The sequence below is a fragment of the Quercus robur genome, chromosome 4 (genome assembly GCF_932294415.1).
Source record: "Quercus robur chromosome 4, dhQueRobu3.1, whole genome shotgun sequence".
NCBI classification, from domain to species: domain Eukaryota; kingdom Viridiplantae; phylum Streptophyta; class Magnoliopsida; order Fagales; family Fagaceae; genus Quercus; species Quercus robur.
The window spans coordinates 45332997-45393944 of NC_065537.1; the positions used below are offsets into that span (position 1 = coordinate 45332997).

The 60948-nt window shown below is 35.0% G+C and overlaps 5 protein-coding genes across 9 annotated transcripts; 3 read left to right on the forward strand and 2 right to left on the reverse strand.

Annotated features, from left to right (window-relative positions):
- Positions 1–1342: 1342 nt before the first annotated feature.
- LOC126722210 (cytosolic sulfotransferase 5-like) lies at positions 1343–2836 on the reverse strand. Its single transcript, XM_050425356.1, has one exon. The coding sequence runs from the start codon at positions 2714–2716 to the stop codon at positions 1733–1735; it is 984 nt and encodes a 327-aa protein (XP_050281313.1). The 5' UTR covers positions 2717–2836; the 3' UTR covers positions 1343–1732.
- An 11799-nt stretch (positions 2837–14635) lies between these two features.
- On the forward strand, positions 14636–15472 carry LOC126721973 (uncharacterized). The gene has a single exon (XM_050425113.1). It carries the CDS (start codon positions 14636–14638, stop codon positions 15470–15472), a length of 837 nt encoding a protein of 278 aa, XP_050281070.1.
- Positions 15473–15496: 24 nt separating this feature from the next.
- Positions 15497–16141, forward strand: LOC126721974 (uncharacterized). Its single transcript, XM_050425114.1, has one exon. It carries the CDS (start codon positions 15497–15499, stop codon positions 16139–16141), a length of 645 nt encoding a protein of 214 aa, XP_050281071.1.
- A 26797-nt stretch (positions 16142–42938) lies between these two features.
- LOC126722216 (basic leucine zipper 34) lies at positions 42939–50173 on the forward strand. Of its 5 annotated transcripts, none has more exons than XM_050425362.1 (6): positions 42939–43155; positions 44019–44735; positions 45883–45987; positions 47511–47586; positions 48184–48310; positions 49741–50173. In XM_050425362.1, exons 2-6 carry the CDS (start codon positions 44182–44184, stop codon positions 49905–49907), a joined length of 1029 nt encoding a protein of 342 aa, XP_050281319.1. In that variant the 5' UTR covers positions 42939–43155; positions 44019–44181; the 3' UTR covers positions 49908–50173. The 5 variants fall into 5 exon arrangements, with proteins under 5 accessions (XP_050281319.1, XP_050281320.1, XP_050281321.1 ...); XM_050425363.1 differs by having other exon boundaries at positions 44111–44735; XM_050425364.1 differs by having other exon boundaries at positions 44114–44735.
- Positions 50174–53321: 3148 nt separating this feature from the next.
- LOC126722217 (vacuolar protein sorting-associated protein 60.1) lies at positions 53322–60392 on the reverse strand. The gene is made up of 7 exons (XM_050425368.1): positions 60083–60392; positions 58386–58537; positions 56881–56974; positions 55150–55221; positions 54942–55053; positions 54443–54597; positions 53322–53545 (listed from the first exon to the last, which is right to left on the reverse strand). The coding sequence occupies exons 1-7, from the start codon at positions 60149–60151 to the stop codon at positions 53492–53494; spliced, it is 708 nt and encodes a 235-aa protein (XP_050281325.1). The 5' UTR covers positions 60152–60392; the 3' UTR covers positions 53322–53491.
- Positions 60393–60948: the final 556 nt, after the last annotated feature.

The window sequence follows — 60948 nt, forward strand, 5'->3', positions numbered from 1 at the left end:
AGACTAATTGGGTATAGGTCAAAAACTTATTTCACTAAAATGAGTCGCTATTCCTATGGACTTTACCTAGTATTTGACGGTTTGGTCAACTTAGAATGACCCATAATTTTTTCACATACCGTAATAGTAATAATAATAATAACAATAGTAATACTTTCTAACCTCATTTTCTAATATTTATTTTAGTACAAACAAGAGTACAGAAAAGAAAACACCAAAGGATAAAAGTTGAATTATAAATAAATCCTTTAATCTATAGTCTAATAATTAATTCTAATAGTCTACTAGTCTAATAATTCCACAAAAACAAAAAGAAAATGTGTATACATGAAACATGAAATTAAATTAAATTGCATATTAATTAAGTGTTCTTTTGGATTAGGTTTTTGTTCAGAACTTATTTCCTTAGTTACTGAACGTTAACAAAAATATAGTTGTACTTCAAAAAGTTGAGGATTTTAAAAAAGAGTACGTAAGAAAATAAGCTAAAAATCTTAAAGAAAAAGCTAATCCAAAGTCATACAATTTATACTGTTTTAAGAATAAAATATAACATATTAGATAAAAAAAAAAATTATAATGAACTTATAAAAAACCACTCAATTTTAGTAGTAGATGCGACATTAAAAACATTTATTTATGAGAATTACTTGTCAAAGTAATGCGTAACTCTACTAATATTTTCATCTATAACATAAAAAATTTAACATAATTTTAATACACACACATACATTAAAAATGAGTCAGCACAAAAAATTTAAGCTTAAAATTTTGGTCAAGTTGGGTTAGGTATGGGTTCCACCTGGTTTGATTGGGTGAAAATCGGGTATAGGTAAGATACTCATCATTAAAAAAAAAAAAAAAGGAAACGCATTTGGTGTTCCTTTTACCTCTCAACGTGGTTTAAAGCCATGTGAACAATAAAATGCTAAATTATAATTTTTTTAGGGTTAATAATTTGGGCAATGATACTCTTACACTTATTTTTTTACATCTAATTCTATAAGATAAAATGTGGACAATTCTATATTGATTGTAGATATTGATATAAAATAGTGGATGTAAAGGAGTGTAGGAAGATATTTTCCCCCAATAAATTTGATGACAAATCAAGTTACAGATTTATGTTTGAAATGCGCTATTGTTACAGGTTCTTCGATTTTTTCTAATTTGACCTTTTCAAGGAGAAAGAAGAAGGAAAAAAAAAAAAAAAAAAAAAGTTGATGGAGAACATAAACAAGCATGACAAGTTGATAAAATGCAAAGCATGTATGTTGGCATCTTGATAATCAGCGAAAAACAAAAATGTTGGAGGTAAAGAAATTCACAAGGGTCATCGCTCTGATAAACTAAAGCAGCACCTCTTATTCAATCATAATATTACATTATTAGCACTGCAGCAGTAAACTTAGTTGATAGGAACAGATATGGAAATTGAAAAAAGACTTCCTTTGGGTGGAAGACAGAGCACAACACAATAACAAATTCTTCAACACCTAACTTAATGCCATAAGCATTTATTTAAAAAGCAACAATCTCCTAAGATAACTAAATAATATTACTAGATAATTATTCAAATATTCAAATAGATATAAAGTACCTAAATAATTAGGGCTAATCAAATAAAGATAAAATAATAAGTAGAAAAGATAAGAATAAACAATAAGGACTCTCAAATGTTAGGCAGCAGCAAAGCTCTCATGAGACATTTATGCGGTATTCCATCATACGTTTAATTTGATAAAGCAACACAATGCTCTAATGCATCATCCACAAGATCTAAGCCAGACCCTTGCAGTTTCATGCAGGTAATTTGATCAAGTCGCTCACTCATTTCTGGGGTTAAAATGTTCTTCCAATCTCCAACTACCCCAGCTCGAAAAAAGGCACTGTTTGGCATCCCAACCCATGGATCCACACCATTCTTGTTTACTTCCAAGTTTTTCAGCCTCTCCAAGCTACACTTCCTTATCACCTCCTCAACCTCTTCCTCCTCAGCAAATGGCTTTCCAATAAATGAAGCAAGTTTTTTCACTTCTTCTTTTGGGTTCCTTTGTAGCTCTTCATACTTCAAAAAAAGTATTTTTTGAGGCATCTTTAAGCTCTCATTCCAGTACTCTAAAACATGGTCGAAAAATGGCCCAAAATGGCAAACACCATTGCAAAAGCTCTCGAATGCCTTCTCTATGGGATATTGACCTTGTTCAGGTGTCCTAAGCTTGTTGAAGAAGTGCCACATTGAAACCAAAGTGTCTTTTGGGTTGCGAGTTATGTAAACAATCTTGCACTCAGAGTTCTTAATGGACTCAGGCAGTGCACTATAAGGCAAGTGAGTGTGGAAGAGCCTTGGAGACTCCATAGCTGAGAGATCTGGAGGTGGATTTGCAGTGTAAACCTGGATTTCTAAAGTCTGCACATAAAATGCAGGGTGGTGTATGGCCAAAAGGTCCTCGTCCTTGTTACCAACAGTACCAAATTGCCTTTGCATGATGCAGAAGCAGAGAGCTTTCAGCCATGTGCTACCTGTTTTCATAGCGGACGCCAAAATAACATCATCATCGCGAGCTTCAAATAGTGAGTGAAGAACAATGGAAGCTTCAAGGTGACGAGGTCTGTACCAGAAACCATCTCTTTGATATAGATCAAGGTTCTCAAAAATACTTCCTCTAGGAAGTTGGTCTAGTAGCAGCAGCTTTGTTGAATTAGACGGATCCATGAGAAGTATTTGGTAGTGTATGTGATACTAGTTGCCAAGATAGTTAGATTATTTCCTCGACAACTCAGTTATCTTATAGTGACAGTTTGGAGAGCGTTTCTCTCAGCGGTCTGCATTTGGTGTTTAAAAGGTAGGTCCATAATAACTGTGTACTTGTCAGCCAACTTAACTTTAAAGGTAGATTATATATTTTGCTGGATTCCACACGACATTATTTATATTTAAAAATTATTTTGTTACAGTATTTTTAATAATAAATTTTCAGTTTTCAACAAACTAGTCACTAACCCATACGATATATGAGAAAATTCATAGAAATACTAAAATTTTCCAATTAAGAAGTGGTCAATTCAGTGAGAAAATGAATGTCATTATTAATGTTTTTGAAAGTTTGAGAGAAATTTAGTTAAGATAAATGACGGTATCCAAAATAATTAATGAAGTGGCTTTTGGAACCACTAGCAGGATTATATAAGCCAAAATGGTTAAATATCACTGTCATTTGGTAGGGAATGTGATATTAGTTGCCAAGATAGTACGGCAGAAATAATTGATGAAGTGGCTTTTGGAACCACTGGGAGGATTATATAAGCTAAAATGGTCAAATATCACTATTAGCTAAATTTTTTTTTAGCAAATTATCATTGTTTAAGGAGGTATCACTTCCCATCAAAAAATCATGCTCTATGTAATTTGGTTCAGAAATTGAGAGTCCGTTTGGTTGTGTTGTTTAAACAACACAATACATATTTTCACAATATTTTTTTTATTCACATATATTTCCTTAATACTTAAACAATATTATTAAAATAACATTATGTCTCAATTTTTTTCATTTTTTGCCGCGCGGGTCTCTGTCACTCCAATCAGGTAGTCACATGAAAGAAGGAAGCTCCAAGACTGTTTTTTCCCAAGCTCCAAGACTCTCTTTCAAGCTCCAGGATTTGCACAGTTTCACATTTGTTTTTTGTGAGGTTGGACTTTGAATTTTTGAAGAGCAACTTTACTTCAGGTCAGGGTGTATTTTTCCCCTTACTTCAGGATCTGCACAATTTCACATTTTACGGAGCTTGTCTCACAAGTTTTATGCGTGTGGGACAGGCTGAAGTGAAGAAGAAAATGCTGAAGGAAGAGAAGAAAAGAAATAGACTTTGGTGAGAAGTTTTACAGTACTCGACTTTTATAAACTCAACTTCCCTGATCTCGAGTTTTATAAAAGTAATACATTGTTAGAGCATCCACAGCAAACGTTGTAAAAAAAATGCCATTTTACAACATCAAACACCTACTTTATTATTTTACCACATCATTTTACAACATCTCATTTATCAGATGTTTTATACTTCAATTTTATACATTAAAATAATATTTATACCACATTAAAATAATATATTAAATTCCTCCCCTCATCCTCATCATTATCATCAACTACCACCGCAACAACGACATCAACAACAACCAGAAAAATTGTTGCCGCCACAATCACCAGGAAAAAAAAAAAAAAAAAACACAACCACCAAAATCAACCCACAACCGCCGCCAAATCCACCACCAAAACAGAAAAACAAAGACAAAAACAGATCAGAAATCATCATCATCATCAACCACCACTGCAACAACAACCACAACAACAACCAGAAAAATTGTTGCGGCCACAATCACCAGGAAAAAAAAAAAAACCACAACCACCAAAATCAACCGCCGCCGAATCCACCACCAAAGCAGAAAAACAAAGAAAAAAACAGATCAGAACAGAGATCGGCACCACCACTGATTCGCCCACCAGTCGACCCACCCACTACCACCGATTCGCCCACCGCCATAACCCATAACCCGAACCCACCCACCACCGATCTGCCCATCTCAACCCACCCACCGCCATAACCCACAACCCGAACCCACCCACCACCAATCTGCCCATCCGAACCCACCCATCAAACCACAGCCAAAAAAAGTGAACGGAAAAAAGAAAAAAGGAAAAAAAAAAAAAACCTGAAGCGAAATAGAGTAGATAGATGAACGGCGGCGTCGAGTGGTGGTCTTTGCCGAACCACCATCACCCAAACCCACGAAATCAACCCAGACTCACACTTGTCGAAGAACCGAACCATGAATCAACCTAGATCCATGAAATCACGAACAAGGACGATCCACCACTACCCACGAAATCAACTCGGCCCACAAAGAAAGATCAACAATCAAAGAAAGAGAGGGAGAGTCAGAAAGAAAGAGAAAGAGGAGACACAGACAGAGATGGAGAGGCGGAGAGAACGAGAAAGAGAGAAGAGAAAAAAATAAAGTGAAGAGAGAGGAGAGAGAAAAGAGAATAAAAAACTAATAAAACTTATACCATTTTCGTCCGTACCGTTGCAAATTTGCAACGGTACTGTTCATATGTGGTATAATTTTTACCATTTGGAACATCTGATAAAGTTCCGTTTTTGTGTTTGGTGTGCTAAATGTGCCAAAAATTTGGCATTTGGCACATTTAGCACATCTGCTGCGGGTGCTCTTATATATTTTATAAATAGTGGTAGATTGCGCAAATAGTAGTGGAATGCTATATTTCAGCCCAAAGATAATTTTTGACCATATTGACTGAACTCTCTCTCTCTCTCTCTCTCTCTCTCTCTCTATATATATATATATATATATGATCCTGATGAAACCCACCCCAAAATAATGAAGTTTCAAAATTTGCAATTGAAAGAATATTGTCCTTTTACTGTTTTGGTTTTTCCGTCAACGTGAAGTTCAATGCTAACTTAATGTTAAAAGATAGTCTGTTAGAAAAATTCTTAGTTTAATTTGTGCTACTAATTTAAACTTACATAGTAGACATACAAAATTTATACATTTGTAAAAAGAGTACATTATTATCTATATTTGTTTAGTTTATAATGTAAAATTTAAATTGGTTTTATCCGTTTATATTAATCATGATTTTATATTAGTCAAAGACTTAATAGGTTTACATTGTATTAACAATGTAAGTTTACATTGTAGACACATGAAATATATACAATATTGTATACTTTGCAAATGTATATAAAATTGCACACATTTTGTGTACTACAATGTAAGTTTAAATTGCTACAACAATGTAAATTAAGAGTTTTTCATTAGTTAATTATGTAACGGTATAAGAAGTCCAATTATGTTATAATTTCATGTACTCTTAACCCTAGTTATTAGTCTCTATATGTACTCTACTAAGGTTCATTGTTCATCATTGTACAACGACAACAACTAAGAATACATTAAAAATGTAGCTGTTGGATCTTTATCCCTTCCATGTATGTAGACCGACAGACAAATGAAATTTCCTTGATCTCTCTTCTCTTTCCTTGCTTTATTTCAATATTTTTTCTATTTACCCTTAATCTTAACATTACCAAAGCAAAAGTTCTTGAATTTCATAAGTTCATTTAAGCTGTTTGACGTATGTGATTGGCTGAGGTATGACTGACGCTAAAAAAATAAAGTATACTTAGATTAGTGTGGGGTTTCATTCATAAAAAAGATGATCCGTAGGGTTTCCACTTTGCATAAAGGGAAAAACACAAGAGCTTGTGGCTATTGGACACAATAGGCAAGCAGCAAGCTGTTTCTGTCCACGTGAAGTTCGTTTTACAAACTTACCAAAACAGAAACGCCCATGAACCAATAGAATATCTTTTTTATATATATATATATATGAACTTTTCCTTATTCATAAGTTCATTTCACCTGATCGATTGAAGTCTGTGATCGATGCTGAAAAATACATTGCTCATACAGTTATCGTAAGTACATATATATTACCAACCATATTATATAGACAAGTGTACCTAGAATAGTGGGGTTTCCACAAACCCAACAACTTGTGGGCATTGGGCATTAGGGAAACAACTACTGCAATAACGTATTTATGCCACTTGAATAATGGTTCAGGACACAGAATAATCCATTTTGATGGGACCTCTCTCTGATCTCTCTCTCTCTCTCTCCATATTCGTTTAGAAAGGGCTCCTCGACTTTCTTTTACGTAAAGGGGTCTTGTATTTCATCATGTGAGAATAAAATTGTAAAGCAACGGTACGATATAGAGATCGACTTAATTTGTATTGAGAGTTTCCAATATAGATTCACCTAAATAGCATGGTTGGTTCCTCACACACATAATAAGGAAAAATCTATTACACACATGTTTTTCAATAACTGAAATCTTTCGATTTATAAAAACAGTGTGTACCTAATAAGCAATGTCCAAAAATAAAGGCACGAGTATAACTATTAGAAATTTATTAGCCCAATAGTAAAGGTTCAAACTCAATTTTATTTGGTATGTAAGTCAAGTCTATTAACCATAATTAGTGTATATATATATATATAGTTATTCTAGGATTTAACCCACTCTATATATTTTGGATTCATAGTAACACATGATTTAATTTGTACTTCACTTTTATAATAAAGATATAGTTCTTAATGGTTTCATCTGCAAACGTAAACCGTCACACTAGATCACATAATCCTCGTGTTCTTTTGTTACTATTTAAGGTATCAGATCTAATATTTAACAATAACAAAAGTTATTTAATTTCTAAAAAACAAAAATTGTAAAAGTTTTATAGATATTTTTAAGAAAAAGGAAAATTAAGTACTTCCTAAGTCTTCTCATTTCTTATTGTATCAAAGAGGTCCTAAGTAAAAACATTCTTCTCGCAAGCAATGCAATGCAAAAGCTACAATGAAGAGATATCATTCCACTAGGCTAACTAGGAAACCTCTGTTTTGGTTTGGTATCTATGTCGATCGGGTTCTGTCAAAGCAAACCAACAATAATATAATTCACCCAATCCAAGCACAAGAAAAAAATATTGTAGTGAACTCATTTTCTGCCCCCATAAAGCAACAAGGGTCCTTGTCAAATGAATATATGTTGTCAGTTTACACTATCTTTGATTTTTTTTTATAACCACTATCTTTGTTGAATTAGACGAATCAATGAGAAGTGCGTCCAGCAGGAATAGGATCTTTACTGATAAAAACACTTTATTTCACTTTATTAAGTACTTGCCTTTCTTTCTCTTTAAAATACTTTTGTTATACTCAGATTCCTTCTTTTTTTTTTTCCCCCAACATTCAGAATAACATCTTCCCTTTTTCCTTAATATGATAAAGCAACCATGCTAAATGAGCTAAAAGCCTAATACTGATGGAGACTCTCAATACATGGTCGATAGCATAGTTGCTTTACAATTTTGTTCTCACATCATGAAGATACAATAAAATGATGTTGGGAAGCAAATATTCTACTTTAAAAAGTAAATAGTTCAACAAGATCATGTTTATGTGCTAATTAATTAACAAAGATAAGGGGCCTTTAACATGTCTGGCCCACGTATGGGGATAGTGTTGTAGGAGACACCACTTTTTCTCCTTCAACATTTTATTTTTCATAAAAAATAAAAATTTAAGGGGTCTTTCTGCTAAACGAAGAGAAAGAGAGCTCCAATCAGGCATGAATATGTTATTCAGTTATTCCACTAGTTGGGAATTGGGATAAGCTCCTAACTAAAAATATTCTGCCAGCTAGCCAGCAAGTTGAACTTGTGGTGGCTTTATAGTCTTTGACTTTCTTCCACAAGTATTGCAAATTGCAAAAGCTATTTTAGCATTAGCAAATAAGGAATTTATATATTTATATTTTTAGAAATGATTATCACATCTTCCTTATTACATACTTACCGAGTACACATTGTCACATAACATAAATTATGTTTTTAAAATATAATAATTTTAACTAAGATAGTTTTTTTTTTTTAATTAAAATAAAACGTGTGTTTAGAAGGCAATGTGTATACAAGTGTGATAAAATTTTCTCTTTTTTTTTTTTTTATTGCTAGGTAAAAAGGGGAAGAGGGAGGTGGCATTTGAATATGCACCACATATTCGATGCTTATAGTCATAGATGCTATTGGGATATCAGCTGGAACCTTGTGAGATATATATGATTCTTCAACTAGCTAGGATAATGGTAGGGGAGCTCTTATAATGTTTGGCACCAACGTATGGTCCAGTCAAAGCAAAACCAAGATTCTATATTTTATGTGATACAGCAAAATTCTACTATATATGCACAGCTGCGTAATGTTGACGTCTGCCAAGCCAATAAGCATGAGGAGGATCTTCATGATCAGCGATCTGCTGAACTCATTTTCAACCCCGCCGTAACTCCGTTAAGGCAAGAAGAGTCATTTGAAAATTGAGTTTACATCATTTCAAATCTCTGTTAGGAATCTTTCGTTCGTACCAAGCCAAGTCATGAAATTATTGCATCCATCCACCTTCAGTCCCATGTAATTATGTCATGTTTGATCCAAAAAAGCCCAAATCATTTGTAGGTTCATATGCTTATAAAATAAACAAACTAACCCTAGGTTAATCTAAGGCTAGTCGAGGACTCAAGGTGAACCTAAAGTTTTCTATTGTATGAAATCTATGTTAAGTTCATTGTAAATTTGTAATGTGAACACTTAAATGACAGTTTTTTTTTTTTTTTTGGCTCTGGACGTAAATAATCAAGTTGAAACTTGAAACATGTTAAAATATGGGAAAAATGGCTATTTACCTTTTATTTTTTATACAAATTTTACCTCTTAAATTTTCTAAAATATTTTGCATAAAACTCGACATTTATCAAATTCTACTTAAAAATATACATAAAACTTAATATTGCTAATATAAAATTCTAGAAAAAACTTATCATCAGCTGTATCAAATTCTAAGACATGGAATATTTGACTAAATACTTTGAAAATAAGACTGTTTTGCTACTTCAAAAATAAATGATATTTAGCTATCTTTCCCTTAAAATATTACATCCGCTTTTCTTTTTTTCCTTTTCTTTTTTGAATAAAATTTTTATTTATGAATAACAGAGCAAAAAAGAAGAGAGGGCTTAGAACCATCTCTCTCCACAGCCTTAGAAACAAGGAGAAAGACCTTAGAGATGGAGACTGGCCTACCCAATTAACAAAAGCCGCTCAATCACTTCCAATCACTCATATCAAGGCCAAAAATCCAAGACTTTAGTTTCTTTCTTGGACAATCATTTTCAGCAATAAAATTCTCGAAATGAGACGTCACAATTTCAGCGCAAAAACTGAATTGTGTGTAGGTCGTGTGCATTAAAAGGTGTGTAATAAACCCACCCATAAAGTTCACCAATCATGACTGTCACCAAACCTTAACATGTTTCACGATCTCAGCCTTGGAATGAGAATTCAAGAACTGTTCACCCATCATGCTCGTCCCCTAGCCTTAACATGTTCACGATCTCAGCCTTGGAATGAGAATTCAAGAACACAGTTTCGATGTCACCCTCTTCAGTTTGTCACAACATCATGTCCAGGGAAGAGTTGTGCAGCTTGACATAATCATCATTCTTCATTTTACTAATGCGATTCCTATCAACCAGCAACCCTACAGCTTTAGATTCATTAATTTCACAATAGTTACTGTTGGCGTTGTCTTCTCTGAATTCTTCATACTGAATGGTATGTAAGTATTATAAGCAGCTTTGTTTTCTTCTTTGAAAATGTCCAACCAAACTTTGATACTTTTCATAAATCTGGACGCTCCAGTAGCTAGCCTTTCGGGTATCAATAAGTCTAAGCACACAAATAATTTCAGGAAAATTCTTAAATAATAAACACCAGCTTGAACTGGCGCGTGCTGTGTGTGATAATTTTTTTAGGGTGGTTTTATTAAATTTATTTTTTATAATTTGTACGAATTTAATAAAGAATAATGTATTTCATAATAATATTTTTATTTAGAATAATACTAGAAATACAAACTATTTTATAAAAAAATTTACAAACTGCTGATATGAGAAGTGATTATTGGTAAATGAAAAAGTGATATTAATGATGGACTTAGATGAAAACCAATAAGCGGTTGACCACATTAACATTTTATAAAAATGTTGTAAAATAGTTTATGAAAATTATTATAAGAGCAATCATAAATGTAACATGAGAACAATCATAATCATAAGTATAAATTTTAACATTCATATTTTTATTTATTATAAGAACAATTATAAATCATAAATATAAATTTTGTAGTACCAAAATGAAAACAAAACATTTTTTTTTTCAAAAATTCAAAAGGCAAGTTAACAAAGATGTTCATTTTTGAATAAAAATTATTTATAACATTTTGTGAATCATTAAAAAGAATATAAAATTTGAAAATTATTCTTTTAATTTTAAACAAACTTTCTGAAACCCTATTTTTTCTGTCCTACAATTCAAAACATAGAAAAACGCAAAAAAAAAAAAAAAAAAAAAAAAAAAAAAAAAAAAAAAAAAACTTAACAATGATTAATTGAACCAATTAGGGAAACAATTTGTTATTGATAGTCTATTAATGTTATTTTCTTTACAGAAATTGCAATTTCTTCCACCCAAAACATATTATCAGATAAACAATTATTAGCAAAATCTAAGAATTAAATTTCTATATATGCATTGTTATAAAATAATAATAATAATAATTAAAATACAATTGCATAAGCTAAAATATGTCACTTATCTGATTATTTTCGTTTGACTAACTTTTGCTTATCTCTGAATAAATGACATTATAGAGTACTTCTAATACAACTATTAAAAGTACTTTGTTCACCCAAAATGGTTAGATAGTAAACAAAAATTAGTAAAGTCTCAGATAGTTTAACATCTAAATTGATCACGATAAAAAAAAAAAAAAAAAAAAAAAATCAAATTCTAACTTGCAAAACAACTGATTATTAGCCCAAATCAAAACAAACCAATGGGATAAAGAAAAAGAACTTGTGATTGGAAATTAGAATACCAAACTACCTAAATATGCATAAAAGTCGATGCAAATACCAAATAGATAAACACATGTGATGTGACAATTAAATCAACAATAACCACAAAAAAAAAAAAAAACATTAGTCGAAAAAAATGGTTGAAACAATAAATAAATAAATAAATCCACCAAAAGAGAAACAAAATTGGAGAAAGAGAGAGAGTATTGACCTTTTTGTAGTGGACAACTTGGAAGGAATAGGGGAGAGAGGTGGAAATGAAGTAAGAAGAAATTTATGTAAAAATTAAGATGGAAGAGGAATAATGGAAGTAGATGAAAGGTTGGATAAAGTGAAACTGTAGAATTTAAGAAGATATAAAGGAAAAAAAATTAAAAATCTAAAGTAAATCAAATGAAAATAAAATAAAAATAAAAAATAAAAAATAAAAAAAATTTATTGGAGGAGATGAAAGATTGAACTAAAAGTTGATTGAAGAAGATGAAAAGTTGAACAAATTAAATAAGAATTGCAAAAAACCAAAAAAAAAACAAAAACAAAAACAAAAAAACAAAAACAAAAAACAAAAACAAAAAATAAGAAAAGATGCTAAAGATGTAGTGCATAAAGAGCTTTATAAAATTTATTACAAAACTTCCATTATTATATATAGAGGCTGTTTGGATCCACGTTTGTTTCTACGTTTCACGTTTGCGTTTAATATTTGTTGGGACCCACGCTACACAGTAGCCAAAATAAACGCTGAGATGAGAAACGCAGGAATGAGCTGAAACAAAGGAATGAAAATACGAGACGCACCATTTCATCAAAACCCAATCACGATGAACACAAGACAGCAAAATTCATTGCACAAGCACAGCTGGTCTAATCAAAACGATGATTCATTACACAAGCACAGAACATGATGAACCCAAAACATGATCAAACCCAGAACATGATTCATTGCACAAGCCCAGCAAACCCATTCTTTGCGTTCTTCCTCGATCAAACCCAGAACATGATGAAGGACCGCAAACCCATCAAAATAGAAGATCAAAACAGTGAAACCAAAGCCATATGAATCAAACCCATGTGAAAAAAAATCAAACCCATGTGAAAAAAAATCAATAGTCATTAAATGGATCAAGGCATCAACTGGAGCAACTGATCAAATGGATCTACCCACTGCCGATCAACCCATGATTCATCTTCTTGAAACCCAACAAACCCATCAACTGAGAAGATCAAAACAGTGAAACCAAAACCGTAAACCCATGTGAAAAAAAAAAAAATCAAACCCATCAAATGATCAAACTCAGCAAACGGAATTGATCAACCCATCCACCAAGCAAACGCAAATCAAACCCATTAAAACAACCTGTAACCGATCAACCCATCCACCACCACCGAAGGAACTCGATCTTCGCCAACATCGGACTGGGTTGTCTTCCTCAGCTCTTCACCGACATCGGATTGATATAGGTCTTCCTTGTGGATTTCTTTGTTGGGCGTGGAACTCTCCAATGGCATAGGCATTAGCTAGTACGGTGAGGAATGAATTGAAGAAGGAAAGGAAAAAAAAAATTATAGTAAAATTGATATTTATTTGCTATAGTAATTTCAGCTGAGCTACAGTACCCGTATCACCAAAATAATCATCCACGTTTTTTCACTTATTTGCTACAGTGTTTTTAGTTTTCAGTTTTCAGTTTTAGCAAAATAAGTTCTATCCAAACAGACCCATAGTATAGATATTGTGGGGGCTATGGCCCAAAATAATAAGTTGGGCCTTGGGCCTGTCCGAGGAGGCAACGTGGCTCAGTGATCCACATTTTAAGCCTTATCATGTGAGACAAAGAAAGAATGTCCGAGGAGGAATTCTTCATCGGACATTGAAAATCCGGAACAGAGGTGTGTCCAAGCCACTGAAGCGCATCTCCTAAATACATGAGAAGAATGAAAACACAAAATATCTAAACAAAGGCTATCACTACTACATTAAATGCACTACAGCTACCTTCCTGACCACATTAATGTGGAGAAGACCCCTAAACAGTGTTATCTTAGTTACCACAACTCACAAAGGACTAAAAGAAGTGTCTGATGGGACAGGTGCTCAAGTAGAGACTTGGATAGTCAACAAGTGTAAAACCCAGATGATAGGAAAGAGCCTATATAATGTAGAAAAACCCCCATAAGGAAGAAGGGGGGGGGGGGGAAGAGGAGAATGCTGTGGCATGCAAAGAAACCCTAATGTACTAGTCTGTATACATAAATTAATTCTTAAACCTCCTCAGACCATGAGATTCTTCAACATAATGGCTTTTGTTCTTGTCCATGTGTACCTTTATCCCATGTAAAGCCTCTGTCTAACTTATATAAACCTAGTTCTTTAACCCATACTCTACAAAATTCATTGTGTTGGGCCTTTTTGGATCAAGACTTCACAAGATAGGGGTTTGGGTTCCAAAACTGTGACCTTACAATTGGTGCCGTCTGTGGGAAAGAAACTTGAGTGTTAGTAAGTACGACGGTTAAACATGGCAGGATCAGGTTTACACCAAGAAAATCCATGCCAAGCTGACCCTCAGTAGACAGAACTTATTGGGTCTCAATGGCAAAATAATCCTCCTGACCCTGGGCCAAATCCAGGCAACAGAAGAAATTGAGAGGGAAGTGTACATACTACTCAGACAAGCCCAAGTCACTCCTAAGTAAGTAGTCGCATATCTCAAAGGCGAAACAACTATCAGGCCATGCAGTGAGAGATAGATGACCTGAAAAAGAAGCTGCGCCGTGCACAACAAAGGCGATCCCTCTCCAACTCAGACATATCCTCTAACGAGGAAGAGGATGTCAGTTACAGGCGAAGGTCAAGAACTCCCCCAAGTGAGACCTTTTCCTACGAAAAGGAGTCGCGCCCTAAGCAGAAATATAAAAGCACATCTAGTAAGGGTTTGGGTAATGATGCCATGAACAAGGCACTGGATCAGATCTTCAGATCACCCTTCGCGCACAGGATAGAGGAGGCTAAATTACCTTGGCGCTTCCATCAACCTACGTTTACCATCTACAACAGCTGAGCAGACCCCATGGAGCACGTGAACCAGTTTAACCAGAGGATGGCTATCCACTCCCAGAATGAGGCTCTGATGTGCAAAGTTTTTCCGTCCAGCCTGGGACCTGTGGCGATGAGATGGTTCAACAGCTTGAAGACGAACTCCATAGATTCCTATAAGCAACTTACTCAGGTTTTTTGCTCTCGCTTTATTACAAACAACAGAGTCCCTCGACCCCTAAGTTCGTTATTATCCTTGTCTATGCACGAAGGGGAAACCTTAAAGGCGTATTTGGATAGGTACTGGGAGATGTATAACGAGATGGATGAAAACCACGATGACATCGCCATCAGCACATTCAAAAGTGGTCTCCCCATCGAGCATGGCTTAAGGAAGTCTCTAACTAGTAAACCCGTCACCAACGTTCGCCAATTGATGGACCGGATTGACAAATATAAAAGGATGGAAGAGGACCAGCTACAAGGGAAAAGAAAGGAGAAGATCATCCCCCCCAAAGGGAATGATTACAGGTTAGAACGATATAACAGCAACCAGCCGAGAAGGGATTTTTCGAGACAAGCTGGACAAACCAACATGCAAGCGATTAATGCCATATTTAGAGAGCCGGTGCAACAAGTTCTTGAGAAAGTCAAAAGTGAGCCTTTCTTCAAATTGCCGAGTAAAATGGCCGGAGACTCCTCAAAACGCAACCAGAACCTGTATTGTCATTATCATCAAGACCACGGGCATTCCACCGAGGATTGCAGGAATCTATGGAATCACCTAGATCAGTTAGTCCGAGAAAGAAAGTTACGCCACCTTTTACACCCTTCCAGCGGTCATCTGGGCCAGGCAGCTCAAGAGCCTTGAAAAGATGTATCTCTGAGACCTCCTATGGGGACAATAAACGTCATCCTTGCCGCCCTAGGGAGAACCGGCTTTTTTCCTTCCGGGGTACTGTTTGTGGCTCGGCTCCTTGCCGAGGATGGTGAAAAGGAGTCCAAGAGATCTAAAAAGGGAAACTCACTAATGCTGGGGTTCTTAGATGGCGACAAGAGGGGAACTATCCAACCTCACGACGATGCTTTGGTAGTTACGTTGAGGATTGGAGGGTTTGACGTGAAGAGGGTACTAGTAGATCTGGGCAGTGCTGTGGAGGTGATGTACCCTGACCTGTATAGGGGGCTGAACCTAAACCCTGAGAACTTGACGGCTTATGACTCTCCTTTTATTAGTTTCGAAGGGAAGACTGTCATACCAAAAGGGCAGATCAGATTGCCCATACAGACCGGATCAGAGGTGGTGGAGGTGGATTTTATTGTGGTCGACGCTTACTCACCCTACATGGCTATAGTAGCCAGACCTTGGCTCCACGCCTTAGGACTCATGTCTTCTACACTTCACCAAAAGGTAAAATACCCATCGGGGGGCCAAGTGGAAGAGATTGGTGGAGATCAAGCCATGGCTAGGCAATGCATAGTGGCCGCCATCTCACGCCGGTCCAATGCCAAGTCCTCGGCTTCTGTAAAGAACTTATAGCAATCAACCACCTCGACAGCACAAGTCAGTGAACTAGCCGAGGAGATAAAATGTGAAAGTTTAGAAAGGGTTGCCATTAACAATAATCTAGAAAGATTTTTCCAAGTCGGCTCGAAATTACCTCTTCAAGAAAAAGAGGAACTAATTGGGTTTCTGAGGAGGAATGTTGATGTATTTGCATGGGACGCCTACAATGCCCCAGGGGTTGACCCTAGTCTCATTTGTCACTACCTAAACGTTAACCCATCTTCTATTCCAAAGAAGCAGCCACCCCGGCACCCGTCGAAAGAGCATGCTGACGTCGTTAGGGATAAGGTGATAAAGCTGAAAAAGGCAGGGGCCATCAAAGAAGTCTTTTACCCCGAGTGGTTGGCAAATACGGTGGTAGTAAGAAAAAAGACGGGAAAGTGGCGAATCTGCGTAGACTTCACAGACTTAAACAAGGCGTGCCCGAAGGACCCGTTCCTATTGCCACGAATAGACCAGTTGGTAGATGCGACTATAGGCCATCCCCAAATGAGCTTCCTGGATGCCTTCTAGGGTTACCATCAGATACCATTGGCTCTAGATGGTCAGGAGAAAACAGCGTTCATGACACCCATCGGAAACTACCACTATAAGGTGATGCCTTTCGATTTAAAGAATACAAGGTCAACCTACCAAAGGATGATGATCAGAATGTTCGAACCACAACTAGGCAAGGCTATTGAAGTCTACATAGACGATATGGTAGTAAAAAGTAAAATGGTGTCCGAGCACGTGAAAGACCTTGAAGTCATTTTTGACATCTTAAGGGAGCACAAGCTGCGCCTCAATGCCTCTAAGTGTTCATTTGGGGTCGGGTCTGAGAAATTTCTAGGCTATATGGTAACTCACAGAGGAATAGAGGTAAGCTTGGGCCAAATCAAAGCGATTAATAGCCTACAAGCTCCTCGGAACCCAAAAGAAGTACAGAAACTCACTAGAATGATCGCAGCATTGAATCGGTTCATCTCTCGATCTGCAGACCGATGCCAACCTTTCTATCTCTTGATGAATAAGTGGAAAGGATTTGAATGGTTTGAGTATTGCGTCCTAGCCTTCCAACAACTTAAAAAATACCTGTCACGGCCACCCATCATGTTTAGCCTAGAGGCCGACGAGGTTCTGTTTGCATATATAACAGTGGCCTCTCACGCTGTAAGCTTGGTATTAATACGGGTTGATAATGGGATACAATGACCAATATATTACATAAGTAAATCGTTACATGAAGCTGAAGTACGCTACTTACCATTGGAGAAGGCAATTCTTGCAATAATGCATGCCACGCGAAAACTTCCCCACTACTTTCAGGTGCACACGATTATTGTCTTGACTTAACTTCCCCTTCGATTGGTGCTCCGAAGTGCCGATTACACAGGAAGAATCGCCATGTGGAATACACTTCTAGGGGCTTTCGATATTCAATACATGCCTAGGACCTCTGTCAAGGGCCAAGTCCTCGCGGACCTAGTCGTTGAATTTGCTGAACCCTCTGTAGAAGTAGTAGCCGAGAAAGAAAATATGGATGGAAAATCGGTTGGTACAATCTCTGCACAAGGAGCCTTGCGATGGAGAGTCTATGTGGATGGCGTGGCAAATCAAAAAGGATCTGGGGTAGGGCTAGTTCTAATATCACCTAAAAAGATTACCATTGAAAAGTCAATAAGACTTGGGTTCTCGACTACAAAAAATGAAGCCAAGTATGAGGCTTTGCTGCAAAGAATGATTATGGTGCAAAAAATGGGCGGAAAGGCAATGAAAGCGTTCTCGGACTCCAGACTGGTCGTTGGCCAGGTTAGGGGCAAGTTGGAGGCTAGAGATGCAAGAATGCAGGAATACCTCAAACAAGTCAAACGCTTGCAATCAGACTTTGAATTTTTTAATTTGACGCATGTCTCTAGAAGCGGGAACACACATGCGGATTCATTGGCCACTCTTGCCACGTCTTCTGCACAGGATCTACCACGAATGATCCTTGTTGAGGATTTATGCAAGACAGGTACAAACGAAAGGGATACAGTTTAGATCCATCAAATTAGAAGGAATCCGAGCTGGATGAATCCCATAGTGAACTTCCTCAAAGATGATGTATTACCCGAAGAGAAATTGGAGGCCAAGAAGATACGGAGGAATGCTCCTTAGTTTTGGTTGTCAAGGGACCACAAGCTATACAAGCGCTCTTACTCTGGGCCATACTTACTGTGCATACACCTAGAGGCATCAGAGTCACTACTTGAAGAACTGCATGAGGGAATTTGTGGGAGTCATACAGGAGGAAGATCGCTAGTGCACAAAGCACTTATTGAAGGGTACTGGTGGCCGAACATGCAGAGAGAGGCCCAAGAATATGCAAAGAAGTGTGATCAATGCCAGAGATTCGCCCCAAATATCCACCAGCCGGGGGGAGTCCTTAACCCTCTCTTCAGTCCTTGGTTGTTCACTCAGTGGGGTCTTGATATTGTCGGCCCTTTCCCGAAAGCAGCAGGGAACAAGCGATACTTAATAGTCGGCACTGATTATTTCACCAAATGGGTAGAGGCTGAGGCTTTAGCCAACATCAGAGATGTGGATGCAAAGAAGTTCATTTGGAAAAACATCATCACGCGCTTCGGAACTCCTCGCACCCTCATTTCAGACAATGACCTTCAATTTGATAGTAAAACCTTCAAGAAATATTGTTGCGACTTTGGAATCACAAACCGATATTCCACTCCATCCTATCCCCAAGGAAATGGGCAAGCCGAAGCTGTGAATAAGGTCATAGTGAACGGGCTGAAAAAGAGACTGGATGATGCAAAGGGAAGATGGGTAGAAGAGTTACCACACGTCTTATAAACCTACCGAACCACGCCGCGGTGATCAACAGGAGAAACTCCTTTTTCAATGACTTATGGGGCCGAAGCTGTGCTCCCCCTAGAAACTAGCTTCCCAACGTTAAAATCCAGCACTTTTACCCCGAGAAGTAATGACGAGTTATTAGAGAGAAGTCTAGACTTAGCCGAGGAGAAAAGAGAAAAAGCAATGATCCAAATGGCCTATTACCACCAAAAGTTAAAGCAGGGGTACGATATTAATGTAAGACTACGACTCCTAGGGCCAGGCGACCTCATGATGAGAAAAATTTTTGGCAGCGCCAAGAACCCTTCCTGGGGCAAGCTGGGACCCAACTGGGAAGGACCATATCGCATCACCTCAGTGGCAGGAATAGGTGCTTATTATCTGGAAGACCTAGACGAGAAAACTGTACCTCGTCCATGGAATGTAAATAATCTAAGAAGATATTATTATTAATGAAAACAGCTATGCCTGTGTTGTGTTCCGTGATCATCGCATATTTGTTGGCTCAACTTATGGCATCTGTCTAAGTTTTAAACATAACCTAAGTCTTGCTTGGCTCCTCGGACCACAGACTTAGAGGAAATAAACAACTAAGGACTTCTATCCAATTTTAAGGTATGATCATAGTCTTTCGTGATAGCTTTTATTGTTCTAAGTACATTGTAAGGTTCTACTTCTTCTCATTTGTTTATATTGGTAGGGTTGTTGTTAATATCAACTAAAGAAATAGTAACATTGACTCGGAACAATATAATAAAATTCCATCAACATCAATCATAAAAACAAAAAGGAACATAGAAAAAGAGCACTTGTATTGATAACCAAAGATAATACAATGAGCGGTTTTTACAAAAGAAAAAAGGGCAATACAACTGCCGTCCAAAATAAAAAAGATAATAGCAATAAAAAGAACCCTAGGAGCTAAACCTCAGCAGGAGGATCTTCTTTTTGCTCTGGTTGGGGAGGAAGGACATCCTTGGCCTTGGAAGAGGGTTTCTTTCCCTTACCCTTACCTTTACCCTTCTCTTCCTCTGCATCCTCGACCCGGACGGCGACCTGGCTAGAGCCCCCGGCAATTTCAGCCAAGGGGATAGCATCAGGAACAACCGTAGGCTACTCGGAAGCTTCAGTGGTATCGGTAGGAATCTTTCGGATCTCTGGGGGGAAGAAGACTCTCTCAGGCAATCTTAAGGCAGAGTCTGCAGGGATCCCTGCTGCATTAAGGGCCTAAGCCCATGAAATACTGCAGTAATCTCTGTATACCTCTGGCAGCTCCTCGGAGAGTCTAGCCTCCGTCTTCTCCGCCCCAAGCTGATAGGTAGCCCTTTTTTCAGCCTCAGATGCTTCCTTGGCTAGTTGAGCTGCTTCCTTTACAAGCCGGGCCTCTTCTTGGGCTTTCTGCAACGCGGCCTTGAGATCCAACACAATTTGTTTTTCAGTGGTAAGGTTGGTATGAGTCACGAACAATTTTTGGGGTTCATCCTCAGCTTGTTTTTCAGCAGTCTCCAGGCCGGCCACAGCACTCTTACAGCCTGACTCAGCCTTTTTGAGCTTCTCAGATAGCTCGTATTGCTCCTGCTTTAGGGCTCCCAGAGCCTTCTCCACCTTGGCACGAGAGAGGGCCTCAACATCAGCTAACTTGCGATTATCACGACACCACTCCTTGGCCATAAATACTTGCTGAGTGATCTGTCCAAGAAATGACAAGATAACAAGATAACATATTAAAACATGATATGATTCAGTGATCTTACAAAGGAGAAGATAAATTGCCTTACCATCGCAAAATCCCTCTTCAAGGATAGGAAAAGTTTAGGTTGTGAAAATCGCCTGTAAGCCTCCATGTCCCTAGGGAGGAGCACGGGCTGCTCTAGGGCTTCAACAATATACCCCGCTCGGCCCCTGTTGTACTCTCGAACCGAAGCGTTATAGGGAATTGCTGCTCCATCCACTTCAAGCCGAAGGCTTCAGGTGCGCGGAGTCATACGCACTTCAGCTCGCTCCATCTCTTCTCAGCTTTCCACGGATGGAGCCCTTTTGTCCTGTTACTCCCGGGTCGTTTTTTGTTGTTTACTGCCCTGGCGATGACCTACTTCACCTTCCTCGAGGGACTCAACCGGCCTTTTCTTCTTCAGGTCGGGATTAGACTTCAAGCTGAGATTGGCTAGAATCTGTGGAGGAGCTGGAGGAAGGTCAAAGTGGGTCTGGCTCTTGGTAGGCGCCTTCGAGATTTGCCCTTTACCTCAAGCAGCCATCAGCTCGCGCAAACTCTTTTCCTTGGAACCCATGTTGTCAACTTCCTCGTCGGAAGAACCGTCCGAACAAGCAATCACGATAAGAGGAGATCCGATTACGGAATTTCTATCTGGCTCGCCCTCAGTGTCCGTGAGTTCGATTAAAGAAGCCTTTGGAATATCCTCCTCAAAGTAAAATTTGTCTATCTCTTCTTCTAAAGAGAGACGAGAGGACTCAGTCTCCTCCTCAACAAACGTTGCGGCCTCAAGATTTTCTTTTGGAGGAGGTAGTGCGGCTGGTTGAAGGTTCTGAAGGATAGGCAAAACAACGGGCGGGAGGTCCCTTCAAGCCAAAAATCTTGGCTTTGACACGTCAATCCTGGCCAACCTTGGGCTACCAACTCTTATAGACTGGCCGACGTCCATGAAAACGCGGGATAAAGGTTCGTAACCTAGGATCAAATGAGCAGTACGCAATTGCCCGTCTGCATGAACGAAAATTGTTGTGAAATTTTAAAATACTCGCAAGTGTACAAACCGTACCGAAGTATAGTTGGACAAGAACGAGGTCAAACCCACAGGGACTTGTATGAATGTAGGAAAATTAATTAAACCTTAACCAAATTAATCCTAATCTAGTTTAATAATTTTTTTTTTTTTGCAATTAAATATACTAAACAAATAATAAAATTAAGCAAATAGTTAAACTAAGCAAAAGATATAAAGCAATAAAAAGATGTAAACAATCAAGAGAAAGGAATTAAGGTTTTGGAATCCGCCTTGTAAGTCATATCAGTATATATTTATGATCATTAATTTTTCCCAACTCACTACATGATAATCTAGAAATCAATCTTGCTATCATGGAAAATATCATCATTAAAACTTATGTTTAAAAATCTAAAACATGTTTTTCTTCGCTTCTTAAGTATAAAACCAAATCATCAATTGTATCCGTAACCAAACAAATCACAAGATATATCCAATTCTAAAAATCAAATCATAAATTGTATCCATTGACAGACAAATCACAAGAGATATCTAATTTTATAATCAAGAATTAATAAACCAAGCATTCAATTAATTAAGACAAATCCTAAATCATGAGAAAAACATGATTGAACTCATATCTAGAATCCCATCTTAGTCAATTGATATGAAGTAAGAACAATTTAAATCATTAAAGAATAACTATTGTGGGAAAAATCAAATCACATAAATATTACTGAAAATCCTTAACAAGGTTTCATCCTCAACCTTAATTATAAATTTAGCTACTCATAGTAATTGAAAGAAAACACAAAAATAAAGTACTAACAATTAAACTAAACAAATAAAATAGAGAAAGAAATAGTCACAGTGCTAAAGAAAAGCCATAGACAAAAAAACACGTTCTGCTCCTACGCTCCAGTCCTAGCCACAGCCCTCTATATGTTCAGCCCTCAGCCCTAGCACTAGCCTTTGCCCCCTGAATTTTGCCCTAAAGAGCCTTTAAATAGGTCAAGGAATCCTATTACAAATTGAATTCCCGTTTGGAGAAAATCCCAGATTTTTAGGCTTCACTTAACTGATAGTTTTGGCCCATTTAACGTCAGAATTTGGACTTTTGGTAAACTACAAAGTTGTAGCCCTTTATGCTACAAAGTTGAATCATCTCGATTGGACATCTGAGCTGAAAGTTATGCTAAAAATACTAACTAATATGTAGTCTGGAATCCTAATCCGAATTGGACTTGGATTTGGTGCAAATTTCCTTTGATTCCTTGCTCCAATTGGACTTAAATTTAATTTGGTTGGTCTTTTCTTGAATTCATGCCTGGCTGGATGTAAGTTGGCTTGATTCAATTGGCCTAGCCCCACTTTGCATGTAAAGCCCTTGTTACCTACAACACAAAAATATTATATAATCAGTCACAAAATAACATAAAAGTAAGGCTAAATATGTAGATATGTGAGTACTTTATTGTATATATTTTATGCACATAAAAAATCTCTGACCTTAGGAGGCAGTTCAAGGCTTGAACATTCGTAAGACTCAGCCGAGGAGCAACGTGGTGCCTATCTATAAAACAGCCGAGAAGAAAATTTGTAGTTAAAAAGAAGAAGGGGTGTTTGAATCTTCAAAAGAAGTAAGACTAAGGGGCTAAACTCCCTTCCCAAGGGATTGATCCTAAAGGTACCGCACCTGGATCCCCTGCCTGAGTTGGACAATGAAGACCGTCGCTCCACTCCCCCGAGACAATCAGGAAGTCATTCTTCATACCTTTATTGGACTTAGGAAGACAGGAAATTAGCCTAACATCCTTGGACCGAGATTTAAGGTAGTATCCCGCTTTGGTAAGATGGTGGCACTCGTACATGTGAACTACGTCGTGCCATGTAAGGCCTAAGCCCATCTGCTCGTTCAAAACGTCTATGCTACCCAAAACCCTAAATAGGTTGGGAGCGCATTGATGTGGTGTCAACGTATGGTTAAGTAGGTAATCCCGAGTAATCCTACGCATGGGAAGTGTCATTCTTCCCTCTATAAAAGCAATCATGGGAATGACAACCTGACCCACTTCCCTATCAGTCAGCACTCATTCCGGAGGACAATACTCCAAAACCTCCCCCTGCGGGATGCGGTACCTAGCTCTAAAGGCCTCCATGGCGGCCAGAGTATCTACTAGATACTTAAATCTACCCATCTAGACAATCTGATAGGCCGAGAAGGAGGGTCGAGATGAAAATTGAGATTACGAAGAGGAAGGAAAACTTACGGGTGTCCTTACAACAACCTCTGAAGCACTTAGAAATCTCTTCAGGGAAAGTGTCATTCTTCTCTCTATAAAAGCAATCATGGGAATGACAACCTGACCCACTTCCCTATCGGTTAGCACTCGTTCCGGAGGACAATACTCCAAAACCACCCCCTGCGGGATGCGGTACCTAGCTCTAAAGGCCTCCATGGCGGCTGAAGTATCTACTAGATACTTAAATCTACCCATCTAGACAATCCGATAAGCCGAGAAGGAGGGTCAAGATGAAAATCGAGATTACGAAGAGGAAGGAAAACTTACGGGTGTCCTTACAACAACCTCTAAAGCACTTAGAAATCTCTTTAAGGAAAGATGTCTCACGGAAATAACTACGGAAATTCAAAGGTCTGGAATGTTCATGAATATCTGGGCGCTGAAGTTCTCTGGAGTTCTCTGGACTTCTTATATGTTAGTAGAAGAGAAAAACAAAAAAGAGTCTCCTTAGGGTTTTATATAGCAAGGGGAGAAAGAGAAGGTCGCTCCCGCTCAAAGATCTAGGAGAAATGTCAACCGTTGGATCTGCGCTTAGCCGTTGGATATGGGAGACACAAAGCCGCCTGGATTAATAAGTAACGCCTCGTAACTTACAACGTGTCAAAATCAACTGTCCCCACACGTGCGAACCGGAAATTAATGGGTTCTGTCCCTTAAAAAGTCAAAACCCCGCTTTTCTCCTCGGATGGATATAAAAACCGAAGTTTTGAGGGGCTATTGTGGGGGCTATGACCCAAAATAATAAGTTGGGCCTTGGGCCCGTCCGAAGAGACAACGTGGCTCAGTGATCCACGTTTTAAGCCTTATCATGAGAGACAAAGAAAGAATGTCCGAGGAGGAATTCTTCCTCGGACACTCAAAATCCGGAACAGAGGTGTGTCCAAGCCACTGAAGCACATCCCCTAAATACATGAGAAGAATGAAAACACAAAATATCTAAACAAAGGCTGTCACCACCACATTAAATGCACTACAGCTACCTTCCTGGCCACATTAATGTGGAGAAAACCCCTAAACAGTGTTACCTTGACTACCACAACTCACAAAAGACTAAAAGAAGTGTCTGATGGGACAGGTGCTCAAGTAGAGGCTTGGATAGTCAACAAATGTAAAGCCCAGATGATAAGAAAGAGCCTATATAATGTAGAAAAGCCCCCAGAAGGAAGAGGGGGGGGGGGGAAAGAGAAGAATACTGTGGCATGCAAAGAAACCCTAATGTACTAGTCTGTATACATAAATTAATTCTTGAACCTCCTCAGACCGTGAGATTCTTCAACATAATGGCTTTTGTTCTTGTCCATGTGTACCTTTATCCCATGTAAAGCCTTTGTCTAACTTATCTAAACCTAGTTCTTTAACCCATACTCTACAAAATTCATTGTATTGGGCCTTTTTGGATCAAGACTTCACAAGATAGGGGTTTGGGTTCCAAAACTGTGACCCTACAGATATGTATAGATATTGTTTTAGGTTTTTGATTCTTCATTGATTTCATTATTTAGTTATAATCGTTCAAGATGAATATGTAAAATCAATAATCTATTTATACCTTTTTTGTAAATAAAAAAATAAGAAAATAATAATTATGTGGCTAATGACATAACATTAAGGTGGGGCAATAGGTGGTCAGCAGTTATAAATACTATGCTTCAACTTTTAAATATATATATAGATATAGATTTTTTTAATATATAATATAAGATTTACATTACTAATAGAATGTAAACCTATAATTATCCTTTGACAAAAACTTGCATACCTAGCTAAGCGACAAACTATTAATAGTAGATAAAAAAAAGTCTATGGTGGGTTTTTTTAAGAATCAATAAAAACTTGTCAATTCAACTATTGTACAAAAAATTGTGAAATTTGTTACATATGTTATGTTGTTCTTTCTAGGTGATAACTCCTTTGGAGGAGTGTGTCTTTTAACAAAAAAGAAAAAAAAAAAAAGATCCTCCTTTGGGGAATTGTATTCTCACCAATGTTTGCGTTATTCAAGCCAACATTCTCACTTCCGCTTCATCCACCGCTCCCATTATAAGAGCATTCCCATTGGTTCATACAAAAATTTCTGTTTATTTTAGCATAAAACCTTACATTTTTTATTTTATGTACTTAATTTCCGTTTGGATACAGCTGAAAACTAAAAAACACTGTAGCAAAATAATTTTTAAATGTGTGAATAGTACCGTGAGACCCATTTTTAATGAAAAAGTTGCTGAAAAGTGAAATTTGTGGGTCCGTGAACAGTGCACGGTGTGCACTGATTAGCTAAAAATTGTTTAACAAGTCAAACTTTGCGGCTACTGATCGGTGCAAAACTGCAAGTGCACAGTATCGTAGTTTTATAGTAAAGTGATGAGAAGAGTATCGTCCTTAGGGATTGGTAACTTACTTTTGACTTACTTTTGACAAATACTAAAATTATGCTAATCTCGATTTTATCTAGAGAAGTTACTAAGGTTTTTGTAATTGGAATTCAAAATAAAATCAATTTAAATAAAAGATATGCAGAGGAAAAGAAAGATGTTGCTTGAAAAACAACTTAATGAGAAAGAAACTTCTAGGAAATCGATTTCACCTAATCCCTCACTATGCTTTACTCATCTAGCTAATTGAATTTAATTCTCTCTGTTTGTTAGCAATCTCCAAACTCTCCTAAAAGCCTCTTTCGACAGTCAATTGGAAACATTCTTGTTCATCAATTTACACAAGAGTATGCAATTTAATAAAGCAAGAAAGCATTAAGACTAACGATTTTAATACTACATAGGTTCATACAAGTCTTTCGATCTCTATATTTACCTATGCTGAAATATTCAAGATCTGTCTTATAATTCCCTCTTTCGATAGCAAATCACAAGATTAAAATCATCTAATTAATGGCCAGTTAATTAGAAGCAATGAGCTCAGAATAAACCAGACAAACATGAAGAGAATTAATTCAAATTACCATAGAAAAGCAAGCATAGTTCGGAATTAGATTACATCATTTTCCTAGAATAAAGAAAATTTAGTTCATGCTAAAAATTAAATTCAACATAAAAGAATTTACCATAATTTTTCTAAGAAGATTTGAAGGAAAAAATGAACGCAAAAGAATCTCCTTCAGCCTCTACCAGCTTCAGCGTCCCCCTCTCTTGTTTTTCAATTTCTTTTCTGTTCAGCCCCCTTTTCTGCTTCAGCGCCTCTTTTCTTTTGTTCTCTCTGTTCAGCGCCTCCTTCTTTCTTTTCTGTTCAGCACCTCCTTTTTTAGTTCTCTTTTAGCCCTACGTTTTTAAAGTTCAGCCCAAAACTTGTTGCAGCCCAAAAAACCCACTCAATCTCTCCAATTCATGCGTGCCTCTCTGTCAAGATGAAGTCAAACCGCCTGCCTCAAAACCAAAAGGGACCCGCTTTTCATGCCAATTCTCAAGCCAAAGAAAAAATCTTCCTTCAGCCTCCATTCATCCAAAACACAATATTCTCTCTAGCTGCTTCGTCTCTTTTATTTGAATAAATCTTCATTTTCTTCAAATCTGCAATAAAATTTAAAATAACAATAATGAAGTCTAAAATCAATAAAAATAAATAAAACTAGACTAAAGTTTAAAGTTGAGAAGTGATAAATTATATCAAATTATGTAAGTCATCAGCTACTGTTCATGAACAGTAGCCGTAACAGTAAAATTTGTCCCAAAACGCGTGAAAAAAAAAAAAAAAAAAAAAAAAAAAAAAACGCAAACGCATCAGCCGGACCCAAATGCACACTTCATATCCAATAATCTATTTTACACTACATTTCATTAAAATACCAATTTTTCTTAATTTTTTTTTTCTTTACATGCAACAACCATCATCGACTTTCTTCATTCATCCTCGGAATATGTAAAGAAAAAATACAAAATTAAATGCAAAATGAATAATGTCAGTGTAAATTCACATTGTTATTATAGCAAACTTGTAAATTTATACAATTATACACTTACTATTGTGGATCATTTTTAGACAAAAATATACAAATTTTACACTTTTTTTTATTACACACCCACTGTGAGTACTCTTAACGTCATAGCCTCCTTTATGCATGTTATCCTCCTCAACCTACATGGCCTGCTCTTAGACGACTGGTCCACTCATATGGTTCACCAAGTCGCCAAGCACAGCAACAAGTGAGGCATCATCCACTTATTTTTTTTTTTTTTTTTTTTAAAAAAAAAAAAACTAGTTGCAATGATCCTTTTTTTTTTTTAATAAATAATGTCATATTGCTTTCTTTTCTTTTCTTTTTTTTAAGTAATTAAATTTTGTGTACTCTATAAGTAAAATTATATATATATTTATATTTATATACACTTTCTTTTCATTATGATAGTTAGAAAGGAATGAGAAAAATAGAGTTTTTCCACCATTCATAAAACTTCAACCTGAAACCTTCTATTTTAATGTTATCTTTAATCACAAACCAATATATCTTTTTTGAAGTATACAAAGTTTGATCATATTTCTTTTATTGAATACATTGCTTATCTTAATACATTTATAAATATTACTGGAGGGACCTGGGGTCGGTGACTAATATTGGCCCAACATTGTTGGGGTAGGTGTAGCCCAATGGCAAAAGTATAAGGGCTCAGGATCAATGCTCGGAGGTGGCCTACCATAGTTGGGCCGGGCTAGGTCTAGTACCGACAAGTAGGCTAGGGATGGCCGAAGAGGGGATAGTTAGGACTCGGGTTGGTCCCCGATCACAGTTAGTGCCTTGGGGAAATCTGCTACCAAGCACTGTTTGGCGTTAGGTGCAAGTTTCAAAAGAATTCTCAGAAGGGACCAGTTTACTTGGATTTTGGGCAGAAGTGGGATTACATGGGAATTGATGCAGATGTAATTATTTGGATCCCCACTAAGGGGAGACTATAAGAGGGGAGGGAGGATGAATGGAAAAAGGGTTGGAAAAATAGAAAGGAGTGAAGAATAAAGAGGGAAGAAGGGAGAGAGGGAGAGAGGAGAATTCAGGGAAGGGTAAAAACTAGGATTAGGAGGAGTAGGAGTGAGAGGGTTGGGCTGCCAAGACAGCGTTTGAAGCTATACCTAGTAGGAGTGCAAGGAAACCCACCAACAAATAAACTGGGAGGCCAAATTCTTCCTCCCTATAGGTAGAACCGCCGAGTTTGGGCATCACAATTACCGAATCAAAACATACGCATATGAAGATGCTTTACAAACAAATAAAATGACATAACAATCATCGTTAATAATGATTAATTAGACTGATTAGGAAAACAAATTGTATGTTGTTAATAATCTATTGAGATTATTTTCTTTGCAAAAACTACAAATTCTTCCTCCCAAAAAGATTATTAAATAAAAAATTATTAGCAAAAAATCATAATTAAGTTTCTATATGCATCCTTATATTATAATAAGTAGCACTAGAGAGTACTTCTAATACAACTGTTAAGAGTACTTTCTCTAAAAAAATTACAAATTCTTCATCCTATTATTTTCATTTGATTAACCTTTGTTTTTGTCTAAATAAGTAGCACTAGAGAGTACTTCTAATACAACTGTTAAGAGTACTTTCTCTAAAAAAATTACAAATTTATCCACCCAAAAAGCTTAAAAAATAAACAAAACTTAGTAAAGTCTCATAATTTAACATCTAAATGGATCACTAAAAAAAATCAAATTATAACTTGCAAAACAACTAATTATTAACTCAAATCAAATAAAACCAATGGGATAAAGAAAAAGAGCTTGTGATTGAGAATTGAAATACCAAAATACCTAAATATACATAAAATCGATACAAATTTGCCAAAAAGAGAAACAATTGTGATTTAACAATTAAATCAACAATAACAAAAAGAACCATTAGTGAAAATAAAATGGTTAAAACAATGAAAAAAAGTGGTTAAAACTATATTTTTTTAAAAAAAAAATGGAGAGAGAAAGTGAATATTGACCTTTTTTTTTTTTTTTTTTTTTATGTAAATGACTTGAAAGGAATAGGTGAGAGTGAGAGGTGGAAATGAAGAAATATGAAATTTATATGAAAAATAAGATGGAAGAGGAATGGTAGAGGTAGATGAAAGGTTTAACAAAATGAAACGGTAGAATTTAAAAAGATAAAAATGAGAAAATTTAAAAATCTATAAAGGGAATCAAATTAAGAATTTAAGAAGACAATGATGGGAGGATATGAAAGATTGAAGTAAGAAGATAATGGTTGAAGATGAAGAAATGTTGAACAAAATAAAAATTGCAAAAATAAAAATTAAATATAAGAAAGGATTCTAATGACATGTTGCAAAAAGAGTTTTATAACATTTATTGTAAAGCTTCCATTATTTTATATAGTGTACGTTTGTTTACACTTTTAGAGCCCAAAACGCACGTTTCCAAGCCCAAAATCCAAAATGCGTGTTTGGTAAATTATTGTCATTGCACGTTATCAAAAAGCAGCTTTTTCAAATATGAAGGACTATCACGTTTTCATATTGGACCTCAGAGCTACTTTGCCGAAAATGCAAATAAGTTTGAAATGTTACCGTTAGTCATTTTCAGCATTATCCCTAAACTACCCTTATTTTTATTTTGAAATCCCAATTTTACCAAGATCTCTATTATAAAAAATAAAAAATAACATCATGTAGGAGAATAATTTCTCTACACTCTATGCTCTCTCCTCGTCAATTGCAAGAAACCCAAAAGAAGAATCGCACCATGCAGGTAGTAGTGGTTCTTTTTTCTTTTTCTTTCCTCCAACTTCTAACCAACCAAACAGACTACAAAATTCTAAATCAAATGTGCAATTTTCAATTCCAACATAAACCCATAAACTCACTACTGCTGCGGGCTTCTTCTTCTATTGCGAAATTCTTCTTCTGTAGCTACGGCTTCTTCTTCTCTCATTTTTTGTGTGTGTGTAGTATTGTGAAAATATTGTAACATTTTATCATATCTCTAAACTTTTTAAACTAGTACTATTTTCTTTAGAAAAAAAAAATAGTGCTATTGACAGAATTTTTTTATAACAATTTCATAATAAAGTTTACATAGTAAGTTGTTATTGGTTCTCATCTAGACCTATTAGTGACATTATTTTTTTCCTACCATTAACAACTTGTCATATAGACTTATTGTGAAATTTTTGTGAAAATATTGTGTCCATAACTTGCATTAAGAGAGGTAATTAAAACAAAAAATTCTCTTCATATATATCTTGTCCTTTTTGGTAATTTACAAACTCAAACTGTCATTTTTATAAATGTTAGCTAAACACTCAGCTTTTTTAAAAAACACTTTTTGATAGTTTTTACCGAACACTTTACTTTTCAAAAAAACTTAATTTCATACCGCACTTTTTAAAACCGCCACTTTTTCAAAAAGCACAACTTGAAAAAACTGAACCAAACTCACCCACAAGGTGAGTTTTTTGGTTTTTGGTTTTTGATTCTTCATTTATTTTATTGTTTAGTTATAAATATATAAATTAAAGTAGAATATGTAAAGACAAAGTAATATGTAAAATTAAACCACTCAAGATGATTGTGTAAAATCAATCTATTTATATATTTAATATTGTAAAAATAAATAAGAAAAAAATGATTATATAGTCAATGATGTGACAAATGAAGTGGTACAACGGCACTTAACTACATTAAAACCACATTAAATATTACGCTTTAATTTTTAAATATATATAGATATAGATAAAGTGAGTCATCGTCCAAACCCCTGAATTTGGCTTGATTTTCATATTTAAAAGGCCAAAAAAAATAAATAAATAAAATTGATGTCAACGTCAATCTCATTAACATGCCGCAATCCGCAATGTGTATAGTCATGAAGAATGGGAGGTTGCCATTTTAGTTTCCTTGTAATTTAGTTTTTGTTGAATAAAAATTTTTAGTTTATAAATAAAAAAATAAAAAAAAATAAAAACAAAAAACAAAAGGTCTTGTCATGTCATCCAAACATCGATGTACTTTATCACCGAAGACATAGCATAGATGTCATATTAGTTGCCATGTCAACATATCATGTAGGCTCAATGCTACATCTCCATCGTCATGAAAGTTCAAGAGCAAGTTGCCATTTTAGTTTCCTTGTAATTTAGTTTTTGTTGAATAAAAATTTTTGGTTAAAAAAAAAAAAAACAAGGGAGGGGTCTTGTCATGTCATCCAAACATCAAAGTACTATATTCTATATCACCCAAGACATCAGCATAAATATCATATTAGCTGCCATGTCAACATATCATGTAGGCTCAATGCTACATCTCCATCATCATGAAAGTTCAAGAGCCTCCAACATCATGTTGGCGCCCCATAAATCACATGTTATGCAATTACTAACAATGTTGTACACATAAGATGTTTCCATATGTGGATGAAATTTCGCTAATTGGTGTTAGACATTATGATCAACTAGTATGTAACATGTGCTTATGTATGGAAATGATGAATTGAAGTGGTACTATTTATATTAGTTTGGGTTATTAAACATATAAAATATAGTTCAACAAAATAGTTTTTCTTTGCAATTTTCATGATATTGGTTGCTCCAAGTTTCTCATTACATTGCTATTATATATATAATTTTGAAAATTATTATTGAATACTATATATACAATATCAATTTACAATTATGAAAATCATTATTGAATACTACATATACAATATCAATTCACAATTATTATCTGTGAAATTCTACTAAATACAACACAAATAAAATAATAAATTGATTAAATAGTATCTCATAAATTGAATAAGGATAGGTGCATGAGATTGTTTCGCTCACTTATAGTTTATTACATTCAATATCTTCACATACAAAATATCTAAATATAAACAGTATAAAAAAAATGCTAATTTGTTTAGAGAAAATAACAACAAAAATATAAACAATTTAATTTGTATGAAAAGCTAACAAAAGCAAAATCCAATTTTGATTCTAATTGAATTTTCTTTAAACTTTGGTTTAAAAAAGCAAATATATATAAATAGGTAGAGCTTAGAGAAAGTTCAATTAGAATTTGAAATTACAATCTAATTTTGCGTCATATATCTAAATTTATGTGGAGACCACATCATAATTATCCACTTAAATTTGTGTCATGTGTCCATTTAAGTTTTTTAATCTTTGTGTCAAATGAGTTAATAAGTGCAAAATACTAAGAATCTAATATTAATGAACTATAAAATAAAATAAAAAAAATAATCACATATACTCAACACCACACAACAAAAAAAAAACTGCACGTTTTATCTTATTAAAAATTAAAGAATAAAAATGATCATAAATAGTATTAAATTTAGGTAAGAATTTTAATATGTGACTAATTACGTTTACTTAAGAAATTTTTGTCTAATTATCTATATTTTTATGATAAAAATTGTGTTTAATTTTAAATGTATCTATATGTATGCATTAATGCATGTGTTATATGCTATTTTTTTTAATAATAATTTGACTAATTATTTATTCTTTTATAATAAAAATTATGTTTAATGTTAAATACATTCATGCGTTTGCATGGGTTACATGCTAGTTTTATATATAGAGTTAGATATATGATTATACTTTTTATGGTTTATTTATACTGGACTATATAGCATTAGATATATGATTAGGTTTTTTTTATGGTTTATTTATATTGGACTTCTCATTTTTTACATTAAAATAACTCATTTGGCACAAAAATTTAAAAAAATTAGATTAGATAGGACACGTGGCATAAAATTAAACTCTAATTGAAATCTAATTTCTACACTAAATTAACTCGCTTAACATAGAAATTTAAAAACTTAAATTAGATGGGACACATGGCGCAAAATTTTAGACTTTAATTGAATTCCAATTTGAAATTTAATTGGATTTTCTCTCAATTTTGCCTATTAATATATACTAGTATATAACCCATGTATATGCACGGTACAATTAAAAAAGATTATAATTACATACATATATGTATTCAAATTATTCTCTCTCTCTCTCTCTTTATTTTAATTTCTTTTGGATATACACATGAATTTACTCTTTTTTTTTTATTGAGTTCTTGATGATTTATTTATATTAGACTCTTCGTCTTTTGCACCTCATTAACTCACCAAGAACAAAATTAAATAATAAAAAATCCTTAAATAGGAGTATAGGACACATGGCGCAAAATTGAACAACAATTAGAATTCAATTTAGAACCTAATTGGATTTTTTTCTCAGTTTTGTCTATTAATATATACTAGCTTGTAACATCATACATATGTATGGATATACTCAAAAGATACACATTAAGATGCATAGTATAATAATCTTACATATATAATTTAAATATTATTGATAGTCATTCTTATATATATATATATATATATATATATAACTCTTTAAAAAGTCTTGTAAGAATGTTATTAGGTAGAAAATGTAAATTATCCATTTTTTAAATATTTTTATGTTCATTAATTCTAGACCTTTTGGTTTTTGTACACAATAATTCACTTGAATGGATAATATTTATGATATGATCCCACATTTGATTCCAAAATTAAGAAATAAAACTCTCTCTAAAAATAAATAATTTAGAACACATAACGCAAAATTGGACTTCAAATGTAGAATCTAATTGGATTTTCTCTAAACTTTACCTATTAATATATATATATATATATATATTTATATGTATATGTGTGTGTGTGTGGGGACCAGTTAGTCAGTAAGTACTGTTAAGGCAGTACTAACTGGGCTATAGCCCAATCCGAGGACTTTAGACAATCCGAGGAAGTCCAGATAAGATTATAAGGAGAACGGAATGAAGAGAGGAGTAGAGATAATATGAGATAAGCCCAACAAGCGTCCAAGGATAAAAGTCATCTCGGCAACATGTGTCCGAGGTCAATTCGAGTGCCATATCATCATGGACTTACTTCAGAGTTACACCATCACTAAGTTAGACGTCAGACAAGGGATAAGAAAGGAGAAGGGCAACAAATATCTTCAAAAGGCTGCTACCTCCGCATTAAATGACTCATAACCAACTCTCTAACCGCATTAATGTGGAAGTGACGCTTGAACAGTGATCAAGCAGCCTTACAGCCATAAGTTGATGGTTTAGGGAAGTGCTGGATGGAACAGGAAGAAGTTCCCCGAATATAACCTACACGTGTGTGGTAAGGGCAACACCAAGACTGAAATATATAACATGGAAAGATGTACTAAAGAAAGGGGGTCAGAAAAAAAGAGAAAGATTATGTAAGAACAGGACTGTGACTCTTGTATAATTTTATTGTTCAACAAGACAGTATAATATAAACTCCTTGAGCTATTCCGAACATAGATTTTCTAGTCTTACTTATGCCCAACAATCCAAAACTATCAAATTCGATTGTCTTTCTTCTGGAATAGATCTAGTTCTTCCATCCACGCTCTACAAATTTATTATTTGGACCGCTTGGGTTTGAACCCAATCCTATTTTGGGATTAATCTGATTTCAGTCCCTACAATATATATATAATTTTTGTGCCAAATGAATTGTTTTTAGTTATAAAAAAAAGGTTCATAAATATAAAATCATTCAAACTCTCTCTTCCTCTAATTTTATATACAGTGTTAGACATATGTTTATGTTTTTTTTTTATGATTTCTTTATATTGGACTCGTCGTTTTCTACTCTGAATTAACTCATTTGGCACAAAAATTAAAAAAATTTCAATTATATGGAACACATGCCGTAAAATTAAATTCTAATTAAAATCCAATTTTTACACTGAACTAACTAACTTGGTTCAAAAATTTAAAATTTTTTATTAGATGGGACATGTGATGTAAAATAAGATTCTAATTGAATTTCAATTTAAAATCTAATTGGATTTTCTCTCAGCTTTATTTATTAAAAGAGAGAGAGATATATATAGGTGACTTATAAACTTAAATTGTTTTTAGTTCTACAAAGAAAAAAGCTCATAAATATAAAATCATTCAAAAATTATGTATTTTATGGTTTACTTATATTGGACTCCTCATTTTTTACACTAAATTAACTCATTTGGTACAAAAAAATAAAAAAAAATTTAAACTAAATGGGACACATGTCGCAAAATTAAACTCTAATTGAAATCTAGTTTTTACATTGAATTAACTCACTTGGTACAAAAATTTTAAAACTTAGATTAGATGGGACACATAGCGCAAAATTAGACTCTAATTGAATTCTAATTTGAAATTTAATTGGATTTGCTCTCAGTTTTACCTATTATTATATATATAGATTAGTATGTAACTCATGTTTACACACGGAAATGATGAATTGTAGTGGTGTTAGTGATATTAGCTTGGATTATTAAACATATAAGACATAGTTTGACTAGTACATTTGCAGGTACTAAAATAGTTTTTTCTTTCAATTTTCATGATATTTCAAGTTTCTCATTACATTATTTTTATGTATATAATTTTGAAAATCACCATCGGTTTTACATATACAATATCAATTCACAATTATTGTCAGTGAAATTCTACTAAATACAACACAAAATAAAATAATAAATTGGTCAAATAATATTTCTTAGATTGAATAGGAATAGGTGTATGAGATTGTTCAGCTCAATTACAGTTTGTTACATTCAATATCTTCGCATACAAATATCTGAATAAAAATTGTATAAAAAATATGCTTATTAGTTCAAAGAAAAAATAATAATAAAAATCAAAACAATTTAATTTGTATGGAAAGCTAACAAAAGCAAAACTCAATTTTGATTCTAGTTGAATTTTCTCTAAATTATGGTTTAATATATATATATATATATATATATATATAACCTAGTTAGTAATGGACCATACATAGTCATGGTATATTACATAAATTACTTATAAATTTAAATTGTTTTTAGTTATATGATTAGGGTTTTTTTATGATTTATTTATATTGGACTCCTAGTTTTCTACACTAAATTAACTCATTTGACACAAAAATTAAAAAAACTTAGATTAGGTGGGACACATAGCGCAAGATTAAATTCTAATTGAAATCTAATTTTTACACTAAATTAATTTACTTGGCACAAAAATTTAAAACTTAGATTAGACGGGACACATAGCGCAAAATTAGACTCTAATTGAATTCCAATTAGATTTTCTCTTAGCTTTTACCTATTAATATACAATTGACATTTGTCTTGAGCGATTCCAGACTAGTCACATGCTGCGATTTCAATAATAATAAATAAATAAATAACAAGAATTTAAGCTTTAAAATCATCAAAGTATTATTAAGAATATACCAAAAGAAGGTTGGGTTTCAACCCATGCCTTAACAAGGCTTCTAGCAAACTATTACACCCAAGAAATACGCTAAAAATTGAAAAGAAACTCTAAGTAAAACCCTAATTTTGTTCTAAGGTAGCTATCCTTGAATTTTGACCTAAAAAGCCTTTATAATTTAAATAGTCTAAGAAATCCTCTTATAAGTAGAATTATTGTTTGGAAAAAAAATCCTTGGTTTTCAAGTTCCACTTAACTGGCCTGTTTTGGCTCATTATGTCATAATTTGGACTTTTCATAAATTACAAAGTTTTATCTCTTTGAGTTATCTTTCTAGCTTAATTTGAATGATCACAATATGATATTGGAGTTGAAACTTATGCCAAAAATAATAAAGCTTGAGTAGATTGGAATCCTAATCCGAGTTTGACTTAGATTTAGTGTGAATTTCTTTTGATCCCTTGATATAATGGGGCTCAAAGACTAACCTTCTTAAACTTCATTATGGCACATGTAAAAATGTAGTCCATTAGTCTTATTCTTTACTCAAATTCACTCATGCCTTTTTTGACAAATTTTGCTAGAATTAATTACATTCTCCTACTAGAGACATACTAATGTATTAAAATTTATTTTAAGCACAAAACTAATTAGTCAACATTATTCCAAAGCCAACTATAAAATGCATGAATGAGCACAATATAAGTAGGCTAAAATGAAAAACCCACGCTCTATGTTTCACCAGAATTTATTAAGAGATCTAACTTTGGTTTTGTTCATTTTAGTCCTCTAAATTCTAAGTTTATTCAATTAAAGTCTCTTTATTAACTTTTGTTAAATGTTGTAGTTAAATTGTCCAAATTTTTAATTTTTTTTCTTCAAATTTTTTTAATTAAAAAAATTCAATTAATGATTGAAAAATATTTTTTAGAATAATTTTTTAAAAAAAAATTTAATGAAAGTTGACGGAGAGAGTTTGATTGAATAAATTTGAAACTTAAAGGACTGAAATGAATGAAAGTAAAGTTAGGGTACTAAAATGAATTCTAGTGAGATTTAGAGGATAAGTTTTGCATTTTAGCCATATAAGTATGATAATGCTCCATGGTAATGATATAAATATACAAAATTATACTATTAGATGGTTGTGAATATATGTGTGAAATTGGTTATGAGAAGTGATACATCCACAATATTTTCACAACAGTCATAGGTAGTAAATTATTGTGGGGCCCGATAATTTATGGGCCAGACCCACTTGCTCATGGAGAGTCCACAGGCCCAAGCCGAAGAAGGCCATGGCCCAAGTTCAAAAATAAGAAGCACAAAAGGGCCCGGAGATATGGCCGAGGACAACTTAGTCCTCGGCAGACCCAAAGTTTCATTGATGAAAGTGGTATACGAGCAAACTTTAAAGATCAAAAAATATCTCAGGGAAATTGTCCTTAATACCCTTCACTGATAAGACTCTGCACCTAACAGAACCGGATTCTTAGGCTTTATTAACCATCCCCAACAATTCCGAGATTAGACTGACGGGACAAATATCAGTCCTGGAAAAGTTGACCCTACACGTGGACGAAGGACAACAAACGCGGGATAGTATAAAAGGAAACGTAAAGTAATAAAGCGAGGGGGGGGGGATCCCATCTCACTTCCGGGGAAAAACTCCAGAGGTGAGAATGCCCTGACAATATATGCACACCACCACGAAAAACCCACCGCCGGATAACCGGGAAAAGGCATTAGTGCTCCTCTGACATGATCCGAGGAGTCCAATCTCTCAGGTTATGAAGCTGTAAGGCTTGGATATCCAGACTGAAGCCCCTTTCTTACCTAAGATCCGGCTTGGACCAACGCCCCCTGACCCAAACGCTAGCCTTTTAAGCCAACTCTCTACAAATCGTATTGTGAGGGATCTTTCATGTACAAGCCCAACATCATTATCGGGCCGTCTGGAAATCGTGACCCTACAATTGGCGCCGTCTATGGGAAAGGCTTGCGTGTGAGCTCGAGCGGCGATGGAGTTGAGCTTCTGTTGAACAAGGGTCTACGAGGATGCCTTTATGACCGGCGACACCTTGTTGTTGTTCCGACACAAGTTCCCACCAGGAGCTACGCCTCATAATGCCAGTGGCATGGCAAGTCTAGGGGCTTCAAACATCAAGCTAGCTTCCCCCACCTTATTCGAGGAGCTAACCTTTAGGAAGTTTTGGACAGAACCAAGGCCTTGCATGGTCTTCGGACTCAAGCCTCTGGGGAAACCAACTACTTACAAAGAAAATATAAGTTTTGGACAGAACCAAGGCCTTGTATGGTCCTCGGACCCAAGCCTCTGGGGAAACCAACTACTTACAAAGAAAATACAAGTTTTGGACAGAACCAAGGCCTTGCATGGTCCTCGGACCCAAGCCTCTGGGGAAACCAACTACTTACAAAGAAAACATAAGTTTTAGACAAAACCCAGGCGTTGCGAAGTCCTCGGACTCAAGCCTTTTGGGAAACCATCTACTCGGATGGGGAAGGTTCTCGGCTCAAGTACTGTAAAAGGTTAAGGCCAGTGTGTTAAGAAGATGGCGAAACGACCCTCATTAGCCTAAGGAAACTGTTCATTGGGCAGGAGGCATGTCCTCGGATAGTTACTTCCTACACCGTATCGAGCACTTAGTCCTCATCTCGGCAAATTTTAAGGTAAGTTTTGTTTCTCACTGGTCGGCATTGCTATGTCAAATAATTTTATTAAAGTTACGGTGACATCTTTTTATTAGCAAATATTTTAGCCTTAGTTGTCACTGATTCAAATGCTATATTATTGTGCCGAGCAGCGTTTGTAAGCTTGTAAAAACATAAAAACAGAACATGCGAAATAAAGTAACAGCAACTTTTATTAATATAAAAATTATTACAACGTACAAAGAGGGGCTTAAACAAGCCTATACAAAAGGTGAACTGCCGAAGCAGCAATAACAACCACAATACAGATAAGTAAACAGTCGGGTGTCTTTTGAACTCGTCTTCAAAGTATCTCCGATCTCTGCCTCAGTATTACTCATGTTGAGAGAAGAACCTTCTTTAGAAAAAGATGAAGGACAGGGAAGAAGAAGATGAAGGAGAAGGAAGAAGAGGATGTTGGAGATGAATGATGAAGATGGAGGAGATGAATGATGAAGATGGAGGAGATGAATGAGGAAGATGGAGGACATGAGTAAAAGAAGGAGGAGAAGAAGAGAGAAGAGACGAAAAGGAAGAAATAGGAGCAAAGGGAGGCGCCAGTGAGCAAAGAGAGGAAGAAGCAGAGGCATTTAGCCCCTGCCCCAGTCCTGACTCCTAGCACACTGGTGCCATGTTAGATATGCTCATGATAAAGCGGGTGGTGATGATAATGGATGCCTCTGACTCAGTCACACCGAAAGTGAGATGTGACGAGTCCATGCTTCGGATTTTGGCTAAAAGGAAGGGGAGACAAATCTTGAGTCTCCGCCATCCTTGCCCTGACCGAGCCATCTCGAGCTTTATAAGGACATGGTGTTTTTGGGAATGGAATGATTTATTCATGGCTGACTACTGTGGTGAACGTATTATCGGATAAGGTATAACCAGAGGGAAGAAGTGAACTCTGAGAGGAATCTGAGGGATTCGGGTATGAGAAAATCCACTTTTGTCTTCTCTCTTTATATAGGGGACGAGGAAAAAGGGTTCATAATACGTTCAGATCTCCAGAGAAATCTGTAAATAAAGATACACCCGTTCCGTTCCCCCACGCCATCAATAACCGTTAGATCTGGGAGGTCTCGTAAAGGGAGGATATTAAAGACGTGCTTCGGATACCCAAACGGCATAAGGGCGTCGTGCGTAAATTAAGGGGAATATCCCGTAAACCGGTACATTCCCTGGGCAGGTAAAGGGTCGCCTGCGTCAGTCAAGGGCTGAAATAAATGAGCCATAATAAAGGCTCGGTATTACCAAAACCCACCTTTCCAACCAAGATGTTGGACAGCAGGGTTTTGAGGGGCTGTTGTGAGGCCCGATAATTTATGGGCCAGGCTCACTTGCTCATGGAGAGTCCACAGGCCCAAGCCGAAGAAGGCCATGGCCCAAGTTCAAAAATAAGAAGCACAAAAGGGCCCGGAGATATGGCCGAGGACAGCTTAGTCCTCGGCAGACCCAAAGTCTCATTGATGAAAGTGGTATACGAGCAAACTTTAAAGATCAAAAAATATCTCAGGAAAATTGTCCTTAATACCCTTCACTGATAAGACTCTGCACCTAACAGAACCAGATTCTTAGGCTTTATTAACCATCCCCAACAATTCCGGGATTAGACTGACGGGACAAATATCAGTCCTGGAAAAGTTAACCCTACACGTGGACGAAGGACAACAAACGCGGGATAGTATAAAAGGAAACGTAAAGTAATAAAGCGAGGGGGGGGGGATCCCATCTCACTTCCGGGGAAAAACTCTAGAGGTGAGAATGCCCCGACAATATATGCACACCACCACGAAAAACCCACCGCCGGATAACCGGGGAAAGGCATTAGTGCTCCTCTGACATGATCCGAGGAGTCCAATCTCTCAGGTTATGAAGCTGTAGGACTTGGATATCCAGACTGAAGCCCCTTTCTTACCTAAGATCCGGCCTGGACCAACGCCCCGTGACCCAAACGCTAGCCTTTTAAGCCCACTCTCTACAAATCGTATTGTGAGGGATCTTTCATGTACGAGCCCAACATCATTATCGGGCCGTCTGGAAATCGTGTCCCTACAATTATTATTGGTTATAATTTAAATTCACAACTTAAATTACTTTTTTTGTCATTCGTAACAATCAATAACAACCAGCTACTTAAAATTTATTATGAAAATATTGTATACTTCTAAAATAACTCAACTTATGTAATTTATCTAATCTAATATTTTGATAAATTATAAAGTTTTTGATGGTTAAATAAGAGATCTGGGTTCAATTCTCGTCTACATCAAAAACCAATTGGTGTCTTAGGGTAATGATAAAGAGCTATCATCATTCATCAGGTGCAAAAACTATAGGTTAAAACTCTCTCGAATATATATATATATATATATGGTTAGGTTCAAGTTACACCTAGTATAACTCTAAGCAATATTACACAAACCAATAGTTTTTAATTGGATACAAATTTTGACAAATCTATTGTTAGATTATATTATTTTTGTATATTCTTCATACTTACAAAATTTCAAGGTAATCAGAGATCAATAGCCATGTCATTAATCAATTATTTAAATTCAAGTTTTTGTAGTTTGAAATAATGCACAAAAGATTTGTTTATGAATCGAATTGTAAATTACATCTGATTGGCATGAAATTTGGCTTGCATGTTAAGAACATATAGAACATGTAATTCAGTGATTGGATTTTCAAAATATGAATTCAATAATAAATTATTGCATGGTATAACATTACTTAGAGTTACACAAGATATAACTTGAACCCAACTCATATATATATATATATATATATATATAAACACAAAAGAGAGGGAAGAGTTTAAATAAATATTGAAAAAACCATATAATAGTAGGAAAAAAGATCATATACCTTATTTTATATTTATATTATTAATTTTGTTTTTACACAGACTAAACGCTGACAAGGCCTAAAACCCCATTATCATACCATCCGTACAATCACAATAGTGACACCATAAACAACACACTGACAGTGAGAGTGAGAGAGTGAGAAAAAGAGAGAGAAAGAGCAAGACACGCACAGAGCCAGGCTACCTAAGGATTAGCGGGTGTACGTTTCCCATCTTTCACTCGCTGCCTCTCTCTCTCTCTCTCTGTTTCTCTCTCTCTTTGTTACTGAAGAACTTTAAAGAGGAAAAAAAAAAAAAAAAGGTAAGCCAAGTTTCTCGGAAAAACAATTCCTACCCAAGACAGTGGATTTGAAAATTTGTAACTTCTTTTTTTCCTTTAAAGTTTTCATTTTGGTTCTGGGTTTTTCATTTGGAGCTACTTTGTTGGAACTTAATACTGTAAATATTAAATAACAATATAAATGTATATTTTTTTTCTTTATTTTTTTTTTCCATTAAATTTTGGATCTTTTGTGGTTATATTGGTATTCTCTTCATTTTTTCACTTCCATTTAGTCCCGGTAGAGTTTGATTGATACTGTATAGTGTAACTGTTGTATTGAATTAACTATTTATTTTCTTTCAATGTTGATATATTTTGATTCCTAATTTTCATGTTAGATGATGAATGTAGCTTCTTACCATTGTGCTATGGTATCGTAAGTTGTTAATTGGACATCTGGACTCTTAAACTTGGACAGTTTTGTGAAGTATTTCTTAATATTCCATTTGATTGCTGAGAAAGTGAATGAATGGAAGAGAATACATAGTTTTGAGTTTATATGAGGGTTTTGATTGTAGTGCAAATGAAAACCAATAGCAAATGAATTATAGAAAGAAAGAAAGAAAATCCTAAACATGTTTCTAATGGTAATGACTAGAAAAAGGGGAAGAGGGAGAGGGGGAATATTCAATTGGGTATTTATAGTTATTGAAGGTTTTAGAGAACAACTTCTTTTGTGGGGCTTATAAGTGCCCGATATGTAATTATGCAAAGAATGTTCGAAATTTTTTGCTCTTTGTAATTTTAATTTCTAAGTTTTATTATACAAGGAATTTGTTTTTTTGTTCAGTTAAATGTTGGTTGTGTCCTTTTGAAGTTTATAATTTATTTCCTCTTGTAAGGTTCATTTCCATAAGTTGGGTTAGATTGATGGCAGAAATATGGCATTAAACTTATAAAGGGAGGAAATTTTGTCTTCTTTTTTGGTAATAAGAAGGGACAGAAAGAAGCTTAATTGTGTTAAATTATGGGAAGCTGATGGACACCCTGTAAATTAAGTTCACAATGTCAAGGCAAGCTCACCTTCCTCCGCGTTGCCCAATTCAAAAGAAACCCATCGCTGTCCCAATTCATGACGCAGTCTCTCACCCCCTGCACATCAATGAATCATATCCCCGGCACCAGAAGTCGTCCTCCCAAAGTTCCATCCTAGATGAGCAGCCAGCATGGCTTGATGACTTGTTAGGTGATGCAGTCTCAAATTCCAAAGGAATGTCCCATCGTCGATCAGTTAGCGACTCTTTTGCCCCTTTGGACGCTCTTGAAGACATGTTTCCAAGTTTGACTCCACATAAAGATGATGCAAGCATAGATGTTAGTGAGACGTGTAGTGGGTTGGAGTCAGCTTGTACTTATGGTCCCAATTCTCCCCGTCAAAAAAGCAATGTAACCTTTACAGAGAATGCAATAGTTTCAGCATTGTCAGAATATGTTTCTCAGGACCCTCTGCCTTACATAGATGGGAGTCTTTGCAATTCTGCTATTACTCACTCTCATTCAAAAGGAGATGATTGTCATTCAGTTGGTGAGCTCAACATAGAGAACAAGGCTGTAAAACGGTTAGAATCTGAACTGACTTGTTAATGTGTTTAATTCATATGCTATCACAAGCTTGGTACAAGCATGTATTTCTGAAACATACGATGAATGTGCACTTTGCTATGTTTGGGTAGACTATTATGTTATGGTCAGGGATGTAATTCCGTTAGTTGAAGTGTTTAGTGTATTTGCATATCGTTATAGTGATTCTAGACTTCTGGTAGTTGTGGTTATTACCAATGTCTTACATGCATCAGCTTTTTAAAATTCAGGTGCTTATGTATTGCTCTTGAAATGCATACAACAACAGCTAAGTGATAATCTATTTGCACATTTTCTCTTTCCAATTTTGAAGTAGAAATTGCAGGTAAATAATACAAAATTTTTAAGAACTCATTAATATGATTCTCATTCATGTAATTTCGTGTTGATATCAAATGTCTCAGAATCCTTTATTAGAATCTTTTAGATTTCAGCAATTTAAATAAGTAATAGAGTTGCAAACTTGCAAGGGAAAAAAGACATCAAAATATCCGTTGGCTTTGCCCAATTCATTTTGACAAAATTATCTCAAGTTAGGGGAAGATGGCATGCATAGGTGAGAAAGAAGTGTACTGTTGTTTTGATTAAAATTTACATCAGACTTAGAGTTTGTTTGGGATGTGATGAAAAGTTCAGCTTATTTGAGTTTTTAGCTTCTTTTTTGTACTATTCATGGGTTTCATTGTACTATTCAGCTAGCTTTTAACTCTTTTTTTTCCCTACACTTTCAGCAAAAAGTTTTCAGTTTCAGCTAAATAAGCTATTACCAAACGAACTTATAGTGTACATGAGTCTTGTAGTTATTATTTTACTTTTCCTTTCCTTTTTCTTTTTTTTTTGTGGGGGGGGGGTGGGGGGGAGTGGGGGGTGTCTTGCAGTGAACAATGAACATTTATGTATCTATCCATGTATCTGTCAAGTTGATTTTCACAACTCTCTTAGCTTTTCTTTGTAATTTTTTGGACCCTTTGTGTTCATCATCATGAACTTGGGAGTGTTTTTATTTTCAATAAATCCATTCTACTTACTTATCAAAAGAAAAAAAGAAAAAAAATCTAGCCTCGCATCTGTCAGTTTGTAATTTTTTTTAACTTACACCTCTAATGGTGTTTGTCTTCAATCTAGTTTATGCACCTCTGGTGAGCAAGCTTGTCAGAGTAAAGGAGCACCATTCTCTTGGTTGTCAAAGAGAGGGGACGACTGCAGGTCAAAAGAAGCACTCAGAAAGCAGTTAGTTAATTGCTAACTGTAATTAATTCTTGGAAATATAATTTTCATTAGCACAACATTTTGTATTTATTGTGCAGTTAGGAAGCTTTGTATTTTTAAAATTTGTTGAAGGCTCTCAAAATCAGATTTGCAAAGATTTGTCATTAGACATTGAAGTATCTCTAGGATGGATAATCAAGAATTGTCATAAATGACTAAGGAAAAATGAGGGGAAATTCAACTCTGTAATTAATAAATTCTGTCAGTAATCTAATGACAATTACAAGCATGTTTGCCCTAAATTTCCCTGTCAGGATCAGTTTTGTACTTTTCCTTGAAGAAATTTCTATGGGCATATGTGTGGAGTATCCAAGAATTTGGAACATGGATTCAAAGACAAAACATTCCTACTTGGGATCCATTTGTTTTTGTGTAAATTATTTTCCAAAAAAAGTTTCTTGTGTTTTCTGATGTTTGGTGCAACTGAAAATTGTTAGCCAATAGAAAAATACTTTTCTGATTACTGGAAGATTACTTCAAAATGGCGGGAATGGTTTGTGCTCACAAAGCATAAACTATTTTCCATAACAAGCTTATGACCCACCCTACATCCCTCCCCTCTCCCACATTCCTTAGTGCCGCCACCGTTAGTACATCCATCCCACCATTACCACCACCATTGCCCTCTCTCCTCCACATTGCCACAATCACCTTCCTCTCCCATATTTTGCGTTCTCACCACCACCTCTCTGCCACCACTCCAAACTTCCACCACCATCACCTGGCTCATCCCTTCTCCCCCATTCCTTGCACCATCTCCATCTCATCCCACCCCCACCCCCCCCCCCCCCCCCCCCAACCACCTCCTCTGAACTTTCACCACCAACTTCCTCCCCTATTCCCCCATACCGCCATCACTACTACCTTCCATCCACTTCCACTCCCATGCACCTCCTCTTAACCCACTTTCTCTTTTCCCACCACAGCAATTCCTACCTATTGACTTTTTGTGGGTTTTTTTTTGGTTGGTTTTAACATAGAGATTTTCAGTGTTACTGAAAACTAGGAAATTATTTTCAGAGTTTCACTCTCAACCAACAAAAAAAAAAAAAAATCAATTTCAGTACTCACACATCCCCTCAAGTGTGAGTATTTTCCTACAAAAAAATGAAAAATAAAAAGAAAATGTTTTCTATTGAAAACATGAAAATATTTTATGCTGAAATAAATGGAGCCTAATATGAGTCTGAAGAGTGTCACTGTTCTGCCTCCATTGGCATGTGCTTTTGGGTCCCAAATTTGGATGACATGTCTATTGAATGGGGTTTATGTCTGGAAAAGGACCGTGGAAGTCCATCACTGGCCATATCATTTTGTATCCTTGCTATGCACATACATTTCCTTTACAGTTTCCATATACATAATGGCTAAAATCCAAAAATTCTGACATCCAAACAACGAAGCAGTTTGATACGTGGTAATTCATATTTGCTTATGTACCTAAGCCTTTTGTAAAATTTAACTGGTTTGATGACTTCTTGCAGGCACTCTGGGCAGCGTTCAAGAGTTCGTAAACTCCAGTATATTGCTGAACTGGAAAGTACCGTAGATGTTTTGCAGGTAATTTCTCAGGAAATCAAAATGAGATATTATGGAGCTATTGCTACTTCATTGAAATATGGTTGTTGAGGCTGCATGCAAAGGGCTCTTTCATTATACAAACAATAAATGATATATGTCACCAAGATTATCTAAAACTTCGTAGGTAAATTATGCTACAAAGGGTATATATGCTGTTTTTTCTATGTCAAAATTGAAAGAAAAGAATACCAATATTTATGCTCCCCAGCTTTAAGTTTCCACAATTTGGTGTGTTCTCAAAGCAGAAATTAAATATTTACGAAAAGTACACCTCTTCGCAGCTTGTTATAATTATGCTTTTGTTAATTAATATTCAAGGATTCAGCATGTTATATGCTTTGGCCCATGTCTTCTCATTGTAATAATTGCAGCATCATTGTACTGCAATATGTCAACCAATTTACTTCCTCTTTTCTTTTCTTTTCTATTCTATTTTTTGTTGTTGCTATTTATGCTTTCCTTGTATCCTGTGGATCATGTTAGCATAATTTACTATTTCTGTATCCATTTTCGATGAAATCCCTCTTCATGGAAGCTACTGGGAACTTAATTAATAGGTTTTATCTCTTTCTGTAGACTTTCGAATCAGAGTTGTCTGTCAGAGTTGCTTCTCTTCTTCAGCAACGTGTTGCTCTGTCCCTGGAAAACTGCACTTTAAAACAGCAGGTGGCCAGACTGCAGCAAGAAAAATTAATCATGGAGTGTAAGTTTGTATATCTTTCTGTTGACTCCTATGGGTAACTCAGAAAGTCAATTACTGTTGATTATTTAAAAGAGTACTTATATAGCATACATTTTAGCTTTCTGGTTTAATTAGATGATAGTCTAGCTAAATTGTTCATCTGTTAGGATAATAACTAAATTGATCAATCAATTCTCTGATAAGTTAACTTTACTGAAGTAGGTGCCAAACTAGTGAAGTGGGAACAAATGGCACCTCCATCCCTTGTAAAGAGTAGGTGAAGGGAAAGGTTGCGGATTTAGGTACCAAAAGATGCGTCTGTAATTACTAATAAAAAAAAAAAAAAAAACTAGTGAAGTGGTGGTAAATCTTCCTACAAATCTGGAAGTATCTATTATAAGTGAGGAGATAGGTTGTAACAGACATGAATTAGTTCATGAATGATGAACATTTACTTGATAAGAATTTATAACAAGTCTCATTTAGTTGGAAGTGAATTAGACAGTCTGTGGTCTGGTCTTAATGACATGTTGGCTTGTTGGAATCAGACTTTTGGTAAGCATTTTTGTGGGATTGAAATTGTTAATTCTGTAGATTGCTTTGGCTTTTCTCCTGTTTTTGAGTTTTTAGATCTTATCTTCTGATCTTAGGCTTTTTTCTTTTATTGGTGTTTCTTTTGTATTCTAAGTTTATGCCCTTATTTGCTTTTGAATGAGTTTGTTTCTTTGCTAAAAATTAAATAACTGTAAGATTAAAAAAAGTCCATATCTATAAAGAAAACAGAAAAGGGAATAAAAATGGATCATGCACTGGACATCTGGAGTTTCATCAAGGAAATTTGTTGACTTAACAAAGATGGTGATAATTTTTTATTCTAATAAATTGTGATTAAAAATAAATGATATTTTATATATGTAAAGAGATCTTTAAATAAATAAAAAACAGCATCTTTGATTTGCCCTTGATTGTCTCTGAGTAACAGTTGGTAGTACCGTATCGGGCCTTCTGTCAGGCTGTTGGTCGACAGCATTACAGTATAGGCACAGTTAGTAACATCAAACTTAAGCATGTTAGTATTTTAAATGTTCTGAATTCTGATGATATTTGAAAGAAATGTAATTAAAAAAACTGCATTTCAAACTATTATCAGCTTTGTTACGGTTCTTTTGCTATCTTTCAGGGTTCCCTAGTGTCACTTGCACATGAGAAACTATAAATTCTATTACCAGCAAGGATTCATTTAGTATTTATTTTGGTGCTTGTAATCTTGGATTTAATTTCAAGAACTTTCAAAAGATGCTGATAGTGGTCCAAGCTTAGGTGACTGACTTTATCATTGAGCAATGAATATGATTCTTCATAAACCAAAATCATGAGCTGCCATCTTTCGTAATGAATATTATCTCTAATTTTTTTTTTCTGAAAATCATGCCCACCTTTTTTTGTTACAGGTGAATATCAGGCTCTGAAGAAGGAACTTGAGTCTCTCAAGTCCGGTTTTGCAAAATCCAAAAGTAGCAAGGTCAGCACATATTTTGGGTCCAGAACTGCTGCCGAGTCATCTAGATCAAAGGCTACATGGCAGATGTTAGATATGGGAAAACTTAACATTAGTTGAAACCCCCGAAAAAAATTATAATAATACTGGATTTTTATGTTGATGCACCCTGGTACTGGTTGAAGCAGATCCAGCCAAAGGTACTGGTTGTTCTTCATAGCCATTTCTTTCAGTCTTACTCAAACTGTAGTCTTTAGGTATCCTGTAGGCTATGGTACTTTGCTGTTCTAGGAACTACTTTTATCATTTTAGGAGAAAGTGACACAATTTTCTCTATGTTTATTTTTGGACTTATACCAATCATACTGAAGGATGCATTAGACTCAGATCATTCAAGGAAATCCAAAATCTCGTTAGAGCCGGAGACATTTTATTTTTCCGTTTTATGAGAAAGCATAATATGGGTTTCATGACTGAAATCACAAAGGTGTCTTCCTTGAATGCTCTAGACATCATTGTGCTATCAAGTTCAACATTTGGCTCCAGGAATTTTTTTGAGGGTAGTTAATAAGAAACTTAAATTATACAAAATTTAATAAAAAGATAACTTCATATATTGAGGACAATAAAGAAAAGAAAAAAAAAAAAAGACGCACATAGTATTACAATTTCTTTCTTTGAATTTTTTTATTTTAAAATCGTTACATGATAGCCTTATTACTAATGTTGCAAGTTACGTCTCTTTCAAAATTTTAGTTAAATAAAATTTTTCTTGGACTTTCTTTTTGTTTGTAAGGACCTAGTATATTGTGGGAACCAAAGTTTAAGGACAATGTTTCTCTACAAACTTAGTTGTAGCCTAAGATTATAAGTCTCACTAAACAAATTAAGATTGTTACATATTTTGAAAATTTAACTGTTAAATTACATATTCTCTATATTTTTAAAACACATGTCAAATTTCATGTTAATTAGATATTATTTACTATTTGATCCATAAACTTATTTTTTATATATGATTTTAGATTACAAAAATTCGAAATTTAAACATTTGGTTGATAACATAGCTATTAATCTTGATCTTCTTAAAATTTTGCAAGTATAAAGGATATAAGAAGAAAATGTAATTAAATGGTAGATTCGTCAAAACTCACATTTAATAAAAAAAAAAATTGAATGGAGTTGTAGCTTTAGTCTACAACATGAATGAAGTCAATATTACTAGTAATTGTACCCATTTATTTTAGGATGAGGTTTGGGTTCAGTGCCCAATTATATTGGACCCGTTGAGATAATGATACGTGTTCATTTTTGAACATGTGTCACCATTTGAACAGGTCCAGTGCATTGAATGCACTAGACCAAAGCCTCATCCTTTATTTTATGGATTAAATAGTTGGTGTTCTTTTAAAATATAGTGGGAGAAAGGTTCATGAACTCTACAAATTATTAAGCATTTGTGCTTCTTGTATGGTATCTCATTGAATGTGATTATTGATGGAACAAATGAATTTGAACATGATACAAACACCGTGTGATACTTATTAAGATTAAAATAATGTAGGTCCCATTTAATAATAAAAAATTCAATAAATGGGGGAAATTGTATAAAATTGACAATAAAACCTATAAAGTTCACACACACACACACACACACATATATTTCATGAACTACTTACCATAACCAATAATTATCTCATATATCTTATACATGCATTGTTTCTCTCACAATGTGTGAACTGTGGATCCATGAGAAATATGATTCATATATTTATACATGAGATATATTCAAACAATTTTGAAACCTTCTCATGGCAAATAAATTTATGCTAGGGTGATCAAAGAGGGGTTGGATGTCCTCTTAAGTTTTCAACTTTGGATGAAATAACAAGACCCTCAAGTTTGGTAGAGAGAGAAAAATTGGGGCAATTGGGCAACAATTTTATAATAATAATAATAATAATAATGCCTTATACTTTGTGTCCTAAAAGCGCTTGAACATAAAAGTGAAGCTATTGGACAACAATTTTTTTTTTAAATATTATAATTATGCCATATGCTTTGTCCTAAAAGCGTGTTTCAACCCTTCTTTTAGCGTAAAGTGTAAACAAAATAGAATTATAGTATGCATCTTGTTCTGTAAATTGTTCCAAAAAAACAAAAGACACCTATTGTGTAAAATTATCAAACCCAAAACTATGTATAACATTGGATTGCAATTAATGTCCACCTCAACGTTTAAATTAGTGTAAATTTTTTAATAGTTTAGTAGACAATCATCTATCAATAACTATGAGGGCATGAGAAATGTGCAGGCAGCTATGAACACATTTGCAATTTATATCCTAAACTATTACATTTACAATGTACCTCATTAATTTGAATGATTGGTGGATGTCGCAATTAATGTCCACCTCAACGTTTACATTAGTGTAAAATTTAATAGTTTAGTGGACAATCATCTATCAATAACTGAGGGCATGAGAAATGTGTACACCCAACTATAAGCACATTTGCAATGTATATCCTACCTAAACTATAATATTTACAATATACCTCACTAATTTGAATGGTTGTTAGATGTCGCAAATTATTCTCAAATTAGGATGTTGATTACAAAATTTTAAAATCAAGGTGTGAATTGCAAAAGCCCTCTTAAGATTGATGGTAAGAGATTGCCAGACCAAAGTATTCAGCCATTTTTCACCCCTTTTATAATGCATGATGCATAGTGTTTCCCATCTAAGGCAACCTTTATTCAATCTCCATATTGTATTATAGGGTTACAAGATCTTCTTAAAGGGTCCTCCCGAAATCCATCATTTTCTCTTCTAGATGCGATCAACTACTCCTATTTTACCAACATCAATATACTTCCATTTACTAGTTAGAACTGTTGTTCGGTGAATCATCTGAATCTCCTACGTCCTCTGCCTTGCTTGCCTATCACATTCAGATGTGCAGTTGGGACTACCTATGCCTTGCCTAATTTGTGAAGTCGGCGTTACCAATTTTATTAGCATCCTTAAAAAGACTTTCTTCCTAATATACCATCCTAACATTTTGATCCTTTTGAGACCAGGTCCCAAAGGAGATCAGTATCCATGTCAATGATGATCGGGGCAATCTTCTTGAGTCTTGCACTGCCCCCGTATAATAATACACCATTTCTGGTTTGCATATAATTATACACAATCTTCTTGAGTCCTACTAAATCAAGAATGTTCCTCTTACTCTATTTAGTAAGATCATTATATGCCACGGCTCTTCTGGTTTGCATATAATTATACACCTCCTTGATTTAGTAAGGTCATGATATGCCATGGGCTATTCTGGTTTGCTGCATATAATTACACAATCGATACTTCACTCATACTGGGGAGAGAGAGTAGTACACTATTAGATACGTAAACCCTTCAATTTTTCTTTTCTTTTTTTAGGCCAAGTATGTAACCCCTTCTTTATTCTTCTCAAAGTATCCTTCACACCACCCCACCACCACAACCCCCCCACCCCCACAAAAAAAAAAAAAAGGAAAAAAAAGTAATGCTTATTATGAAAATCCAATCAATGGGAAATAGCCAACAACAAAACGTAAAACACTATCAATCAAAGTTCAGTTCTGCACAATGTTTACAAGAAATTGCTTCATATCCAGCTTCCCCTCAAATTATAAGTCAATGCACAACAGAAAGTAGCAATTCCTAACCACGAAGAGATGCCCGAGGCACAGTAGGTAAACCCAGTTCGTCCTCAGCCTGTCAGCATCATGGTTTGCAGACAAATTAGTAAATGAGACATGCAGACGTTGGTACAAAATGTTACTTAAAAGTGCAATAAAAATGTTAAACTTCTGCCGTTTAACCTTGAAAAAGAATGCAATAAAAAAGCTAAATGTATTTCTTAACAGTTATTAAGCTAAGAAGTAATGTTTGGTGTAATGCTGAAAACAGTTATTGTCAGAATCTGAAAATTGAAGTTGCATTGGTTATAATAGTTTTTTTCCCCAATACAAAATACAATATCTATGCTAGTGTAATATTGGGTTAATCACTAACACTGCTGGCCATTGGAGAAGTTATTCACAACCTTGGGTAATTTATTGATAAAGATTTGTTGGTTGATTTGAAGTAGCTATTGGGGTTGTGGGTGGTGGGTTGGTCAGGGTGGTGTCATTGATTGATGGTGGCGATGGAGGCAATATGTGGTGTTTGTAGGCAGTGCTGACAGTGGACATTGGCCCAAAAGGGGCAGAGACTGATGAACGTGGTGAGTGTATGGCCAATAAGGCAGTCAGGAGGAGATAGAGAGAGTGAGAAATGTGAGATTTTTCATTGTTAAAATGAAAATAACTTTTCGTAGCATGTCAAAAAAATGGACTACTACTATTTTACATTTTTGTAGTCAGTTTTGATAAGTGATTCACCAGAATCACATTTAAGTGGAGTTATCAAACAACTAAGCAACAGTGCTAAACAACTTTTTTGTAGTCAGAAATCAAGAAGTCAGATATTTGTGGAGGATCCAAAAGGAGGGTTAATTAGCGGAACCTTCTCATGAAATTCAAGGGTTCCTTCCTCACAATTTTCTTCAATTCAACAAAAAACTCTAATATCCTGCACCAATTGTTTCTGCAAAAAATCAATGGAATTTACCTGGGCATTGGATCTGCCTGCTGGTACAGCTGCTTGTCCTGTGGGCGCTGAAGGCAAGTTGAGTTCCGAATCCAAATTGGATTCTGTATCAGGTTGGAGATAAGAGGGCACCCCATCAGCTTCAGTTCCCATGTCCGCTTCCAAAGCATCAAGTTCTGCCCAAAAGAAAAAATCGTTGGAATAGGACACGATTATATTAATAATGTTGGTCAGATCAGATCATTACTTAAGAATTAGCAGATTAAATTAACAAGGCCTATTTTTTTTTTTTTTTAATATAAAAGATAGAACAAGGCCTATTCATCCTACATGAATTAGCATAACACCTACAACCCTGTCCAGCACACATTAATTAATAATAAAGTTTTCAACACTATTTCCACGAATTAGAACTTCCAACATCAAATAGTCATTGGGCCAATTAAAATCAGAAACATTTTGTCTGAAAAGAATCATAAAAAAAATCTCCCTCGATATTGATAATAATAAAAAAACTGACCACCCATAAGGTCATCCTCATCAATGTCATCTGGCACACTATAGCTTCTACCCAGGCTCTCTTGAATTTCAGAACTCACATCCATTAGGTCCATCATCTCATCTTGCAAGTTCTACAATCAGAAAAATCAACTGTTCAGTACCAGAAATTCTCAAGGCAGTAAAGCATGGAAGGTAAGTGTGAAAAAAGATATCAAATGATTACATACATCAATGTCTTGAATCTTCACAGTTTTCATCATTCCTTTCAACTCCTTGTTTGCAGATTTCAAAGCTGACATCTGGAGATAAGAAAACAAATTCAATTTGTGACAAAATATAGAACTAACTTTACAATCTGGTTCCCTAAACATGAATCTAGGGCATCTCTCTCTTATAACCTGAATGGACAAGGAATAAGAGTCCAGAACCTAGATTCAACATATATTTATAAAGAATCCGGCCCTAGTGACAAATAGTTCGTCCCCTACCTCTCATGAGGTAGGCAGCAGGTTCCAATCAGGGTACATATAAAGCTCCGCCTGAGCTGCCTTGAACTATGCCCCTTGGGGCCCTACCAAGAAAAACAAATGTTTGAAGGTGAAAACAGCACAACCCCAGTACTCCAAAACCGGTACAAAGTGATACTAGAAACTTAGTCCAAACTCGTAATTCATCTAAACCCATTTATAAACAGAATAGCTGAAAACTATAAATTGCATCCTTTTATGCGTCTGACTATATAAATTATGTTACAAGTTATATTATGATACAATTCAACAGGCAAACTAAGCTATAATATGGTTGAAGTCCATGGGATATATAGAACAGAGATTTAAATATCTAGTGTGTGCCATTTAGTAGCATTCAGTTCCATCACTTTGAGCAACTGGATCAAAAAATAATTAATAAATTATAGATACTAAGCACGTATTCAGATGCATTTGCTCTTGGCAATGGATGAAGCATGATAACACTATTCACAAATCTTAATCCCAAGTCAGCCTCAGGAACCCTCCACTTATAGGCCCTGTTTGTTTCAGCATAAACCTTTTGCACAAAATGTTCCACTTTCATGTGTTTGGGGTGCTTGACAGTATAAGTCATCCAAGTGTGTGGGGGGGGGGAGTCCCTCAAAGATGGACTTGTGTACTCCTCCCCACCCCCCAATCTCCATTTTTGCCTAAACCCCCTCTATGCCGCCTCACTTTTTTTCCCAGATATCTCTGTCATTTTTTCTTTGGGTTTCTCTTAATATTTTTATTTTGCTATACATTTCTTGACTATTTTTCTTTCTTAAGTAACCAAGATATATTGAGATCTACAAATTCCTTGGTTATGCCTTATGTATGTACCTCTTCTTAAAAATGATTTTTAAGTTGATTTTTTACTTCTTTCATATTGATATTTAAGTAGTGAATAAAAGTTGTTATAATTATGTTATCAAATCATTAAAAAAAAAAAAAAGATTTTCCATATGAAGAAAATGCCGGAAAATGTTTCCAAAGTATAACCAAACTCTAGTAGAAAAGAAAAAGGCTCTTAATAATTTTTTTGATTATACATAATTATATAATTGCCAATACAAATTTAGCTATAACAAAAATTGAAAAAATATTTCCTTTTAATTGGAGACTATCAAAAAAATCAGAAAATGTTACAAAATTTATATTAACTGCATTTAGTATTTCTTAGAGTTGCATCCAAACAGCGGAAAATAAGCAATTTTCCCCGAAATTTTTTTCAACTGAAAACTTGTTATGCTGAAACAAACAGAGCCTTAAGTAAATTTTTAGGAAGCCACTCAATTAAACCAAAAAAATAAGTAATTCTATAATTACCCATAGTGTGGTTCAGTCCAGTCACACAAACGGCCATTCTAAAAGAGCTCATTAAGGTCAATTTTCAATAATAAACATCTGTAAGGAAAAAAGAAAAAAAAGAAGCTCCTTAGGACATACTGTTTGCTGAGCATCTTTAATACCCTCGGAAGCAAAGGAAACTTGATCAAGATTGAATGTCTGATTGTACAGCATGTCCCGTTGTCCTTCATACCTGTGCAGAGACTTAATAGATTGTATAAATCACGGAGAAAATAACAACATATGGTCCAAGCTGTATTGCATACTCATATACACATTCCATTCAACAAAGTATATCACAGAGGAAGAGGCTAATCTTCACTTTAACCATCTTATTAAATTGATTATTGACAAACCCATGAAGAACTCTTTAGGGATGACTTTTCTGCATGAATGTCCTTAGCCTACCTCTAGGGAACCATCAATATACTAATGCAAGTCCAGCAAGACGTAGTAAGTTTTAATACTGAAAGGGAACCCATAGTGGCATTAACACTGGTAAAAGACACCAAGGTATTGACACTACAAAACATAGCAACGTCACATGTTGTATTGATTTATTAACGTCGAAAGATATCATGTAATTGAACCAATGGTATAGATAAATTCCAATAATGTGAAAGTTAATGTTACGTCACTTCATGGCACTTTGGTTTAGCCAATGTTATCCATGCATTAAAATTGGGAAAAAATCTAGATGCACAGAAATATAGATTAATCCATTCACTAAAAAAATTAATGTGTATCAATAAGCCAATAATGGGTTTCATATCATAAAGTAAGAAGCCGTCTCTTGTAAACCAAAATCAACTTAATCAAGAGTCAAAAAACACATTGGTATTTTGAACCAAAGTGACACTATCGACACCAAATCATATTGAAACCCTTAACAAGACAATCATGACTTAAACATCATGCGTTTGTCCAATAAGAGAGGATAACAAAATTTTCCATATCTCGCATCCTTCTTAATGATTAAAAATGAATGATCTTTATTTGTGTTACCTTTCAAGTACACAACCTGTGTATTTGGATGTGGTTCTTCTATACCATTAAAAAAATTACTTATAAAAAAAATGAATAGGTCAATTTTCAAATTAAAATGATTCTCTTTTATTTTTTTGGAGACCTATAACCCCCCAGCATTACTGCATAAATAATGACTTCAATTTTCCATAATGTTTCTGTGGTTGTTCTTTAACTTGTTATGTATAAGTCTTTAATAAACCTATTTTATCCTTAAAACCATAACAGCCTTTTCTTTTTTGACAAATATCCTCAAAACTGTAAAAACTTCTTCCCTCTTAATGATTATAACTTGAAATGTTTAACCTTTCTTCCCTGTGTCTTCAACACAGCTTTATCTTTATCACCTAAACATACTCTCTAAAATTTAAGCTCTTTACCCATTCAAACCTGCTTGAAGGATTCCCATCAAATTCAAAGCTTTTCAAACTATGTTAAACCTAACCACCTAGTACTCTGCCCACACTATGCATTTTTCTTTCAAGAAGAACTATTGCACATAAATAACAGCACATGCAGAATGTTATCCCCAGATAAAAGTGCAATAAAGACGCAATAACATTAGAAGAGGCACCTACATTCTCTTTTGCTTGAGAACCCTCATGGCTCGAGCTTTAACAGCTTCTTGAGCAGGGCCAGGTCTCGTTTTCTTGATCTGCTCTTTATATCTACTAAGCTCAACATCAAGCCTTTTGATCTTCTCATCCACTGTTTCACCTCTTTTATTGATCTGGAAAGAATATTATTTATACCTTAGTTCAAGTGAACAAGCTGTAGAAATACAATGGAAAGACTGAATATTGGAGAACAGAATAATATGGCAAGAAATTTCAATTAAAAATTATGCAAAGCAGTGAATTTAAACATATAATTCCAGCAGCCAGACTAGCGTTTGAAAATTAATCCCAAAAAAAAAAAAAATTACAAACATATGTGAAAACCATGCAGAATATCTAAATTCTAAGCTTCTCAAAATACATTCAAACCAACAGATCATAATGTAAGATGAATACTATATTACCATCATAGATGTTAACATGAGTAACAGGAAAAGATAAGGACTGAGAATCTACATTAACAACCAGATGCTCTACAGTCACTTTAATGTTCCCCATACAAGAAAAAATCATCTATCTTACCAAAACTACTACAACTTATCCAATCAGTATATGGTTTTGCAGATGAGAAGGCTTCATGAAAGCAGCATCAAATTTCTACCACCTCAACTTCTTGAGAGGTGGTTCTTAGAAATTAGGTGAAAATATTCAAAGCTTCATCGAAATCACATTATTGTAACAGGCAACTGTGCCAATGCCATCTAAATAATAGATCTCCCAGCCCATGGAGGTTCCACAAGTTTTTCTGAAAAGCATATCCCTTCCACTCAGTTTCTACATCAACAGCTCAAAAATTTAACAGCGGACATGGGTATCATACGTGTCCTTTAATATTGCTGTTGCATGTAACATTTTCTTTTTTCTTTCACAACATCATGCATCATTTCTAATCTTTTTTCAATGAAAATAATATCTTATTAATTTATCATTCAAGTATGGACAGCAATACAACATTAACCTAACAGTAACTTCAACGCAATTATCTTTACTCTGATATTTCACCAGGATCACATCTTACACCGACACACTCCCACCATGAATCAATTCAATACGAAACTAAGTACCGCTTGTACTTACACACATATTCTACCCACAACTCCATCAAAATTGTCATAGCCAGCTCTTATATTTAAACTACACAACCTTATGCACACATTAACAATGGACCGTCATCATTAGTCAGTACCAACAACATTGTAAAGCATAAACACGACTACAACATCCAATCACACAGACGAAAAACATCAACAGAGTCATCAAACATCAAAGATTATATAACAGCTCAACTATCACTACAATTCAGACAAATATGCAATTATTAGCAACTCCAAACACACCCTTTCACCTAAAAATTCCTTCAATTACAAATCTGAGCTCTTCAAGAAACCAAATCAAAATACTACAAAAGGAAAAAAAAAAATGAACCTATGTTTTTCTTTTCTTTTTTTTCAGAATCTCATCATTTTAAACCCAATTAAAATTTCAACCTTCATAAAAACCTAACAAAATAAATAAATAATCACAGATCGGAATTCCGATTCCCTTTGCCCTAATTCCTGAATTATTTTTTTCTCCAGAACCAAACACAGCAATAATTAAACAAAAAATAAATAAAAAAAAATAAAAACAGTGAGAGAAAGGAAAGGAAAGTGCGAAACCCTATCGGAGGCGTCGTTAATCGACGGTGGAGGCTCTTTATCTTTCTTCACGCCGAAAACCCTCTTCATCTTCTTCTTCTTCTTATGGAAAAATCAACAAGGTCGGCGAATTTTCAGATCAAACTGAAACGAAGACTTTTTTCCCACTGAATTCCAAAGCGAGAGAGAGAAAATGCGAGACACTTTCTCTTCGATTCAATGAAGAAAGAGTTTTTGAGTTTTTCTTTCTTTTTCTGTGTTTGTTTCTATTTTCTCTTTCTCTCACCGGGGGAAAAGAAGTTTCGAGGAAGTGTGAAGGATTGGATTTTGTTTTTTTTGTTTTTTGTTTTTTTGTATTGAGGAATGGTGGTGAGGATTTTGTGGGTTTTGGTTTAGTGGGATTGAAATTTGGAAAGGTGGGTTTTGAATTTTGATTGGCTGGAATGGGTGACACCGTGGACTTTGTGAATGGGAATGAACTGTGATTGGATGGTTAATGGTTAAGAGATGTGGATGTATGAAAGTTCATTGTACGTTTATATTACCTGATTTTTCCTTTCACCCCCAACAATATACTATGTGGGAAATTTCTGTTAACAAACGGTCAATACCAAAGGTTTCTTCCATGGCCAAACCTCCTTAAACATTTCCATCAACTTATTTTTCTTTTAATTTTCACTAAATAATAATGTTTAACAACAATAAAGTCTCAGTCATACAAATTTTGGGGTCAACTACTATAAAACAATTATATACACAAATAATAACAAAACAAATATATACACAAATAATAACAAAACCTTAAGAGCATTAGCATTAGCTCATCTAAAATTTTTTGTCCATTTTACACATAAGAGTCTACTTTTTTTTCTATTTTGCACTGTCAT

Excerpts from the sequence above, each read along its gene's own strand:
- LOC126722210 (XM_050425356.1), bottom strand. The coding sequence starts at position 2,716 with ATGGATCCGTCTAATTCAACAAAGCTGCTGCTACTAGACCAACTTCCT.
- LOC126721973 (XM_050425113.1), top strand. The coding sequence starts at position 14,636 with ATGGAGCACGTGAACCAGTTTAACCAGAGGATGGCTATCCACTCCCAG.
- LOC126721974 (XM_050425114.1), top strand. The coding sequence starts at position 15,497 with ATGGGGACAATAAACGTCATCCTTGCCGCCCTAGGGAGAACCGGCTTT.
- LOC126722216 (XM_050425362.1), top strand. The coding sequence starts at position 44,182 with ATGTCAAGGCAAGCTCACCTTCCTCCGCGTTGCCCAATTCAAAAGAAA. Across the intron at positions 44,736-45,882 it reads GAGAACAAGGCTGTAAAACG|TTTATGCACCTCTGGTGAGC; the intron begins GTTAGAATCTGA and ends TCTTCAATCTAG. Across the intron at positions 45,988-47,510 it reads AAAGAAGCACTCAGAAAGCA|GCACTCTGGGCAGCGTTCAA; the intron begins GTTAGTTAATTG and ends GACTTCTTGCAG.
- LOC126722217 (XM_050425368.1), bottom strand. The coding sequence starts at position 60,151 with ATGAAGAGGGTTTTCGGCGTGAAGAAAGATAAAGAGCCTCCACCGTCG. Across the intron at positions 54,598-54,941 it reads TGAGGATGACCTTATGGGTG|AACTTGATGCTTTGGAAGCG; the intron begins GTCAGTTTTTTT and ends TCTTTTGGGCAG. Across the intron at positions 53,546-54,442 it reads CAGGCAGATCCAATGCCCAG|GCTGAGGACGAACTGGGTTT; the intron begins GTAAATTCCATT and ends TGATGCTGACAG.